This window comes from Cebus imitator, unplaced genomic scaffold, assembly GCF_001604975.1.
Source record: "Cebus imitator isolate Cc_AM_T3 unplaced genomic scaffold, Cebus_imitator-1.0 Scaffold138, whole genome shotgun sequence".
Classification (NCBI taxonomy): Eukaryota; Metazoa; Chordata; class Mammalia; order Primates; family Cebidae; genus Cebus; species Cebus imitator.
This window is the reverse complement of record NW_016107453.1, coordinates 1,487,363-1,559,451: the sequence shown is the minus strand read 5'-3', so window position 1 is coordinate 1,559,451 and position 72,089 is coordinate 1,487,363. Positions and strand designations below refer to the sequence as shown.

The 72,089-nt window shown below is 37.6% G+C and overlaps 1 protein-coding gene across 2 annotated transcripts; it reads left to right on the top strand.

The window, feature by feature from the left end:
• Nucleotides 1-15,667: 15,667 nt before the first annotated feature.
• ADAMTS5 (ADAM metallopeptidase with thrombospondin type 1 motif 5) lies at nucleotides 15,668-67,346 on the top strand. 2 transcript variants are annotated; one of them, XM_037743249.1, is made up of 9 exons: nucleotides 15,668-15,958; nucleotides 16,267-18,112; nucleotides 28,503-28,635; nucleotides 41,034-41,201; nucleotides 50,256-50,539; nucleotides 52,336-52,519; nucleotides 52,895-53,070; nucleotides 54,682-54,857; nucleotides 60,657-67,346. In XM_037743249.1, the coding sequence occupies exons 2-9, from the start codon at nucleotides 17,009-17,011 to the stop codon at nucleotides 61,222-61,224; spliced, it is 2,793 nt and encodes a 930-aa protein (XP_037599177.1). In that variant the 5' UTR covers nucleotides 15,668-15,958; nucleotides 16,267-17,008; the 3' UTR covers nucleotides 61,225-67,346. The 2 variants fall into 2 exon arrangements, with proteins under 2 accessions (XP_037599177.1, XP_017397402.1); XM_017541913.2 differs by lacking the exon at nucleotides 15,668-15,958 and having other exon boundaries at nucleotides 16,057-18,112.
• Nucleotides 67,347-72,089: the final 4,743 nt, after the last annotated feature.

Sequence of the window (72,089 nt, the reverse complement as noted above, 5' to 3'; positions counted from 1 at the left end):
CCACTCATATCTCCAAATGAAAACCCATCAAAATTAACAATTTTCCTTGTTAAGGACAGCTTCAAAGTACAAGGAAATAGCTAGATGTCTTAGTCTGTTTCAAGTTAATTTCATAATGCCTATACCCAACAACCAAAAATGAAGCTGATATTTCTCTTTCACAGACCTTACCCTCTATTCTTTTCCTAGAAATGAAATGACTTAAGTTCACTAGTTTTCTTACAGGTACAATGTTGTAATAAGGGATTATTTCCTAATCAACAGCCTGATGCTCAATTTTTTAAATAAAACAATTGCAGCCTCTGTCTTAAAATGATTTGTCATTAAACATAAACTTATACATTGTACAGTATAAAGATTTTTACCTATATAGAAGCTAATATGCTTGAATAAATGCAATAATAAGACACACAAATCTAATTGAAAGTATAACTGGCAGAGGACTTTGTAGCTAAAAATTAACAATAAAGATCCTCCCTGAGGAGGAGCAAAATGGTACAGCAAAAAAGGAACTGTATTTAGAATCAAGAAACTTAGATATTAGTTCCAGCTCTCCAACACACAAGCTCTTTGCCTTTACCCAAGTCAGACAACATTTTCAAACCTAAATGTCCCCATATTACTCCTTTCTCATGCTGCTATAAAGAACTGCCCAAGAATGGATAATTCACAAAGAAAAGAGGTTTATTTGACTCACAGTTCCTCATGGCTCTGGAGGGCTTAGGAAACTTACAATCATGGTGGAAGGGGAAGCAAACACTTTTTTCACATGGTGGTGGAAGAGAAAAGTGAAGGCAAAAGGGGAAAAGCCTCTTATAAAACCATAAAACCATCAGATTTCATAAGAACTCAGTCACTAACATGAAAATAGCATGTGGGGTAACTGACTCCATGATTCAATTACCTCCCACTGGGTCTCACCTATGTCACATGGGGATTAGGGGAACTACAGTTCAAGATGAGATTTGGGTGAGGATATAACCAAACCATATCAGTAGTTTTAAGCAAAATACAATTAATAATGTCCTCCTCATAGGTCTCTTAAGGAATTAAATATACTCATTTATTTAAAGTGGCTGTTATAATGACTGTCACATAGTAAGTGTTCAATATATATTTGTTTACTGATGTTAGTACAAAATGAAAGAATATGTGCACAAAGGTAAGTAGCAAAGCCTTATACAATATATTCTACATTGTTATTATTATTAACAAGGAATGTTTGAAAACAAGTACCAAAGAGAACCCACACAGAGGAAGCTGCAAGGCTCTCAAGAGGTCATCTGAAGTTAAGGATCCAAGCAAAAGGGTCTTAAATATTGGTGCCTGTCAGAAAGAAGACAGTGTCAATGATGTAACTGTGTGTGGCGTTTTGCCAGGTCTCTTGAGTAACTGGCAGAGCACTGAGCATATGACTCATTATAAGTCAAGTTGCTGTAAGTGGGAACCACCTGTAGTTAAGACAAGTGCCTCATTGAATTTATTAGAGCATGAAAAAATTCAGTAAGAGTGATCTCTTTGATGCAAAGTACATAGTCCTCAACTCTTACTTTCAGTACTTTCTAGGAATTCCCTCTTACCACACCTGTATCTGGTAAAAATCTTCTCTTCCAAGCCTCCTCTTTGGAGAAAACTGAGATAGGGAATCCAAGGTTCCTATGGCCACCCTATACTTATATTATGTAGACTTGCCTTCTATACAACATTGTAGATGATGGATTGCTCTTTAAAAAATAGAAATTAAAAAGGAAACCATTTCCCATCAACATCATATATAAATCATAAACAAGGGAGCCCTATGCTACCTAATTATCCTGAGTTCTGTCCTATGTATAGGCACTCAAACTTGGTTTAGAAAACCAAATTTTCCAAAACAGCATCACCATTCACAAAATATGTTTCCATTTCACTTCAACTTGTCCAGGGTAGCTTTCACTTTTTAACATTAAAGTTAAATCCTGTCTGAATATTGCCACACATTACTTGACAATTTTCTGTCTCTTCTCTTTTCATTATTAAAGTTTTACAGGTTCACTAGTTATCTCTGTCCCTCCAATTTGATCTGAATCAAGCCTTCATTTTCCCTCATTTTATTTTTGTATATTTACTTTTCAATTTCACTAAAAAGCCTTCTGAACCCCTCATAACTCTCCTTTCTTTGTATTCCCTCCTAAACTTCCAGCAACATTAGCCCAATTTTAGCAGTGTGTTTTTCTCATGGTTTGACTAAGGTTTTTCAAAGGAAGACAGTAATGATGAAGTGTCATTTTCATTTTCCTCATATCATATCAATAGTACATATTATTCACATTAGTTATCAGTGATGTAGTTAATCTTGATCCCCTGGCAATGTGGTGTTTTTTTTTCCATCATAAAGACACTTTTTCTATCATAAAGACACTTTTTTTCTATCATAAAGACACTTTTCTCCCCTTCTACATTCTATTCACTGGAAGCAAGTTATTAAGTATAACCCATACTCAAGGGACAGAGCACTAAGCTCCACCTCCTGAAGGAAGGGAGTGTTGACATGGTATGTAGTATTCTTCTGTATGGGAAATTTGTATCTTTTCTTCCTTTTATTTGTTTAATAGCATGTTCATAGCAATATGGACTTATAGATGTTTATTTTTTTGCTTTGAGTTACAATTCTATACTACCTCTTATTTTGCTCTTCAAGTTGTTTCATCTTTGGCCATTAGAAGCTTTTTCAGGATAGTTTCTATACTAAAGCTCATAATAATTTCTTCCATTTAATTACCTTGAATAAAATAAGAAAAAGCATACAAGTTGGGCTGTTTTAGCTTTATGTCAAAATTCAATATATTTATTAATGTATTTTATCAATTTTGCATTTATCATCTTCTCTGTGTGCTGACCTTCCTTCTTGCTAAGTTTTTATCCTTTAACAATTCCTTTATAAAGGTCTATTCATTGATAGTAAAATTTCTTAGTTTTAAAAACTTTTTAAAGCACAATTTTGTCTTCATTCTTGAAAAATAATATAGCTGGGTATAAAAATTTAAGTTTAAATTTTCAGTCCTTTAAAGATATTATCTACTGTTTTCAGTTATCTATTTTTGCTGACAAAAGATTGCCTAAAATGTGTTAATCTGGGCCTCCCTTCCATTTGGAAGCCATTAAGATAAATGAATTATCCCTCTTGTTCGTAAAATTCAACACAAAGAGTCTAAATTAAAATTATTTTTAATTAATTCATTTTGTGTTCATAGTAAAGTTTTGATCTAATGAATTCTGGAAAATTATCAAATATTTTCCATTCATATACTGCTTTTCTATCATTCCCTTATTCTATTGTTACCCTTCTTATTAACATATACATCTTTTACCTGGCCTTTTGTGTCTCTATTATGAAAAACTTTAGATGAAGTCACCTTCTTCCAAATCACTAATTCACTTCAACTGTATGCACAGTTTATGGAATCCATTAAAATAGTTTTTACATTTTTAAAACATATAGTTTTAACTTTCAAGATTTTGACTTTATTCCTTTTTATGCTTCCTCTTACTATTTATTTTACCTTAATTTTACCTAATATTCTATTCTTTTTAATCAAACTTATTTCTTCATTTATCTCATCAAACATCCTCAGAAACTTTTCTTAAAATTTTTGTCAACCTCCACTGAAATTATATTTATATTTTGACATATGATTTTGTTGCCTGTAATTTTAGCATTTTATTTCTGTATAATATCATTTGTGCACTTAGATAGGAAGGTTTGGATTTTTAAAAAAATTTTCCTCAGTACTTACCCATCTCTGCTTAGCAGTCATTAGCTCTAACACCCTAATACCGCATGATTTCAATGCTTCTGCTAGAGGGGATACTGGCGATATGACAGATGTATTCACTAGTCCTCTAGTTTTGTTGGTTCAAGGTTATGGTTTCTGAGCTTGGTTCTGTTACTGACCTGGACCATAGCTTGCAACAAAACATTGTTGCAGATAACATTTAGTTGCCACTTTCGTAAGCTTTCTACTGTAATCTAGGTATCAGTGGTAAGATTTAAGTTTGAACTTTAAGTAGTGAGGTAGATTTCAGCCCTTCGTTTATTGTGCTGGAGCACTTTTTTATGGTCTCTATTAGCACACAGGAGCCAAACGCTTAGACGCCATTGCCTGCTTATCACAGAGTCCAGAAAGCTCTGACTTCACAACTTTGAGTTTATGTTTCTGATCTAAAGAGATATGCTTTAGAAAATGCCTGTTTCTATTTTTCTCTTTTCATATTTTATCTTACCCATATTCATTGCATATTTGAATGGAGGGATATAAACATGCATAAATATAAATTTAAAATGTAAGTTTATATTTTTATATTTATGACTTAGATGTAAAAGTATAAACTTTATGTGTTTTGTTGATTCTAGGTGTTAATATCTACTCTTGTAAAAATATTTACAGTCTGTTTTTTCAAAGTAAAAGAATAATTATTCTGTGTACCATGGCTTATATCTGTAATCCCAGCACCGTGGAAGGCCAAGGCAGGAGGATAACTTGAGCCCAGGAATTCCAAACTAGCCTGAGCAACATAATGAGGCCCTATCTCTACAACTAAGTAAAAACAAAAATGCCAGATTTGGGGGCATGTGCTTATAGTCCCAGCTATTCTGGAGGCTAAAGTGGGAGGATCACTTGAGCCCAAAAGGTCGAAGCTACACTGAGCTATAATTGTACCACTACACTCCATCCTGAGTAAAAAGGTGAGACTGTCTTAGAAAAAAAGAAAGAGAATAATTGAACCAATATTAAGTTCTAGACTATTCTTCTACATCCAATAGCAGCAGCAACATTTAATGAGCACATACACCGACTGGACTAAGCATTGCACAGAAGACTTATATTTGCTAGTTTTAGAGAGATGTGGGAATAGCAAATTATCACAGCCTTCCTTTCTGAACCAACTTAGAAACAGGATACAGATCAAAATATAATTGGGAAAGCGTAACTGAAGGATGGCTTTAACATGATTCTTTATCCTTCTGTCCTGACTTCCCTGGTTAGCCTTGGGAGCTGCTATGGGAAGAGCAAGACATTTAGCCAGTTTGCCACATGAACCATTAAGCGCAGAAGATCCATCCCACCCTCTATCCACCCCGACACACAAAAAGGTCACATATGCCCAGTGATTTCTGCCGTATTAATTACATTCAACTTGAAAATGTGGGCCGACATTTGTCTACCTATTTATTTCACCAATCAATTGATCCACTCTTTTCCCTGGGGTGGGGGGAGTCAGGAAGAGATGGAAACAAAGTAATAGCATCCTTCTATTCACTAGTGTACAGGAGAATTACCTGGAGAGTTTGTGAAAATGCAAATCTAGTAGGTCTGGGGTCTAGCCTGAGATTTTGCATTTCTAACCAGCTCTAAGTCATGCAGATGCTGGTTTGGAGTAGCTGGTTTCTAGGGCAAGATTTGTGAAGCTTTTTCAAGAGAGCTCCAAGATTTAAAAAATGTTCTTATAATAATACAAAGATATTACAGTGGAGTTTTCTGGAGAGAACATATGATGTTAAAATGACTGAATACAGAAGAAGTTGGTAGAATTCAGCTATATTCTATACAGAAATTTGTCAATATATGAAACAACAACATTTGTTTCACTATTTTTCTGGTTTTGGGGAATATAATTATTTGTCATAAAAATATCTACATTAGCATATGATAATTGTGTTATTGTTATTAAAAATATTTACTTTTTCAGTTGTAATTTTCATCATGGTAAATACTAGCAGATATAACCCACATAAGCCAAAGTTTTTAGGGTCTTTGAGAATTTTTAAAGGGATAAAAGGGTCCCAAAATATTTGAGATTCACTGCTTTCTAGAGGATGGACGTTTACTTTTCCTTGGTCAATAGAAACACAAAGAAAGACAAAATATGCTCTCCTGCTCTTATAGATATGTCAAGAAAATATTGAGAACCCACATATTTTAAAATACTACCTTAGCCCAATGTACTTGTGGATATTTTTGAAGAAAAAAAAATTTTTGGCTGTGTCTTATGCTCTTTTTAATGGAATGTCAATAAACATTCAGCGAGTTCCTATTCAAGTTTCTTAATATTGGGATATGGCAGAACAGGAAAACAAGTGAGTCTTAATCCCAAAATATGCTGTATTGCCACAAAAGTAGATGAGTCAATTTATCCTTGGCTTCCTTAAATCCTCGTGTTTTCTTACCCATCGCATGAATGAATATTTGGGGAAGTACTCTCTTGTAACATAGGCCAGTATTTTCTTTATTAAACACACTATTTCTCTTCTATGAGTTTCTTCTCATCAAGAGAACACATGTGGGGCAGTAAGTCAAACAATGAATTTGTTGACGTCACATGTGGCAGAAACTATAAAATGTTTTTGGAAGTTTAAAAGCAACATTCACTACAGGTTTGCCTAGTTTAGCTGCCTACAACTTGCCTTCACCACCTGTAGCTTTGTTGCAATGTTTGCACTCTTGACTCTTTTTCTTCAGCCTCATTTTAATGGAAACTTACAGATGTGTTTTTTGTGTGTAATAACACATTTGGCCATTTGCAGCTTCTACCAAGCATTTATTGATGAGTGAATTCTGAAACAGATGAACTGCCTGGAGGGGCTGTCTCATCTACCAGTAGAGACAGGTAAAAGGCTTTTCTTCTACCTGTGGGCAGCATAATTGAAATTATTTCCATGGTAGATTTGAGCCATTACTAAATTCTGTTTTACTTTCTGTCTTAAAACACAATGTCTTGCACTTACTTATGTTCTCATCACTTCCACCACCAACAATAACAGCTAACCTTCTGAGGAGGAGCATCTCTTTTAAAGAAACAGAGTTGCGGCTTTAGCATTTGCTTTCATCTCCTTACCTTAGCTGCTTGCTATGTAATATTAAATATTCAAACCAAGACAAACAAACCAACAAAACCCAGAAGAAGAAATGCCATGCAACTACATAGGCCGACCACATTTCAAATTATGAATTGCTGTGTTCTATGTATCTAAGTTCTTCAGGGAACCACTCAGAGATTGAAAATGTAAATACCATATACACTAATCCTAAGGATCAAACACGACATTATGCTGTGGGAAAGACGAGAGTCATTGACTCTTCCCTCAAGTTAAAAGCAACCGATACCATTTGTTACTACCTGTATAAGCCCATTATCACACTGCTACAAAGATATTATCTGAGACTGGACATTTTATGAAGGAAAAAGGTTTAATTGACTCACAGTTCCACATGGCTGGGGAGGCCTCAGGAAGCTTGCAATCACAGCAGAAGCCCAAGTTGAAGCAAGGCCCATCTTACCTGGCAGCAGGAGAGAGAGACAGTGAAGGAAGTGACACACTTTTAAACCATCAGCTCTTCTGAGAACTCACTCACTATCAAGAGAACAGCATGAAGAAAACTGTCCCATGATCCAGTCACCTCCCACCAGGTCCCTCCCTGGACACGTGGAGATTATAATTTGGATTACAATTCAAGGTGAGATTTGGATGGGGACACAGCCAAACCATATCACCCTCTGAGTTTTCTTTGGGGTATGGAGTTCTAGAACATAAAAGCTTCTATTAAACTGAGTTACAGATGGTAATGATTATTTTCTTAAGCTATATTTCTTGTTCTTTTTCTTTAACTTAGACCAAGTCTTGCATCTTTATACACCTTTTTGGATTTTCTAGTTATTTGCATCAGGCTTTTCTCCAGCTTTAGTACCTGGAATGTCTTAAACTCTTTATTCCTCACAGCCTTAGTGATTCTCTTCCAAAAGATTCTAACAGGACAAAGTCAGAGGTAATCTCTGAGGCAAAATTATAAGAGAATTAAAATAAGATCCTTAACTGCCATAGTGGGTAATTAAAAATAATACATTTATTATTTATTTGCTATGTACTAGGTATTTAACACATATTCAAATTCTTAACCTCACTAATCTTCATTAAAAAACCAGTGAGGCATGTGTTATAATTGTCACTCTTTTGCAGATGAGGAAAAAATACACAAAGTGTCTAAATAATTTCCCCAGGATCCCAGATAGTGCCTATGTTAGGATATAAACTCAGGCATTTTGGCTGGTTATTTTTGGCAGGATGTGCTCAACCATACAGAAAGTTAGCACATAGTGAATATTCACCTTCCATGCCTTGTCATTTGGTAGAAGAATTTTGTTATGATGCTCAGCTAGGCAGTTAGCTGTAATGGTTTAAGAGCCACAATGATCAGCACTTTTCTATACTGCAAGGTCAGATGTGGGATGAGGAGGGCTAGCTAAACATTTCTTCATAATAAACATTGGAGGGAGGTTAATGTCCTTACATTCCAGGATTTTGCAGATAATTACAGTATTTAGTACGATTAAGCAAGCTTAGAATAATAGGAATACAATGGAAGTCTTGGTTATGATTAATTATAAATGTAAAAATGTTATATTTACTACACCAATGCAGATAAGAGGTGTTGACAATTTTGATATAGACCAGCAGATAAGTGGCATTCACAGGTAAGTGACAGAACAGAAAAACAGGAAGTACAATAATAGAATAAATGTCGCACACTTATTAGCTACTTGAGACTACAATTTTTAGGAATAATATAAAAGATAAACTCTTAGTTAACATCACACCAATAACTATATACAATTTTACCGCAATCTCTTAATATTGAGTATTCATTCTTATGCTCTTTGATACCAAAAATATTTAGATTGTCTACTACGTGCAAAGCACTGAGCTAGGGGCTCGACGTAGCAGGCCTGGACAAAGTAGCATGCTGACCGGGTTACTTCTGCTTTAGGTGACAGAATCCCTAATTAAAATTACTTAAACAAAAGTAAGGGATTTTATTGACATCACTGGATTCAAGAATCCTGATGACTTATCTTCTCCTTTTTCTCTCCCTTCATTCTTACTTTCTCCTTTTTCTCCTTTTTCTCTCCTCTCTTTCTTACTTTCTCCTTTCTTCTCCCTTTCTCGTCTCTGTTCATCTTCATTCTTAGACTTTTCCCATTTGGTGGGATCTCTGAGATAAAATGGCAATCAGTAGAGACTGGCTAGATGTTTCTCCCTCTTTCTTCTTGACTCACTACTGGTTTGTATTTTTCAGCTTCCCACTCCCATATTTACATCTGGGTGGAGCCATAGGGCTATTACTGCCATGTGGACTATATTTCTGACAATGGACCAGAAGTATGCTACTTCTAGGAAAAGGCAAGCGAGGGAGAGTGTGCCTTCACTGCTCTCTCTTTTCCCTTTCTGCATCAGCCTTGGAGGCAGCTGGTTAAGGATGCGGAAGGATTACAGCATGGAGCAAGCTTGAGCTCCTACTGCATGGATCACCACTGTGCTTGCCATCAGCCGACAAAAGACAGTGACAGTAGCAAAGAATACACTTGGTGTGAAACCACTGAGAATTTAAAGGTGTTTGTTACAGCAGTTCGACTTCCCTTCTTAATATGTGATCTTTGGATTGTCTGATCCCAGAGAAAAGGTGCTTTTGGCTAATGGTTTGAGTAAATGTCCAGTGGGCAGGGCTCTTACCAAAACCAGCAACTCTGGCCAGATGTACAGGACACTCTGACCTGTCAGGCTTAGTATCCAGTGTCCAGATCTAAGGGAAGGCAATCAATCTAATTCAAACACGTGGACTGACTTTCTTTGGAAAGGTGTGCTTTCATTATTAGAAAAAGAATGGTAAAGAAGGGCAACAGGGAAATATCAGTAACCACCTGCATAAATATTTTTTAAAAGTATTTAACATATGTGCTTTGCATAGTTTACATGTGTCTTTGCATGCCTCCAATTTGCTAGTTACTGAACTAGAAACTGGAAATACCATGGTGAGAATGGCAGGCATGGTCCCTAATTCCATAGAACATACATTCTATGGCAAAGACAGAAAGAAAAAGAGGAAGAAAAGAAAAAAATGTGGAAAGAAGAAAGAGATGTTAGCCAAAAATAATTCTGAGACATTATTATCCCCAGGATGCAAAAAGTTGATTCATGTAGGAGGGACCCAACCATTAAACTCCTGTCAACAATCCAAGGGAAAAAATGAGATTTATGATAGAGAGAGAAGAGAGAGGAAAGAAATCTCATAATCTCAAGACATTGTTTTGCATTTTTTGGAAGGTAAACTGGTTGCCTGGAAGCTAGCAGAGACTTTAATCAGGTTACTTTGCCCTTTAATGCTCTATCAGCACATTTTTTAAGTTATTTATGGATTCTCTGAAATTTCTGTGGAGTTTAGCTATGTAACATATGTAAGAGGCTTTCTCTGTGTCATACTGGCCATTTTTCCTATGTTAATACCTCTACCTTTCTGAGATTCAATCGATATCATTTTCCTCATTTGAATTCTCTAAAAGAAAGACACCTAGTAAGCTAATAGATGGATGAAATAATTGCCTATTTGATTAATGCTTATCAGAAATAAGTGTGAGTCTGAGATGCAAAAAAGAAAGAGATTATATAGTTATAAATATGAATTTATTAATTTACAAGCAAATATCAATAAATTCTATAATGTCACTTGTCAGATTAACTTTTTCAGGTGCCATTTAAAAGTTGCCTGAAACGTTGGGACCCAAAATAACATGGGCCATTGAGGGTCTGATAAACTTTCTGGGCAGATCTGGTGAGGATGTATCTGAGAAGATTATTATGAACAAGAGTTTGAGTCTCAGAAATGAGGGCACCACAACAGAATCCCTTCCTCTCCACCCCCATTCTGAAAATAATCTGATGTTCCATTTCCTTGAAGGATGGAGGAGTCTTGTTTCATCACTAGCATAAACTGGAAAGGGTATAGATGGATTGGAAGAGGATTGAAATGGTAGTCTGGCTCTTGGAAAGAACCACACCAGAAGCTGTGGGCAAGAGTTAGTTCCCTGAATTGTAAATCAGTCAAAGCCCAGTTCCTCTCTTCCTGCTTCCCCAAGCTCATGTGCTCATATTTTCAAAGGTCAGAGGCATTTCATCTAGTGATGAAAGAGAAGTTTCCAACAGGTCCAGGTTGGGCCAGCTGGGAAGAGGAAAGGGGGAGAGTTGATAATGAGTTCCTGGAATGCATTGTCACTTCCTGTTTCCAACTTTATTTAAAAGAGTAAGGAACAGAGATGTAGGAAGAGAAACACATCCGAAGAAAAATAAAGTGGGAAAAAACTGTAACGTATTCACCTGAACCCAGGTCTAGAAATGTAACCCAGATAACTGCTCTTCCACTTGTTAGTACCTGACCAAGAAACATGTGTATGAGAGGGTATGTAACAGTGTATGGACAGTCTGAGAAAAAACACTGTATGTCTTCTTCCACTGACCACATAAGCAACTTGCAATGACCCCAAGATCATGAGTAGGAGATAATCACATTGATCAAGAAGCTACAGTTTCCATTTCCCTACTTGTCAGGGGTAAGACTGCAACCAAACGATATTTATCAGCTTTGTCTGGACTTACTTCAAACTCTTACTTCATTTACCAGAAAAATATATGGAACATAGAGAGACCAAATAGTTTTGAGGAAGAATGTAATATTCTAGAGCTTGAGCAAGGTGATGTTAAGATATAACCTTAACTTTAAAATATATACATATATATAATTATAGGACTGAGAAACTCCACTACAATTACAGCTACTGCTCAGTAAGTAATTTGAAATCTTTGCTTGAAATTTGCCATTATGAAGTGGAGGAAAAAAAAACTCTCAAATGTTTCAAATTACTTTCTGCTGGAAATTCCTGATTTTCCATGTGTTTCTAGTAAGGTTTGATTTTTGATGATTTCTGGAAAATAAAGAAAAAATAGAACTCAAGTAACTCATAAAAGCAAGTAATATGTGCATAATTGTGTGAGAAAAGCTAAAACAACATTTCACAGCTGGTCAGCATAAAACATGACTTGTTGGTTTTACTTTACAGATAACACCTGTATGTCTTAAATAATACATATGTACATTATTCATTTGAAGACTTCTATATAGTATAAAATTACTGTGTATAAAAAATGAAAATCTGGTTTTTCAAAAAAATGTATTTTCTATAATATTAAGTAAAATGGATTCTAAAGTGTATGTTATTCATCACAACAGATAGCTTGTTTTGTAATATGTCTTAATCAGATAGCAGAGAAGATGGTTTCGAGTTTTATCAGGCATTCAAGTAACATTTCCTGAGAGAGGTAAAAAAAGGAATCTCTACAATACAGGTCTCTAGGAAGTGTTCTTCCTGAGGGCAGGGAATGGTTTGTTTAATTCCCTCTCCTATTATCTGATCTCTGATTAGGATTTCTATTAATCCATCAGTGCAGCCTAGAGGGAAACACGACTTCTAGTGAATATGTGTGTGCCACGTGGATGCTGCCCTGTGTTGTGTGTACTAATGCATATGAGATTGGGTATACATGCATTAGTGCATCAGGATGCATGTTCTGCCATTGTAAATGTCAAAGGGGATAGACAGGAAGGAAAAGAGCTGGAAAAGAAGGGGAGAAGGACTATTCAGATGTAGTTTCAACCTCTAAAAATGAAGAATTCATATCAAAGCTAGAGTCACTCTCAAAGTGTAACCTTTGGTTTTGAAACAAAGCCTTCTAAAAACTAGTATTTGCAACACGAGTGTCACAAAAGGAAAAAGCTCACCCAGAGTCTCAGGCATTCATTAATGGTCCCATGAAGTAGTGGTGCTTAGTAATGGAGATTCTACCCACAGAATCCATATACCCTGCTACCACCAAAGGTGCTGATATTAAAAGGGTTTCCAATGCAGCAGGCCTAGGGTAGGGATCTTGATGTGGGAAACGAAAACGCAGAGTTGAGAGATTGTAATTCTTCTACATGGGAGGCAAGGAGCAGGTGTTTGGCTGGAAGGGAATATTTTACTGTCAGGTATTTCCTCACTCTTACCATTAAAATCATAGTTTGGGGTGGGGAGTAGGAAATGACACTTTAGCAAATGGAAATTTGAGAAAATACTACTAACAAGGGTATACAAATCCTACGGCGTGGAGCTATATTGAAAATACAGGGCTCAGAGCACCTGCAGGAGTTATTCTCTTGCTTTATATTTCGATTTTCCAGTTTGTATTCTGTGAATCTGTTACACAAATGGCTCCATCTCTAAATTGTGAGTTTCCTCCAAACATTACTCATGACTTGTTGATCTTCTCATGCCTCCAGAGAGCCTCATAAAGCACTTTGCCATAGAACATTGATAGATATTTATTAAACTGTATACCTTGTAAGAAATGCTGTAGAATGAGCCCAATTAGGAGATGGGAGATTTAGGTTTCAGGACATTTGGCCAATAGTAGACTTTTTATCCATAGGCGAGCCATTTGGGGCTCTAGTTCTCAGCTTTTCACTCTTAGATGAAGGAAGTTGCCCTACCTGATCTCCAAGATAAATTCTAATGTTCTGGAGTAGTAAGTCCTTCTTCCATTTGGGAAATGTAAAGTCATTTATCAGTGGTATTTGTGATCATAATACTCTATAAATGCAGTGGAAATTTCTCTTTAAATATGCACAAATAAAATTGTTACTTAGAATAGCAATTAGTCTGCTTAAAGAAAAATATTTTTTCTTTCTACTGTAAAAATAAAAAGTTCAGCTACTTTTATCCAGTGCAAATTACTTTCTTAGACTGACAGATGGTAATTTTTTCCACAACATAGCAGCTCATCCTAATCCACTAGTGTAATATTTTTAAAATACTACCAAATGAGGTTTCTAAAGTCTCCAAGTTACTTTCTAAAAAAAATTTATATCCAACTAGACATTTTCTGAGATGTAAGAATTTACTCATTGTATTCATAAGATTTAGTATTTATTTCCTTGTGAATATGTGACTCTAGTAAATATTTTGTGCTTGATATTCATGTTTGGAATTTTATCTGTGTCTATGCTGTCCTCCCCATGTATTTCTAAACATTTGAATAAACAGATTATATATGTCACTATATAGTTAAAGGCATAAAATTCAGATTCGGCATTCAGCACAGTGTTGTGAAAGAGCAGAAAAGCTTCATTAAGAAAAAAATTCAAGCTGGCACTGTGTCTCGTGCCTGCAGTCACAGGTAATCAGGAGGCTGAGGTGGGATAATCCCCGGAGGCCATGAGTTCAAGGCCATCCTGAGTGACACAGAAAGACCCCCATCTAAAAAACAAAAGAAAGAAAGAAAAGAAAATCTGTTGGAACTTCCTGAAACCCTAAATAACAAATCTGTCTGTGAATGAAAAGAATTGTAATTAACAAATTTAAACCACAGTCACCTAAAATGCCTATCAAAATGATTCTTTAAAATGAACAATGACGAAATCGTTAAATTAATTGAACCAAGCTTGTATTAGAAATGGCGTTTAGTGCCAAATATCAGACTTTTTTCAGTGTAACTGGTTAAAAAGATAAAGTTTGCTATTCGTAGGTGCAAAGCAAGGACCACGGGAGAGAGAATGGTTAATGCAAGGCTCAAAGGCCTTGGTGGGACAGAGAATATTGCTGGAACTTCCTATCCTGACCCATCCAGGTGGCAGCATGGGCCTGGGGCAACTGGCCACTGAGAGGCTGAGGCATTGTGGAATTATCAAGCGATGGCCTTCAGCAATAATTAACTGCCTCCCTAGTCCTGATGTATGTCAGAACCCATCAGGGGCTGTTGGATGTCCCTAGGCCCCAATGATCTCTTAGTTTATAAGTTAAAACAAAATGTTATGTCGGCCTCTCACATGACTCCAGAGGGTGTTCCAGGCACAAGGCAATGGGCATCATTGCCGGGCAATTCTGTAATTCTTTCCAGAAATTATTGCTGTTCCAAGAACCTCCATCCAGCCCTGGACCCTCATGGTTCCCTCCCAGAGAAAGTGATCAGCGTGGGAACTATTGAGGCACCCGCTCTGCTATCCCCAGCATCACCAAAGTTAAACGCAGAAAAAGATGGAAATGTGTTAATTACACCACATTCATTTTTCACTGGTTCATTAGTTAATTAGCCTGAAGAATAATGGGGGGATGGACGGAGCTCTTAGCCCTACAGTGTAGGTAGACCTTCTAATCCTTACCAGGTATTGGTTAGAAAGTCATCGGGTTTTCCTTCTCCCTTTTTAGAATGATAATTAGAGGAAACAAAGAGGATAGAGAAAATGAGTAGCAGTGATAATGCCATCCGCGTACTAATAAGCACCAATCTTCCTTCCCCCAAAAGTATTCTTTTTCTTCTAAAAGGAATTTTTGAGAACGAAGGTAGGTCAAGGTCTATGGCCATAAGTGCTTGCTTTAGAAAAGACAAAAACAGATATAGGAATTTATTATTTAATTATCATTTAAGCAAAAACATAAAAAGTGTGAGCGCAAAATTTTTAAATCTTTCTGGAAGAAAAAAATGAGCAGAATTCCCTTTAAGAGTTAACTCTTTCCCGCCTTGAGGTTTTTATAGCAAAGGAAGTTCCAGTGGGCCAGGATTAAGGGACAGATTGTGGACCCTGATGAAAGGCACGCTGGAGAAAGCGGGGAACCAGCCGTTTGAACAAAAAGCTACGGAGTCCCCAGGCCGCGGGTGTTCTTGCCCCAGGGCACCGCAGAGCGCCAGGAAGCGCCCTGGGCTCTCCGACCGCCCAGCAGCTCTGCTGGTGGCCGGGAGAAGTTAGTCACCCGGAGCCGGAATCCCGCGAGCCTCAAAGCACGAAGACGCTGGAGAATGGAGAGGGAAGAAACCGGGTGCCGGGACAGAGGGGAGGAAGCGAAGGGAACGCGGTGGGTAGGGGACGCACGGGACACTGAAAAGCTCTGACGGGTGGATGGAGTTGCACGGTCTGCAAGCGCACCGGTGTGCGAAGGAGGAAAATTTGCAGCAGGAACTTCCCACCGAGGGCGAGAAAAGCAGGCAAGGAGCAGGCAGGGAGAGACTTGAAACGTCTCAATAACTTTAAAAACACACCAAAACACCCGTTCAGGAGATGAGGTAAGCCGAGGTTGGCCAACCCCAATCAGTTGTGAAATATCAGACAGACCCAGAGCCGTGTGGCTTTAAAAGTGGCCAAGGAAATCTGTTTTTCTTGCTCCATTACTTTTTTTTCCCTCCTCGTCCCTCCTTCCACCTCTCCGGGTCCCAGTCCCTTCCTCCTACTTGGTCTCCCTTTCCTAGATCACCCTCCTCTTTTGCCCTCCCCCGTCTGATTAGGCGCGGACCGGGAAGGGTGGGAGAGGTGGGGGAAGCTCTCCCTTTAAGAGGCAGTGTGCAGTGACGAATTGTTGAAATTGCCATTGCAGGATGGCATGCCGCTATAAATTCATTGTTCCACCTCCTCGCATCTTCACAGCGCTCGCGCTGCTCTCTGCGCTCGCAGCGGCCGACTGGGGATGACGGCGGGTAGGAAGACACCGCAGCCAGAGGGACACACACACGCCGCTTCGCCAGCTCGCCTCAGGCTGCCCGCTGCGTTTTTGTTTTAATTTTTATGGCTTTTCCCCCTCTCTTTCTTCTCTTCCTCCTGGTCCCAGCAGAGCCAAGGAAACCCACAAAATAAGAAAGGAAGTGGGCCCCGGAGCTTGGAACCTCCGTAGCCGGCGAGTCCAGCGCAGCGCGGGGGCGGGAGGCTGCGCGCACCAGTTGCCGGCCGGGTGCGCGGTACCTTCCTTGCTTTTCTTGGAGCAGCGATCCTGTCTGCATTTGGTGGTTTTTTCGTTTTGTCTTTTCATTCCTTTTCCCGTTTTTGCTGAATCTCCACTATCCGACTTTTTTTTAAATCTGTTCTTTCTTTTTTTTTTTTTCCCTCCTTTTTCTGGAGCACAAATCCAAACATTTCCCAAGCAACAAAGAAAAGTTCGCACGCTGGCACCGCAGCTTGGACAGGCTGGCGCTGCCGCCGGGCCCCCCTCCCTCCGGCACTTGACTCAACCTTGCAAGCAAGTGTGTGTGTGTGTCCCCATCCCCCGCCCTGGTAACTTCATAGCAAACAACAAATACCCATAAAGTCCCCGTTGCGCAGCCCCTCCCCGCGGGCAGCGCACTATGCTGCTCGGGTGGGCGTCCCTGCTGCTGTGCGCGTTCCGCCTGCCCCTGGCCACAGCCGGCCCCGCCGCGGCACCTGCCCAGGATAAAGCCGGGCAGCCTCCGACTGCTGCAGCAGCAGCCCAGCCCCGCTGGCGGCAGGGGGAGGAGGTGCAGGAGCGGACTGAGCCTCCGGGCCACCCGCACCCCCTGGCGCAGCGGCGCAGGAGCAGGGGGCTGGTGCAGAACATCGACCAAATCTACTCCGGTGGCGGCAAGGTGGGCTACCTCGTCTACGCGGGCGGCCGGAGGTTCCTCTTGGACCTGGAGCGGGATGGTTCGGTGGGCACTGCTGGCTTCGTGCCCGCAGGAGGCGGGACGAGTGTGCCCTGGAGCCACCGGAGCCACTGCTTCTACCGGGGCACAGTGGACGGCAGTCCCCGCTCACTGGCCGTCTTTGACCTCTGTGGGGGACTCGATGGCTTCTTCGCTGTCAAGCACGCGCGCTACATCCTGAAGCCGCTGCTGCACAGACCCTGGGCGGAGGAGGAAACGGGGCGCGTGTACGGGGATGGGTCCATGAGGATCCTGCACGTCTACACCCGCGAGGGCTTCAGCTTCGAGGCCCTGCCGCAGCGCGCCAGCTGTGAGACCCCCACGTCCACACCAGAGCCTCACGAGCGTCCCCCGGCACACAGCAGCCCGGGCCAACGCGCAGCGCTGGCCTCGCAGCTCTTGGACCAGTTCGCTCTCTCGCCAGCTGGGGGTCCAGGACCGCAGACGTGGTGGCGGCGGCGGCGCCGCTCCATCTCCCGGGCCCGCCAGGTGGAGCTGCTTCTGGTGGCTGATGCGTCCATGGCGCGGTTGTATGGCCGGGGCCTGCAGCACTACCTGCTGACCCTGGCCTCCATTGCCAATAGGCTGTACAGCCATGCCAGCATCGAGAACCACATCCGTCTGGCAGTGGTGAAGGTGGTGGTGCTGGGCGACAAGGACAAGAGCCTGGAGGTGAGCAAGAATGCGGCCACCACGCTCAAGAACTTTTGCAAGTGGCAGCACCAACACAACCAGCTGGGAGATGATCATGAGGAGCACTACGACGCAGCTATCCTGTTTACTCGTGAGGTAGGTCCAGCCGGGATGCGGGGGTCCCAGCCCTGGGATCAGGAGGTAGGTCGGAGGGAATCTTGCTGGTGGCTTTGCTTCTCCCACAAACCTCCTGCAGCTGTGGATGTGTTTAACTGCTTCTTGCGGGAAATCCAACAGCCTTCAACTCTGCTCCTGTATTCAGGTTAGCCCCACAGAATATTTTGCCTTAAATGCCAAGACCTGGTTAAGTAATCATGAAGAATCAGTAATGCTGCATGTCATGTAGTCTGAGGTATTGCGGCATGGGAACATAAACATAAGGCACTAGAATGCTTGGGGAAATGATACAGTTAAATGGGGAAAAGAAAGGAAAACAAGATTGCCTTTGGGATCATGGGTCTTCTTTACAGTAAAAATAAGTGTCCAACCTTGATGGTTCATTCACGGTAGTCACTGTTGTCCGATGGCCTTCTTTTGTAAATGTCCACACCTTTTTACTAGAACCCCTTCTTCTTCACATGAGAAGGGAAAAGGAATTCTTTTCCAGGTTGGATTCCTAATGGAGTTCTTACAGATCCACCGTGGAATCTCAGCTCCTGGGAAGAGAGAAATGTGGGCGGGCCAGCAGGGTAGAGAGACCCAATCAGCTGAGAGGACAAACTTGTGAGGTTCCTTAACAGCTCCTTTGCTCAGTCACCAGTGCATTGTAGGCACTGCCCAGGCCAACTCCACCGCCTAGGGAGGGTCACATCCCGTTTGCATGTTTGGGTTTTGGATGACTATGTTTCCGAAGCGCCAGTGCAGAAGAACTGGGCGAAGAGTCAAGACAGGAGGAAGAAATGTGTTCCCAGCATTTCTCCCTTTTAAGAAGGATGGCTATGGGGAAGAAAAGAAATGGATCTTTAAGGCTCAGAGGCTCTGGAGAGAATGTAGTATCTATTTACACCGTGTTTGACTACCACGTTTGTGTGACATTTACACAAAAAGTCTGGGTTGGTTTGGGGCCTGGCTTGGGTATAGTTCTAGTCTCAATTGTCACAACTCTACTCTGACTGGCAGCTTTAAGTTGTGCCTCTTCAATACCTGGTAATTGACTTTTAAAGCTCATTGTTTAAGTGTTTGAGATCCATCCAGAATAGATAAAAGACTACAAACTTTGAGGTATGATGTAAAATCATGGTATGAAATGAAGCAAACAGAACAAGGATAAGAAATTACACGATGGATTGCAGGAGACTTTAGAATCACACAGCTTCATTACCTAATTCTTCTATTTTTACTAAGACACCTCTGGTATGAAGGGAAAGTGTTGATAAATTTGGAGTAGAGAAACACTTGTGGTTCATAGGGTGGACATTAATGTAAACCACATGTAAACAAAGATGCTGGAGCGCGGCAGTTTAGGGAGAGCCAGGCAGTTCTCAGTGCTGTGCACAATGGAAAAAATTTTTTTCCTCATTAAGTGATTTTCTGGAAGCCATCTTTTAATTCCTCTACACGTTAGTCTTTCAAATGGTAGAACATTCATTTGTAGCCTTCTCTGTAAAGTGAAGTTCTGTAAAACTATCCCTTTCTTGTTTGGTTTCCAAGTTCCTTATTTTTTTTTTTTTTTTTTTTTTTTTTTGGTAAGCAACTTTCTATGTCTGGGTTTCCTTGCTTTACTGCATCACAAGAGGATGCCAAGCAGGAGTCTTTGGAGAGTTTGTGGAAGGAGGTTCTCTTAAGAAAGAGGAAGAAATACTTTTGTAAGCATACTGCTCCAAGGGAGTAGGTCATTTTAGTAGTTCACTTTCATTTTTAAACACAAATCCACATTTCACAATTTTAAAATAAATAAAAATTAATAGAAGGTCTGTTACTTCCTACATCCTGCCCAATAATGTTCCTAATTGTTTCCCAGAAAACAGGGAACTACTCAGTGATTCTCAATGATTTGTAGATTGCTTTTTCTGAATTTGTTTTTTGTTTGGGTAGTTCACTGGTCCTATTTTTCCGAAGTCTGAAACCTAACAGCATATTTTAAATAGATAAAAAGCAAAGGAGAAATAAATTAATGGTCCATCTTAATTTTTGTCAGTATTATAAGGACATTCATTTTTCAAACTAGTCTACACATGGAAAATATTTCACATGGGCCCTCCCTGGTTTCCTTGCCAACCAGAAGCATACTTTTAGGAAAGCAAATCTCATTTGTGGTTGGCTGCCCCTGTAGTATATACATCTAACTTTGCAAGAAGCAAATATTTGAAATGCATGTGTATTTGGAATAGATGTGCCTAATTTAAAAGACTGCTACTAATTAAGGGGCTGAAAACATATTTCAAGGCCTTTATGCAGCATTCATTGGAGAGTATTTCACAAAGCAAAGTTAATCTCTGCCTAATACTTCAGAATATGAAAAACAAGAAGGCTGAGGAGAGAAGATCTGAGGTCTTCCAGCTCATGAAAATCAGATATCTTAAGGCCTGATGAAAACTTTCAGGGCTATTTCCTTTTCAATGAGAAATGCCCAGAGTTGGCACCAAGATTCTAGTTTTACAATTCTGTTTTGAATGTAAGAAGTACGTTGCTTAGCAGTCAGACGCCTAGCCATCAAATCCATGTTTTGATGGGCTCTGAGTCCTGTTCAAATTTAGGTCCAGATGTCTTCTCCTAAATTGCTTGTTTTTCAGGCATGAAGCGAATGTGTGAGGATATGTTTTCTACCTCTGTTTACTAGCTGAGGCCACCTTGAATGTTGTATCTGGAAGTCAGTAGAATAGTGCTGGTAATTCATTTATCAAATGAACACACTTCACTGTCAGGACTGTACCCAGCACTCCAGTACTATTCTAATTAGAAGGAGTTAACACCAGTCAATTTTCTGGCATAGAAGCCGTTTTCATTCCGAAATGGCACTAATGCTGGAATTCACACCACTTCTGCCATCAAACAGCAGAAATCCAATCTCCCCAGGATTTAATTTTGCTTTCCAGAATCCTTTCCTTGTTCCGGACGTCCTCTTTTGTTTTAAAATAATTTCTTTAAAGACAAATTCTTACAGTCATTTTTTTAGACCATTCACTCTTTAGAAATAAAAGCCTACCTGCTGGATAACAAAATAGGAAATTGTTTAACATTCCTCCATCCCTGCATGACAGCAGGAAAAGCCTTACTCTTTCATAGATTGAAAACATTGAATTGAAATCAAACCAACTAAGAGATTGTGCAATATAAAAACCTAATTCCCTTTCACTAACTAGCAATATGCCAGTTGATAGATCACTGTTTCAGCTAAAGCTCTTTACATGCCGCTCTACAATGCTGGGGCCGGATCCCCACACATGGTACTTCTCCTTTACCAAGTGGCTCCTGGCTTGGTTCTGACGACAGGGGGCACTAGAGGAAGACCAGAAGTTTGAAAGAGGGAGAGGGACGTGCTTTTTTCTTACCGGCTTGCTGCCTAAACTGACCAGTTCAGTCACGCATTTGAGTTTAAATCTCATTTAAAGTCAAAAGTGAACCCTTGTCAAGGAATCAGCCTATAGGTCAATCCTAATCAATAAAAGGATGAATAACTCAGAAATGGGGAAACGGGTAGCAGAGTAAGCAGCTCTAGTTAACATTTTTACGATAAGCTGTGAGGGATGTTAGGTAAAATCTATTCAGTACCTGCCTATATGCACCTCCTATGTGTAGACTCATGTAGACAGTTTAAGGTAGCAAGATGGAAAATATCTGGTCCCAGCACACTAGGCGTTTTACCAGCAGAGAGGAAACAGATATATCTGTCAATCACTCTAATGTTAGGAAAACTCTGATAAATGCCATATTAAGATATAAACAAAAGTCTGTGAAAGGAAAAGGAAAGTAACAGTTAATTTTGCTTATGGACCTTTATATAGGTCTCATTGCAAATGTAGAATTGAATTGGTCCTCAAAGGATGGACAGATTGGATTTGGATTCAACCAGCTGTTACTGAGCATTTCTTATGTACTATCCATGGCCACAAACTATTTTATAATTAATCCTTTCAACAATCTGCAACCATTGTATAATTATTTTGACAGACAAGGAATTCATATGAAGAGAAACAGAGGTAATCTTCTTAGAGTAACAGCTAACAAATGGCAGACAGAGAAGACAGTCCTGTCTACTGCTCTCTAAACTAAAGTATTATCACTAATTTATTCAAATATGTAATATGCTCCTCATAGGCAGTGAGGGATTCAGAGGTTTAAAAAGTGGGCCCTTTCTTAAGAATCTGTTCCTGGAAACAGACAAAGAAATGGTAATTGCTGTACAGCATGATGACTCTTACAATAGATGTATTTGTAAGGTATCATGGAAGTGCATTAGAAGGTTGCTGACCCCATCTGAGTTCAATTTTTAGGAGAGTGGGAGTTAACCAGATACATAAGGAGGATATAGGCATTGCAGACATTACCAAACCATCATGTTCAATGGGGAATGGTAATAGATCGGTCTGGAGAATATAATAACAACCATTTATTTAATAAAAAAAAAAAAAAACAACTATACACTGTATCTATTGGTCTGCTCTGACCACCATAACAGAATACTGTAAAATGGGTGGCATTAACAACAGAAGTATATCTTCTCACACTTCTGAAGGCTGGAAAGTCTAAGATCAAGATTCTAGCCAGTCTGATTTCTAGTGAAGTCTCTCTTCCTGCATTGTAAATGGCCACCCTCTCATTGTGTACTCACATAGCCTTTCCACTGCCTGCACATACAAACAGAACACTGGTGGGTATCACTTCTTCTAAGAACACTAATCCTATCTGATCAGAGTCCTATCCCCATGACCTTATTTAACCTCATTTACCTCCCTATAGGCTGTATCTCCAAATATGTGAGTTTGGAGAGGACACAATTCAGTCTATTGCACCGTGCTGAGGAGCCTTCATTATAAATTAAGTGCAATGGCAATCAATGAAAAGAACATTAGTAGGAAGACATCAATGATCAGAGGTGTGTTTTGAAATAAGCCCTCTGGTCTAAGTAGTCAACTAGATCCTGGGTGAGCAGGCTGTTTCAAAAATCTTCAAGAGGAGGCTCAAGGTGGTCTAAACTAAAGCAGTAGCATTAGGAATTGAGAGGCATAGACTGGGTCAAGAAATTTTAGGAAGAGGTGGATGTGAGTAAAAATTATTTGTAGCAGAGGGAATGTCTTGGGCAGAAGTTCAGAGGCCAAAATGTTCCTGAGATATGCACAAAATAGTGGACAGAATGGAACAGGAAGGTACAGTGGAGGCAGACAGAAAGACTGAAACCGTATTGTGCAAGGTTTTGAATGCCAGGCTAAGGCTGATGTGAAGGACTGGAGGAATCTAATAAGATCTGTGCTCTAAGAAGGTAATTGACTACGGCATCTAGATAGGGAAGTTACAGGAGGAAAAGGGTCCAGTTAGAAGTCTCAGATGATAATTCGGGCAGGAAGCAATAATGGAAAAAATGAGAAATAGAGGAGCACTACAGTGACTTACAGTGGCTAATTATACGTGATGGGTGAGAGAAGGAGGCGAGTTAATGATGTCACAAGTTTTCTTATTCAGTACTTCCATTTTCTTGTTTTCTGGAATATCTTTCATGGTGTATTTTATATATTTAGTATACCTCTAAATTATCAAGTTTTTTCCAACATAGCATAGAGATAAATCCAGGCTATTCTTTATTTGCTGCAAAAAAGAAATTTGCTTGACCATAAGATTAATGTCAAGAATAACATAAGTGATGATTTAGCAAAACCATGGTGAAGTAAGTTCAGGATTCTGGGTGTTTAGATATAGGTTTGAATTTCAGCTTCAGTATGCAAAAGCTTGAGATTTTGGGCATTTAAGGCCCCAGAGCTTTTGTTTCATTATAAATTGGAATGCTTTTAGTTAATAACAAGATGTGTGTAGTTGGAACAAACCCTAAAGATCACCCGGACCAAACTCCTTATGTTAATGATGAAGGAACTTTGTCTCAAAGCATGTAAATGATTTACACAGTGCTTTTTACTAACAGCATCGAATTAAAAACAATCTACTTTCCATTCATTGTCTCTAACCAGCCTCCAATTCTGTTTACCAAAATGACTCAGTCAAGCATCTACTCCCCTACCCCCAGACTCCAATTTTCTCCATCTCTTCTTCCCTTTCTTACCTCATATTTGTCAGAGAAAACTTCCTGACTTAGAGCCCTGGGCCCAGACCCTTTCCAGCTTCCCTGTTAACCCTTGACTCAGCAGATCCTGTGTTCCAGCCACAACAAACCTTCTGTCATTCCTAAAAAAGACTCTGCCTTTTACCATTCCATTATTTTTCCACTAGTCTTTCCTTGCCAGAATATTCTTCCTCCCAGGCTATCAAATCCACTCACTTACGTGGAGACACCTTTATTGATTCCCTCAAGGAGAGTTCATCAATGCGTCTTCTGTTCTCCCTCAAAGATCTGTTCATAATGGCAGTCACAGTTTGCTTTGTTCTTGATATATCTGTTTAGCTTCTTAGATCATGATGTTCCTTAAAGCTCAGGTTCAGATCTTATTTCATCTATTTACCACAGTGTCAGCACTTCACACAATGTCTGGCAGACTGTAGGCACACGATAATTGTTTTAGGAATAAATATTCCTGGAGCCCTGGGCCCCTAACCTATTGGGCTCTGTGTGTTTGGTATCCCATAGTTATATCAAGAGAGAAGGATAGAGATTGTATAAAATGGGTCATTGTAATGGTTGGCCTAACAATTCCAATTAATGTAGTCTCTGCTGACGTCTAAAATTAAAACTGCTATTATTGGGGATTGCTGGATAGGTAGCCAGAAAGGCAAATGACTCCTTAAGAACGAGATTCACAGAACAAATGTGCCTCTGTGTGTGTGTGTGTGCACGTGTGTGTGTAGGTAGTACTTATGACTAAAATATGTACCACACCAGATTAATTCTTCTATCACTAATCTCTCTTCACTAAGAATTGTGTAGGCAGATGGGTAGATATCTGAAACCTAGTTAAACTCTCTTTTATGCTCTTCCCTTGTGCTCTATGCTTGCCCATACCAAGAGGTAAAATCTATAGAAAGAGAAGTTGCTGTTATTTTACTCCTATATAAGGTATTCTTTCTTGATTTCAGCTGTTGTTGCTGCAGCTGTGATGGTATCTACCTGTGTCAGCATTCATGTTCTGAGCATCTGCTTCTCAAAGCAGTATGCTTTGCTGGCTCTCTAACCCCCATCCCATCCCCAGAAAGTACCCAGTAGATCTTGGGTGTTATTACAGCTTCAAAATTCTATGATAAATCACAAGCTTGGCCATATTTATAGCCTTCTAAAAGTCATACCTGGTGAATGGTCACAGTATCAATGACCTTTCTATCAAATCTCTGTCGGTGGTGCCGACCATCATGAATACACATCTGAGTTAGACACAATGTCTCAGTCTTGTATCCTGGCCAAAACCATACCACAAAACCACTGGATAAATCTCTGCATACTCTTGCAACCTTGATATTTTACTAAATCTTCTATTGCCTTACTCTCCACAAAATGGTGATATCGATTCTTCATAAAACAATCCTTCTTTGATATGACAAAGATATGATTTACTTTCAGATCTACACTGAACAAACAAATAAGCTTTCATCAGTACTTTTAATGCATTTACCTCTTACATGTTATTGTATGTGATTCATATCTCTCCAGTATCTTCTGCCTCCCAACCTAGATTTATATATGTATATGTATATGTATATATATATATACACACACACATATATATATAGTATGTACATATATATACACACACATATATATACACATATATATACATATATATGTGTGTATAGCATATATATGTATTTCATATATGTATATGTGTATATATATATATAATAGCATGTGCATATTTATGTATACATATATGTATACATATGCTATTGCCTCAATATATTTATCCTTGCTCAGAATTTAATAATTTAAGAAAGTATTCTATAAACTTCAAATAAAGTTTATACCTATAAATGTTAGAAATCATCACCAGAAAGTAGACATGAATGTGATACACTGTATTCTTAACAATTTGATGCACATTAGTTTTAATTCATTGAAATTAACGTTGTTCACAAGGAAATTCAGATGTTCATTATAAATCTTGAGGCTGAAAGTGTAACTGTACTGCCAAGATTTGAAATTGTGTGAGTGAAATAGAAAGGTTACCAGTTTACATAATTATAGCTACAGAAATATATAGTGTGGCTGAGTAGTCAAGGAGTTTAATCAGTGTGGTTAAAAAAATAACAAGTGCTTCTGTTCATAATTTTGTCACATTTCTGTGGCAATAGGCCAAATGCATTTAATCCAATTCAAGGATGACAAGGAGGGTTGATGGCCTCTAATGAGCAATTGATTAGCAGTAAACAGAGAGATATTAAGGATCTAGTTTAATCTTTATCCAGAACAGGAGAGCCATTTCCCTTTGCTGTGGCTCTTCATCCAAGCTTATTCATAAAGAGTAAAAAGGGAATATGTAATCGTTGGATTTTATTACTTAAAGATAATAACCCCAAATTGTGATATTATAAACGTAAATCTTGTTTTTAAAAATTGTGTACAGATATAACCTACAGTGTCTAGCAGCTCCCTTAAGTCATGATGACCTAGGTTTTTGGTCCTGGAGATACTGAAATGATTGTGGGGGAGGGGGTTAAAAATGTATTGTACTATATTATTATCTCAAAGACTGATTATTATGCAAAAGTGTGTTCCAATTTCAATTTGAAAACCTACTAATTTGTTCGCAACAGCTGTAATTTGGTATCCCACAGGATGACATGTGAGGATACACAGGAAACTTTGGAAGGCTGTTGGTTTTGTGACATGATTAACCAAGCCTACTCGTCTGAGATTTCCACTGTCTAAAGCTACGGTAACATGGTGGCCACACTGTAACTTATCTTAGCTAAGAACTCATAATAAACAGAACACAGTAAGGACCTGAGAACATAGTAAGAGGAGAAAATACCACTGAGCTTTTAAATGCTTTTCACCTTGGTTGGATTTTTATGTAGCAAAATAAGAAAGGGTTAGAAGAATATGTTGCCATTGAGTATGTAGCATTGGTTATGTAGTCACATTGCCTTATTCTGGTTGTCTGGAGCCTGTTGACATTCTGCTAGCATACAGCATATTAAAGATGTGAGAGCACTATAATGCATATGGCTGTAGGTCACAATTCAACTCAATTAAGCAAACGTTTGTTGAATTCCTACTGTATAAGCTGGAGAGTATGGAAATTAGGCATACAAAGATGATTGCTGTATAATAAGAAACATTTATTATTTTAACTAATAAACTTTGTTTATTTTATAAAATATAATAAACATTCATTATTTTAATTAATAAATGTCTTTTGAAATAATATATTTTTAAAACTATTCCTTTTGAAGTTATTATCTATGGCTTACTAGAAACAAGATCTTGCTCTTTGGGGATATAAATGTGCACATTGTTAGTAAATTTTCATAGAAAATTGTGGTCAACCACAAGAAACGTTAATGTCTATTAATACTCAAATGGCATTTAAAGGGAAAGTTTATCATTATGAATATGTCATGTCAAAAAGTTATGGCTTATGTTTTCTCTTTATGTTTCATATCTTACGAGGCTTGTTGAGGTTCCTTTCATCTAAATTGATCATTTTTAACCATTAGCGGGTGGGGTAATGTTCCTATCTGAGAATCTCTTAAAAGATTATATGACATCTATGAAAAGCTATGACTTTTTACCAGAAAAAATGTATATACTCATGTACACACAACTTATATATGGCATATATTTTCTGCAGATTTGTCAGGTGGAGAAATGCTATATTAAATGTTTGAGTAAAAATGCAGATTTCAGTAGACACAATTTATACAATTACAGCTCATTTTGGGAGTAAAAGATGACCCTTCAAAGAATTAAGGAATAAAATTTACTTTTCTACCCAAATTCCTAATAAATTTATACTCTGTGGCAGATGTCTGGTTGCAGTTTGCCCCTGTAATAGAAAACAAATTACGATGCCAGATTTTGATAAATTTAGCATGAATTTCCATCAGAATTTTAGGACTTTCCTAAGCATGACCATATGGGAAAGTGATCTGAGACGTACATGCATTACAGCTTTGTTAAGGCTGTGGGTGCTATTGTAATAGACAAGCTACAATCCTAAGACATCTTTTTAACTGTAATTGAGTTCCTTTATCCTTCTGTGTTTCTGGGTTCCAGCGTACTTTAGAGGAGTCTCTGCCTTGAGTTTGCTTTTGGAATCTTTCCAGAGAGGAACAGGTGATACCGTAAACATATCCCCGTCTTGCCATTTGGGGTAAGCAAGGGGCTGTATGTGGTGGCTCCTTCTGGATGTAAATTGATTTTAATGATTTCTTTTTTTCTCCCGGGCAGGATTTATGTGGGCATCATTCATGTGACACCCTGGGAATGGCAGACGTTGGGACCATATGTTCTCCAGAGCGCAGCTGTGCTGTGATTGAAGATGATGGCCTCCACGCGGCTTTCACTGTGGCTCACGAAATCGGTATGCAGCGCCTTTTCTTTTCCCTCACCAAATCAAACACTTGTAACAGCTGCAACAGGAACCAAAATACTGCGCAATTAATTCCAGATTTATCCTGGTTCACATGTACCATTGAGGATTTAATTTGTTTATATTTGCACTTTTAGGGTTAACTAACATGAGAGAGAGAAGGCAAAGTCAGCAACACAGTGGTTGTTTTCTTCTTACGGTGTCATTTAAAAGTTCACAAGAAATATGCTACCATTACTGTCTTTTTACTGTCTTTTTAAGCATCCCTAAATGACCCCTGGATGAAATTGTCACAGGCAACTTTGGTATGCAGAGATGTCCCTCTTAGAAGTTACTGGAAACAGTATTGACTCATCCAGGGCTAATCAGTTTGCACAGAAATTTAACATGTTTTATTTCATTGTCAGTGATAATTGTAGGCTCCCGTCAAAGGTCATCAATGGCTTATGGCAAATATTTCTGTCTGGTTCTTAATAGCAAGGCAAATGAAACCAAGCCTGACACTCAACAGGGTTTGCCTTAAAATTTTACTTACCTAATTTGTTTGTTCTAAGGAACACATCTAAATTCTACATCTATAAATATAGGACTGAGTTGATTGCTAAAAAATATTTACAAATTAAAGAATATGTGCTTCCTAATTATTGACTTAGTTTACTACGTGTATGAGAAATTGGCTTAGTACACTTAGGACTAGATGTTGGAATTAGACACAATGTTTGTGTCTAATTTTTTCTGTCTAATTCCAACATGTAGTCCTAAATGAGCTCAATTTTTGCTAAAATACTTTCTACCTATGTCACACTGGTCTAATTATTTAAACTCTGAGCTCCAGTTTTCATATCTGAAACATAGGGATACTAGTGCCTATTTCAGGGAGGTGTTTTGGGGAACAAATTGGATAGAGTTAAGATAATAGGTGTTATTTATATCCACATGTACTTATATTTTGCTTTTTAGTTAAATAATTTATTTACTTTTTAAATGTATGTATCAACTCAGCATCACCCTTTTGGGAGGAAAGCATGGTTTGATCATTATTGTACTTTTTGCCATATATAGCAAAAAAGATTTTGATTTAAACAGATTTTGATTTTTTTAAGGTTACAATTATAACTTTTAAATGGGAATTAAAACTACTTTTTTATATTCCTAATAGGCAGAGAATATTCTCACAAAGCATCCATTTCTAACTGCTATGTTTTCTTTGGGGAGTTAAATAACTTCTAATCCAAGGTACAGTATAATTGCATAATTCACAATATTGCCCCAGTAAAACAGAATTCAGTAAATGTCAATTTTTAAGCATGACATTAATGTTTGTGACATCTTTCTTACCTCCTAAGCAGAAAACCACAAACATAAAACCTAAATGTAAATAACTATCCAACAGCATCGATGAGAATAATTCAGTGTTTTATTAATCGGGCATCTCTGGCTTCAGTAGTCAAAGGTGTGAGTGGAGTCCCAGCTCTGTCTCTGGGTTCTCTGTTTTATCTCAGACAAGTGATTTAGTTACTTTGAGTCTTCATTTCTTCCCTATAAGGTGGGCTAATGAGGAGGCATGACTCTGCTGCACTAGAAGAGCTGGTCTGCCTGAAAGTGTTTTTATAACACATGCCATTTAAGCTCCAGAGTAGGGATTATGTCTCTCGTTTATGCCTATTAATCCTTACTGATAAAAACACAGCCTAATACAGAACCTTAATCAATATTTATTACATATCTATTATGTGTTTGAGTGAGTAAGCAGGAGAAACATGAGACTTGCTCAAGGCAACATTCCGATCCGCAGCGGAAACTAAGAGGAATTAGTCCAAATACTCAAGAGGACGTAATTAAATAGAGGAGACTTTTAAAGTTCACTAGTAATTAATCACCATCATTCAGAGTGAGAGGAGTCCCATAAGAAAGGTTCTAAATCCCTGAAGCTGATTCGTCACAGGTTAAGGGGAGAAATCATGGGGAATAAGCAGCAGAGTTGAATGTTGGCATCATCCATCCACAGGATTATGGGCTTTAAATCCTGCTCTTCAAAAGAAAAGATTCCACATTCCTTAAAGGAAGGGCAATTTCTTTCCTTTCTCCTGCTTTCTTGTAGTGATTGGTTTTCACACATTGACTGCATCTGGGAGATTTCCCTGTAAGACAAACACTGTGGCAATAAATGTAGCTTCTTCAGGACTGCTTTGACCTCAAGTTAAGTAGGCTGAAATGAAGAGCCCTGCAGGGTCACCTTTACAAGCTTTCCTGAATTCCTAAGCCAAGGATCTTGGGTTACCGGGCTGATGCAGAGTCTGAGAGGCAGAAGGCGAGATGCTGATAGGAACAAACATTATATTAAAACTAAATATATACGTGTGTGTGTATACACACAGTAAAAACGTTTCTCAATAGTACAGGAATATTAGACATAGTTATACAAGAAAGCAGTGTTGAGAAATGTGGCCTTCTATATGGAAAATTCAAACCTAAGTCTTTGATATATGATTGTGCCCTGGTGTCCACTTAAATTTTTTGGTTGAGTCATCTTTATTTCATTGGAATTCCCTGTGATTCATTGTCCAATCAGACACTTTCTACTTAACGTCCTTTTTGTATTACATATGGGCTAATCTGAGGTATTTAAGATCTGGAAGTAGGGAAATATGGATTCAATTCTCCTTTCATAAAGGAATCTGGCTTTCATTCAGTTTATTTTCTAATCTCTTTATTATTCTTTAATTTCACTTTTTGCCTAAATATTATGAACATGTGTTATAAAAAATAAGCCTTCAACATTTAGGAAAGATAGCCTGACAAAAGATTTCCTGATCATCTGTGTATTATTACAGAGTCTTGCCCCTCCAGCCAGTGAGATCTTGGGTAGCACAGTTTGCTGGTCTGTTTCCCGTGCTGTGCTTTTTGGATTGCCTTGAGAAGCTCTCAGTCTGAGCTGACCATGCTCTCAATTCTAATTCTCCTCAATTCCTGCATTCTTCCCTCTTCCTTTTCTTTTAAATTATAGTTTACATTCTAGGTACATGTACAGAATGTGCAGGTTTGTTACATAGATATACATGTGCCATGGTGGTTTGCTGCACCTATCAACCCGTCATCTACATTAGGTGTTTCTCCTAATGCTATCCCTCCCCTAGCCCCCCACTTCCTGACAGACCCCGGTGTGTGATGTTCCCCTCCCTGTGTCCATGTGTTCTCATTGTTCAACTCTCACTTATGAGAACATGCGGTATTTGGTTTTCTGTTCTTTTGTTAGTTTGCCGAGAATGATGGTTTCCAGCTTCATCCATGTCCCTGCAAAGAACATGAACTCATCCATTTTTATGGCTGCATAGTATTCCATGGTGTATTTGTGCCACATTTTATTTATCCAGTCTCTCATTTATGGGCATTTGGGTTGGTTCCAAGTCTTTGTTATTGTGAACAGTGCCTCAATAAACATATGGGTGCATGTGTCTTCATAGAATAATTCATATTTCTTTGGGTATATGCCCAGTAATGGGATTGCTGGGTCAAATGCTATTTCTAGTTCTAGATCCTTTAGGAATCACCACACTGTCTTCCACAATGGCTGAACTAATTTACACTCCCACCAACAGTGTAAAAGAGTTCCTATTTCTCTACATCCTCTCCAGCATCTGTTGTTTCCTGACTTTTTAATGATTGCCATTCTAACTGGCGTGAGATGGTATCTCAATGTGGTATTGATTTGTGTTTCTCTAATGACCAGTAATAATGAGCTTTTCTTCATATGCTTGTTGGCTGCATAAATGTCTTCTTTTGAGAAGCGTTCATTCATACGCTTCACCCACTTTTTGATGGGGTTGTTTTTTTCTTGTAAATTGGTTTAAGTTCTTTGTAGATTCTGGATATTAGCTCTTTGTCAGACGGGTAGATTGCAAAAATTTTCTCCCATTCTGTAGGTTGCCTGTTTACTCTGATGATGGTCTCTTTTGCTGTGCAGAAGCTCTTTAATTTAATTAGATCCCATTTGTCTATTCTGGCTATGTTGCCATTGCTTTTGGTGTTTTAGTCATGAAGTCTTTGCCCATATCTATGTCTTGAATGGTCCTTTTTTTTTCTTGAGGCAGACTTTCGCTCTTGTTGCCCAGGCTGGAGTGCAATGGTGCTGTCTTGGGTTACTGCAACCTCTATCTCCAGGGTTTAAGAGATTCTCTTACCTCAACCTCCCAAGTAGCTGGGATTACAGGCACCCACCAACATGCCTGGCTAATTTTTGTATTTTTAGTAGAGATGGGGTATCACCATCCCCTTTTCTTTTTGCTAGACATTTGCAACTTTCTAGATTTGGAAGTTGTGTATGTGGCCAAAGTATGGTGATGAAAATGATGTTTTGAATGCTGTTTTCCAGTGTTTTTAATTTGCTTGCGCCTCATTCCAAAATGTGTAATTTCCTTTATGCAAACAGTGTGAATGTGTTGCTATGCTCAAAACACAAGCTGGGAGAGGATTCCCAAGCTGTTCTCATAATTTTTCTACTTTATTTTTTCTATAAGCTGTAAAAGGATATATTTGAGCAAGGAGAACACTTTCATTAACCTACCTACAGGTTCTCATGGAAGTGCCCAACTGTTTCCTATTTCTCTTCACAGTGATTTAAAATAGAAAGTCATGTATATTTTGTACACAAATAAACAGAATTGAAATTTTCTTTGAAAATGAACAGCTTGGGCAACATAGGGAAACCCTGCCTCTACAAATTTTTTTTAAAAAAGTAACTGGGCATAGTGGTGCATGCCTGTAGTCCCAGCTACTCAGGAGGCTGAGGTGGGAGGATTGATTGAGGCCAGGAGACAGAGAGTAAAATGAGTGATGATCACACCACTGCACTCCAGCTTGAGTGACAGAGTGAGCTTCCCACCTAAAAAAAAAAAAATCCTACCTTGAGAATTAACACATAAGGTAAATAGAGGCAGAGTTAAAGTCTCTATCTGGCACCATTTCTATCCATGGCATTAGATTACTTACAGTCAAAATGACGTAAGTTAAAAATGAACTATGAAAAGTTACTTTTATCACGTACCATTTGATAACTAGAACACTTCGTTTTTCCTGCTAATTTTTTCAAAAAAGCAGCTAGATTATGAAGGTAACTAATCAACTGATCCCAATATGGACTTCTGGAAGATGGATATTGATTGACATTGACTCTGGATAGGCAGTCGCAAATTGCTTTTCTTCTTGTGTTATATGCAAGTGAATGTTATAAATTGTTAAGGCATTTCAGGAAGTCACTTCAAACTATCAAAAACACAGTCCCCGTCCATGTTCCTTGAGTGGAGGCAGGAATGTGTTTACAGCCACTTTACAGTCCAAATGTGAACTGCAGAAAGTTTTCAAGTTAATGTAAGTTTACATTTTGAGTTTATATTTTAACTTGTCAAACTTTTATTATTGACTTGTAATAATAAAGATTTCACCTGCTGCACACATGGTTCTTAAAAACAATAATTTTATTGATGTTGGGCCAGCTTCTAATATGCTAGGAGGAACAATCTGATTTTATTTAGACTAATGAAATCCATAATTTGCAAACATGCTGAAGCTCTGCTTTATAGTAGTTAATTATAAAATGCACTAAGTGAATCTCTCCACTGTGAAAGACCCCAGTGTGCTTCCTAAGCTAAACTCAGGCAACTTAAAAAGCCAAGACCAAATATTCAGCTGAGACTTAGGAAGTGGTTGAGACACAACAGCAAAGCTGCCTGTGTTTTGGTGTGGTTAAAAGGTGTTCTCTGGTTGTGCTGATCTGTGTGTGACTCTGTTCCTGTAGATGATTAGATTAAACACGGCCGTATTTTGAGAAGCTGCAGAGGTTCTTGAAACACCACAGGCCAAAGCCAAATACACAGAATCAGATGTCCAGACTGCGTGTAAGATATGAAGTGAGAAGGAAACTAGAATTAAACTTGATATTTACCTGCAAACCCATTGCTTTAATCAACAAGCAGTTTGGAGCAAAGCCACACTATATCTTTCTTGGCCCCCAGGTGACATGTGAGAATATGTTTTTGCTATATGTTTGAGCGATATTGAGAGATTTTGTGTCTATCATCAGTTTTTTAAAAACTTAATTCCAATTCATGTTTCTCTAGGGGGAAACCTATAGTTTATCTGCCACATGTGTGGAAACCAGCAAATTCAAGGCGGCATAAAAAGTAAATCTATCACACGCTTGCTGAGTGATGTTTTTTTCTTTCATGTTTAGGAAATTTCCTCTTCCCTCCCAAATAAATAGTGTCTAGTAATATCAAAGTTTGTTGGCCGGTGTGGTGGCTCATGCTTGTAATCCCAATAGTTTGAGACTATCCCTGGCATCATAGTGAGATTCTGTCTCTACAAAAAATAAAAAATAAATAAATAAAATTAGCCAAAGGTGGTGGTGTGCTGTAGTCCCAGCTAGTCAGAAGACTGAGGTATGAGTATCACTTGAACCCAGGAGATGGAGGTTACAGTGGACTTTGATAGCACCACTGCACCCCAGCACTCCAGCCTGGGTGTTAGAGTAAGACTCTCTCTCTCTCTCTCTCTCTCTCTCTCTCTCCATATGTATATGCTCTATATATATATCTCTCTCTCTATATATATATATATACTCTCTCTCTCTCTCTCTCTCTCTCTATATATATATATATATATATGTTATATACTTTTACTTATGAGTATTCTTGTTCTCAGTGGTTATATATACATACCACTGAGAACAAGAATACTCATAAGTAAAAGTATATAACATATATATATATGTACAGAGAGAGAGAATATTTATATTCTGGGATTGTTATATATATATGTGTGTGTGTTTTATATATATATGTGTGATAAATATACACACACACACACACCACTGAGAACAAGAATACTCATAAGTAAAAGTATAGAACAATCCCAGAATATAAATGAGGACAATAAAGTTAGCTAACAATCAGTGGTTCTTTGATATATGTCAAGCACATATTCTAACCATTTTTTTGCATGTTTTATATAATTTAATTCTTACAAAATGCCATGAGGTAAGTACTATTAGTGGGTCACCAGAGAGAGATTGAAACCAACACACAGGGCAGTTTCTAAACCTAAGATCAAAATCTAATATACTGCTAACGTGAGATTCAAACCCAATCCATCTGGCTCCAGAGCTCAATATGTTTCTACCCTTCCAGAAAGTTTTCTTGGACAGTTTTTACTTTAAAGGATATAATTCTGAAATGGATTCAAAAGGATATTGACACAGCTAGTTATAAGGTGAAAAAGTCAGAGTTTCTTCCTTCCAAATTACATAATTGATACCACATTTACCATTCATGTTTAACGTTTTGAAATGGAAGTTCAAGAGTTTTATCACATTTATGTAAAGATTCGTGTTTGAATAAACACGTATGATCCAATTATTGGATCTTGTGGTTCCCTTCTTCAAGAATTCTAGGTTCTGATCCCATGTGAGCTGTTGACTAACTTTTAAACCCCTGGCAAGACCTTGCACCTCCATAATCCCAGCTGGAAAATTAGGTAAAATAAAAACATGACCTCATTAAGAAACAGATGCTTCATCTGAGCAGTGCTTTCCCAAGTAAACACATTACAGAGCTTCTTGTGACATTTTTTTAGGATGTGGTACTGTGTCCCCTTGACCATTGGTCAGTTTGGGATCAGGAGACAAGAGCTTGAAATTCTGTTTAATTTGCAGACCAAAGTTTAAAAAAACAACCAATTTCCTTCCTGAGGTTAATGTTGTAAGTCAGCCCTAGTTGTACAGTAATACCTGAGTTGAATAAGAAGCTGAACCAACAGTTTCCTTTTAAGCAATGTGTCTTCATCTAGCTGCACATTATCACAGATTTTCTAACACCATATTCTCTTGTGAATTTAAGAAAGCAAGGTGTTCTTTAAATTTGTACTGGGAATATCAAAAATAAAATTTATTTTGTAAAATGTTATCCCTTTGCCAATTCAAAAAGAGGATTTTCATGCCAGAAAAGTTGCTTTGCTATTTCTGAGCTAACAATGTAACTCAAACTCTCAGCCCTATAGACTTTGCTCTGACATAATTTATAATTATACTTATTTTCTTAGATTAATTCAAATAAACTCCTTTCTGATGTTACTTGCTGACAGACACTCAGCATGATTGTTGTATTTAAGATACGATTTAACATCTATTAAGAATAGATCAACAATATCTGACACAATTTACACCTTAGTTTTTACTAATTATTTCAAACAGTAAAATACAATTCTGGCCGGGCACAGTGGTTCATGCTTGTAATCCCAGAACTCTGGGAGGCCAAGGCGGGTAGATCAACTGAGGTCAGGAGTTCAAGACCAGCCCAGCCAACATGATGAAATCCTGTCTCTACTAAAAATACAAAAAATTAGCCGGGTGTGGTGGTGGGTGCCTGTAATGCCAGTTTCTCAGGAGGCTGAGGCAGGAGAATTGCTTGAACCTGGGAGGCGGAGATTGCAGTGAGCCGAGATCTTGCCATTGCACTTCAGCTTGGGCAACAAGAAACTCGGTCTCAAAAAAAGAAAAGAAATACAATTCTGAGATATCTATCACTTGGAAAATATTCATGGATTAGACAGGTGCATTATTCTCTGAACTTCATTCTGGCTTCTGTCTCCCCTTTCCAGTTAAAATCTTATTAAACATATAAATACAGAGGCAATTAACAAGTACTTCTATTACTCAAGTGTGCTTGGTCCTTAATTGCCTCAGGATTTTAGGTGACAAGCTTCCAATTACATCATCAAGTATTAAAGATAGCTGAGAAAGATAGTATTGTAAACAAAATTGCTCAAGCAAACTGCTTTTAGATCTTTTGGATGTCTGCTGATTATAAGTGGTCCTAAACACAAATCTTAATTCTTCCCTGAAGCAAGACCTTACTATCTCTGCTTTAAATCCTCTGCCTTTTCTCTAGCTAGGAGTTTTACGTCCTATTTTACTGAGGGAGCTTTCTCAAATCTCTGTCAAAATGGCTTTGAGTCTTCCCCACCCTTCTCTTGCAACACTGACTCTCCAAAAAAATCTTTCTCCTTCCAAGGGTAAGGATTGCTATATGGATTTCTGGATTCCATCCCCCTGCCTCCTCTAAAACCTCACCCTCAGCTAACTCTGTTGCTCTGTATTGCTCTAAAAACTCATCATAAAATACAATTTGATGTAAGCAACAAATTAATTTTGGCATTGTACACATTGTCTCCACACTCTTTTATATTCTTCATGTGTTGTTTTAGTCCCTGGGACAGGGATATCTAATCCTATCTGCTGCTAATGCTCCTGAGGTCTGCTTGTCCAAGAAATGCTTCATCTATAAGCCACACCATTCATTTTAAACATCTCTGTGAATGATTTATGAACAAACTCTTTCTGAAAAGGCAGATGTTTTCAAAGCTATTAGCTTTTCCAATTCGCCTTCACAATTCTTACTTGAAATACGCAGTTGTCTGCTGTGACATTGTATTTTAAATTCCCAGGATTCTGGATTTTCTCTGGTGGCTAGCTTTCAGTATCATAGTATGCTGTCTTTACTGTGAGCACTCCTTTAAAAGTGCTTATACTTTTGTAGACTTTTGCTATTTCAAGGCTGATTTCAACTAAGAGTCAATGTCTTAGCATAATTGCTTGGGGGCTCAAATTAGAAAATACCACTCCTTTTGCTGTTTACAGCCTTTAGAATGTGTGTCACGTCTTTCCTGAAGAGCATCCAAACATCCCTCACATTGATCTTCCCTTTCATATCCTGTCCAGCTCCTGAAGGGAAGTCACGTGGGTCTCTCGCCATGCCCTGATTCCAGCTACTCTGGAACTGGCTGCCTGTTACTTTGGGTGCTTAAGTGTTCTTCACATTGCCCGGGACTCTCACTGCCTATGAGACAGCATGCTTCTCCCAGACAGCTGTCAGGCTTTCTTCATGGAGGACGGAATGTTCATTCACCCTCCAAAGAGTTGATCTCTTTCAGTTGGCTCTAAGCAGCCTGTTTCTGTCTGACTTTTGGAGATCTTACAAAATTCGTATCCCCTTGCTGAGGTGAAACTAAGATTTGTTCATGCTTGAATGACAGTCTTTTCCAGTGGAATTTCTTCTATTCATCTTCAGTGGCAATTAAGCTATGGTGGAAAATGAATAAATTTTGGGAGCATAAAAGTCATAATAGTATATTAAATAGCATTCCAAAAGATTCATAAATGATGCCAAAATATTTAAAAATTAAATTGACTTGCTTGCATAATTGAAACCTTTAAAAGTTCATGCTTCACCTCTCTGTTTGAAAGAAAAAATTGAGGTATTTCCTCAGGCTCCTCAAAGTGAATTTGGTGTCTAGTGTGTGGCCTATATTTTAAATCAGAATTCTAAAATCTACCCTCCAAATGAAGTGAAAACCTCTTGATATAATAATAAAAAAAATTTGGAAAGTGCTCTGTATTTATATAGATTTGGAGGAAAAAACTATTACTCCATTAAATAAGTATAAATATCCTATGAAGTATATTGCAAAGGTCACATTTGTTAAGTATAAAACCTGTATTCAAATACATATTATGTTGCAGAGGTCACTTGGGGACACTTTTCTTCTCTCTCTTCTATGTCAGAGGAAAAAACTCAAGTGTGAAATTTCCACACATGTCCCTCAGAGTTAGTTGATAAATCTTCTATCTTGGAAAAGTTCAGGGAGTGCAGAGTGCATTATCAACATGTATTTCATGTACTAAGTAATTTTAAGTCATTTTTAATAGTACATGAATAAAAGATTCTATTTTTATTTCTGTGAGCAATGAGTTCCTTGAAAAACTCAACTAACCACTGAAAACTCAGATGAGTCCTTGCTAACTTCCTTTGCATGTTAATTAGGACATCTTTATACATAGACTATCATGCACATTTATGCTACTGACCAAACAAAATGTTAAGTGGTGGTGTTAAGTTTTCTCTAACAGAGAAAACTTGTTAGCCTAGTAAATATTGTTGAAGTAAATATCTGAATAAATGACATAAAAATGTGGAGACTTGGAAGGTCACTGAGCCCTAGCCACTTAATTTCAGGCATTACAGCAGTCAGTTGCTCAGTGGACAATTTTTTATGAGGTGTTGGTGATTTAACAAGTTGGCCCAAAGTAGTCAGAATCTAAAGTGAAAGATTTCATCTCTGTTGGGTTTTATGGGTGCACAGTGGACTCTTTTGCGAGGATGGCCAAAGTTTTCTGCATTTGGCATTCAAGAACCCAAGGAGAATGTAGTCATCTGTTTGCTATAGTGTTTTCTACATTTGTTTCAGTGGTTTGTGTATGATTCTAGAAAGCTTTGTTAAAAACACTACTAGGATGATTTGCTGTCTATTTTTTAGAGTTTGTAACTGCTCAAACTACTGTCCCATATGTTTTAAATAGCATTTTAAGTTTGTTGGGAGAATATCACTTTATCCTTAGACTGTGTGAAAATTGATCTTATATAATAAAAAGCAATTTACTTGGATTATAAGAATGAGATTATGGGCTCTGTGAAACAATATCTAGCTTGACTGGGATTGCAGAGAACATGGTTGATAGGCTTAAGCACAAATATCACCTGGCTGAGTGGTTTTGAACAGTCACAACAATCACTTGGGAAACCAAGGTGTTCTCTCTTCAGGCTCTCGAACTCCATGTTATTGGTATTTTAGACATTTTAAAATGTAAATGGGTATTTTGTCAAAATGAGCTATATGTTTGTGAGAATAGGAAACATTCATAACTCAGTAAATCACTAAAAGAAATAAACAGATGAAGCAAGCTTAGTTTTGCATGAAACTGGAAAGTTCCTCATTTCACCTCTCTTCTTTGTCTCCCCTAGTCCTCCTTTATATTAGCCACCTATTTCTTTGACTAATAAAATAAGTCACTGACATTCAAAAACCATCTATTAATTGTTTGCAACTTGCACAGCACTAAGCTCAATACAGAGGCTTCAACAGTACATGGGAGCAAGTAAACTTCGATCTCATGGGGCTTGATCAGAGGAGGCAGAAAATCAGACAATCAGAATGATACATGGTGAGGGCTATGACATAATCCCACAATTGTCTCGCAAATGCTAGATTCTAAATAAGGCTTTGTTTCCACATGTCATTAAGCATATGTGATCCAGATGAATTATGGGAACATCTACTCTTTAGTTTTTCAGTTTCCATCGAAATGTTCACCCAAAGTAATTGCTATACTAACTACATGAAACTTTATTTCCCTGGAGGTTCAGTCTTCAGGTGAGAAGTCAGTTAAAGTGAACTCATCTACAACTGGGGGTGAAAAATCAAGCCCTAGCATAATGATCATGGAAAAATAGAAATACACAGTCATGGGTTATTTATATTTCCTTTCTTCTCTCCCTTAGGACATCTACTTGGCCTCTCCCATGACGATTCCAAATTCTGTGAAGAGACCTTTGGTTCCACAGAAGATAAGCGCTTAATGTCTTCCATCCTTACCAGCATTGATGCATCTAAGCCCTGGTCCAAATGCACTTCAGCCACCATCACAGAATTCCTGGATGATGGCCATGGTATGTATCATTAAGGACAACATTGGCTGAGAAACAAAATTTGGGATTCTTAGGAGTTTGACTTCATTATATCCTCAAAATATTCATCTTGCCCTCTAAGACAATAGTTGTTTGCATAGTGTCAGAAGAAAGACCAAGGAAATTGATCATATGTGGGTATGTGCTGCCAACATCCTTGGTGGCATTTTAGCTATGGTATTTTGGCTTTTGAATTGAAAAAGTTCAAAGCAGAGGCAGTGTGGAAGACCACACAGAATGCCTCACTAGTGCCCTGAAAGCCTGGCTTTTATTCCTTCTTTCACCACTAGCTTCCTGTGAGAAGTTTGGCAGACATCTTGGTTTCCTTGCTATTAATATGACTTGCAGAAGTATTTGTTACAGGCCTATTATAGGGGTGCGGTTAAGGTGTAGGTGACAATTCTACTGGATACTTTTTATGGCAACCTAAAGCCAGAAGAGGAAGCTTTCTAGATTTGCACTGACTAGAAGAATTTGGTTTCATCCTGATAGCAGATTCTCCTGAAAGTGGAGTAAAAACTGCAGAACAGAAATAGAAAAGAATCTGAATGATGGGAAAACACTTTAAGAACTTCAAAAGAAAATTTTGGCTTCATCCTTCAAATACAGTTCGAGAGAACAGTGTACTTTATTAAATTCTGTAAGACTAGGATTAGTGCTGTAAATTATATGAACATACTGAGGAAGTTACAATTTTTAGAAATAATAAATCCCAACCCCTAAGTAATCTTGGAAACAAGCTGTTGCAAATTTCCTAGCATTCTTTAGTACTTTAAAGTAATAAAAACACAGGAGGGTAAATGCCTTGGCCTTGGAAAGAATCTTCAGAGATCAGGTAGCCAAAATTTCCTCTTTTATAGAAATGGACATATTCTCATTTCTTTTATGTTCTCTTAAGATTCATCTTTCTAAAACTAGCAGTTAAATGAAATATGACAGAAATTATTAATCATAACAATTTTCTATAAAATTATCTAATGATGTATGGTCCAAAGTTGAATAAAGAGTATCTATGAAAACTGTCTTTTTCCCAGTTCCACAAAGCTTATGATTTAATATTCCCCTAATTTTTAGTATGTTGTCTTTTTTGAACTGTGGCTACATAATACCAGAAAAAATAGCAAATTCAAATTATTTCAGACACAAATAAATTCAGCTGCACAGTTCTCTGATACCACGGAGCCAAAAATCTGTTCATTAACTCATTTTTACTCCATTAGTGGTGAACAGGTAAGGCTTTAGCTGCCTGTTACTACATATTTATATGTCTCATTTCCAGCTTGGTTTAAAATATATCTCACTACAAAAAAAATGTTCTTTTTTAGTTGAAAGAATATCTCAATAATTTAAAGACTTGGAAACAACACTAAGAATTAATGTATGAAGCTTTCCTTTAGACCAATAATACAATGGTAATTTTATGTTTAGCTCAGTTTACATTGTGGATTAAATGTGGATAAAGTCCTAAAATAAATATTCCTTATAGTCATCCTATCTACATTGATCAGATCAGTATCTCATAAAGTCCTTCTTGGGTGGAATCTTAAGTCTCCACTCATAATATTGCTTTTCTGTTTTACTTCTTTTCAGGTTTTCTGAAAATAAAATAACATTAATATTTTATTTCAAAATCACATGTTACACATTCCAAGAAGTTGAGCTAAACCTTGAATCACTAAATGAATGGATTTAGTTGCTAAGGCAGCAAATACTTATGGCTAAAATGGGACCAAATTTTTTTCCCTGTGCAAGTATTAGGTCAGCTAATTACAATGCTGTGGAGAATTTTGTTCCTAATTTTGAAATGATTCATTTATTTCATGTTTATGGAATTTGTGATCTTAATTTCTATGCAGTAAATAATGCTTTTGGCATTGTCTTCATTTTTTTAATATTAATTCTATATTTTAAAAAGTCCATGCTCTGAATTTTTAAAGATTTCATAACAAATTTACATATTTTTATCTCTCTGTTTCTGTTCCAAAGAACTCATGATAGAAAACAACTAAGAAAACAATTTTAATAGAAATAGATCTTATTCATTTGCACTAATAAAAAAGTATCTGAATTCTCATATGTATATTAAATAAATAAATTCAATTATTACCAAAATTCCTTTAACAGAAGATGCTTATAGTTTACTTATTTACTTTATTTCATCCAATCTAGATTTTTTCACTTTTGAATATGTTGGTTTGGTTAGACAGTCTTTTATTTCAATAAAAATCCTATTTTATCAGTAGCTTATAATATGAATAAAGTAAGTTCAGAATAACAAAAAACAAAGAAAAGCAGGTGGCACAATGACAAAGCTCAGTTATGTCTTACTTCCTTTCAAAAGAGCATACTCAGATACAGAATTGAAACAGTGGTACTCCCTGTAGTGCTATTACTTAAAGATGAATTGAAATAACTTAATAACTTTTAAATTGTAACCAGAAAGCTGAATTAAGTCAATGTAAGTGAAAGTGTGGCCAAAGAAACTACTAAACCCACTGTAGAGATTATTGAGATTCTAACATTTCAGCCACAGAGCATGGGAGAGAATAAGAAGACAGTCAAAGCCCAGGATGATAGAATAACAAACAGATGTGTCTTTGTTAGAAGACTAAATGATATCAGAAAACCATATTATAAAACCTTTTAACTTTACTCATAGGAAGCTACATAGGCTTCTACTCAGAAGTAGAATTCATATTTTACAGTTCTACCATTTTTCTGTTCTAATTTTCTAGGCCACTCAACATTTTAAGCAATAAAATAGTCATAAGGGGTGAGGATGCAGAGACTTTAGACAGGTAATCTGAGAGCAAGAAATGATATTATTTGACAATAAGAGAAGAGCTGTAAATATCAGCTGTAAAACATGAAAGGCACAGTGGTCTGGTACCATTTTCTAAAGGTCAAAATCCCTATCTCAAGCACGGTCCCTCAAGTCAGTGCTATATTTCAGCACGATACAATAATTGACACACAGGAAAAAAATGATTTTCAGTTATTTAGGAAAGTTAAACTGTGACTACTATAAAGGCAGAAAAGCAATTGCTAGTTTTAATCAGGTAATCTCGTAACACATATACCATTTTCCAATGGTACCTAAAGAGCACATTATAAACGGGAAATCCATTTACATCTAATATCTCATCCCTCCTCCTCCCACCTCCATCAATACTGGAGAAATGAGATCGGAGAGTAAAATTAAATTCAAAGCATTTGATTTATTTTCAAAATTATTAGCCATAAGTAGCTGGACATTTGTAGCACTTGTCTACTGCCAAATTTAAATTCATTAGTACTGAGTGTTTCCTGATTTAGTTCCAACAAGAAATATGCAGCAATTAGGTTATGGTTGAAAAACCAGTGTGCTCAATCTAAAGTCACTGTGTCTGCAGATCTGTGATTCAGAAAAGGAGAAGTCATGTCTCAAGAGACCCCCTCCTCCCAATCTTGGCCAAGATACTTGTAGACACTCTTCAGTGTTTTTACAAGCTGGCTCTAGGCAAGCTGGCTAGGAGTATGAGCCCCAAAAATAAAGGTAAGCACTGGCAAAGAAATTGTGCAGTGAAAGCAGGTTATTGAATTTCCTTTCTCAAATGCTTCCTAACCTTGAGTCCAAAAAAAGATAGCTGTGTCTGCTGTGTCCCTGAGTTCACAGTGCCAGACGATGAGAAAGGCCACCACTTATGTAGATAAAGCCCAAGAACACTCACAACACAGGTTGCTAAGGAAAATCTATAGACGGTTTTGAAAATTTGACATGTAATATAAAGAGCTAAGTTTATAGCTACTTACTGAACACAGAACTTTGTACATAAAATGATATTGGAAAACCAGTTCTCTGTATCTTTTGTTAAGTATAGACTGTAAAGCTGGCCAGGGGAGCTTAACATCAGCTTTTAAGGTGGTGGTAATAAAATTCAAAGCCAACACTATGGTTGCATCTTGATTTTCATAATAAATATGCTCTTTAATAGAGTGTGCAAATAAGACATATAGTTTAAGGCTACGATGACTTCCTTACTTACTTAATTTATTTATATATTTATTTATTTTTGAGACAGAGTTTCACTATTCTTGCCCAGGCTGGAGTGCAGTGGCACTATCTTGGCTCACCACAACCTCGACCTCCCGGGTTCAAGTGATTCTCCTGCCTCAGTTTCTGAGTAGCCAGGATTATAGGCATGCACCATCATGCCTGGCTCATTTTGTATTTTTAGTAGATATGGGGTATCTCCATGTTGGTCAGGCTGGACTTGAACTCCGAATCTCAGGTGATCCACCTGCCTCGGCCTCCCAAAGTGCTTGGATTACAGGGGTGACTTATATTTTTAAAACATTCCTTTCTCCTTTGTCACAGAGAATCTTTAACTTAATTTCCCTGCCATTACATCTGCTAAACAGTGTACTTATTGCATCTAACAGCTTCACACCCAGACCCATTGAGTTGCTTTTGAACAAAAAATGTCTGTCTTTTTGAAGTGCCCTTGTTCATTCATCTATCACTGGGTCCAAAATGAGTGATCAAAGAGCAGACAAATGCACCCATTTTTCTTTTAACATTAGACATTCAAGTAAAGACCTAAAAGCAGAGGGGCAAGGGTAGGCAGATGAAGAGAGGAAGCAAACGGTGATTGTAAGCAGTGGACTTAGGCTTCTTTGGATGAGTTTCATTAGGAACATTAAGTGATTTCTCCTAGATCATGAATATTTGGGTCAATGCTTAATTTCATACCTGAGCATTGAAAAGGAAGGAAAGACAGAAATAACTTTAGTGTTAGAAATAGGAAAGAAAATATTGAAAATAATAAAGAACAATAACTTTGAGCCTGGGCATGGTGGCTCACGCCCTGTAATCCCAGCACTTTGGGAGGCCAAGGTGGGCAGATCACCTGAGGTCAGGGGTTTGAGATCAGCCTGGTCAACATGGCGAAACCCTGTCTCTAGTAAAAAGACAAAAATTATCTGGGCATGGTGTTGTGCACCTGTAGTCTCAGCTACTCAGGAGGCTAAGGCAGGAGAATCACGTGAACTCGGGAGGTGGAGGTTGCAGTGAGCGGAGATCACGCCACTGTACTCCAGCCTGCTGGGCAACAGAGCTAGACTCCATCTCAGAAAAGCAAAAAGAAAAACAAAAAGAACAACAACTTTGATAATTTTGATTAATCATTAATACAAGAGACAAATAGTACTATAAGTCAGATATATAAAACTACAGATTTTTCTGTTCCATTTCCTGGAGGCATAACATTCCTTCCATCACATATTAGTGGACTTCTGCCACCATGGAAAGACTAACACATTTTCTTACAGTTTCGTCTCAAATCACAGCATTTTACTTTTTAATTTTTTGTCTTATTTTAGCCATTTGGTTCAACATGAATGGTAAAAACATGTATGCAGTATGCACACATTAATATTGACTTTCTTTTCTTTTCCTTTTTTTTTTTTTTTTTTTTTTTTTTTTTTTTTTTTTTTTTTTTTTTTGAGATAGAGTTTTGCTCTTTGTCCCCCAGGCTGGTGTGTAATGGCTTGATCTCAACTCACTGCAACCTCTGCCTCACAGGTTTAAGCAATTCTCCTGCCTCAGCCTCCCGAGTAGCTGAGATTACAGGTGCCCACCACAATACCAAGCTAATTTTTGTATTTTTAGTAGACGAGGTTTCACCATGATAGTTGTTAGGCTGGTTGTGAGCTCCTGACCTCTGGTGATCCACCCACCTTGGCCTCCTATACTGCTGGAATTTCAGGCGTGAGCCACCACGCCTGGTCTTTCTTTTATAATCTATCCATTTATATATACACAATGTTAAAACAAAATTTAAAAAGGAAGAAGGAAGGAAAGGAGAGAGAGAGTGAGGGAGGAAGAAACTTGCCAATTTGTGGAACAGAACAAACACAAAATCTTGGCAGCAAGGCCCAGATCAAATTTCAGACTGCGATGAATTGAAAAATATGTGAAGTAGATGTGAAGAACTGATTGAAAATAAAAGTAAAACAGATTAAGAAAAAAATCAGCAGTAGGTTGGATGCCTCCAGAGGTCATTAGAAATGATACCAAAAGGTTGACCCATTTCCCCTTATGCCCCTCCCCCAAACTGTATACATTTTTTAAAAATAGAAAAGGTATATCTAATCTCTTATTACTTAGATTTTAAATATTTTATACTATGAGATTCAGACTTAGGCTCATATTGATGTGTTATTGTTTCTTGTACTGATTTTTGTTATTGATTCATGGCATCATTCTAACATTTGATAGAGATGCTTGTACCTATTTTGTTGCAAAAGTACATAATTCAATGTAAAAATGAAATAATATATACTTTGGCATAAACAAAAATTGATGCAGCTACAAATCCTAGTACTGAGAATGCTGGAGTAACACAGTAATTGCAATTCTGAAATAAATTATTTTAAGCAAGAAAAGGTCATTGCCATATGTACTACCTCTAAGGGAAAATTATAGAGCTGATGTATCTTATTTTTAATAGAAAGTAAATGTGTCATTTATTTTTAAAAGTTGTACTTCTAAATTAAGGGTTGTAAAGAGATGCCACATCTTGAAGTCTGCTGGAAGCCAATTTCAAATTGTTTGCATTATGCTTTTTTCACTTGTCATCTACGAGTGAGATAGAACAGGTGTCAGTGACTGTGTATGCGTAGTCAGGTGGTGAGTTATTTTGGCTCCAGCAAAATGAGGGTAAACCCATGCCACGTGCATGCATACATGGTAAAGACTTCCTAGCTAATATTTAGTTACCCAGGCTTACGGTCTGTGCTTTTTAGTAAAATAAAAAAGAAGTTTCTTAAAACAGCACTTTTGAAGAATTGGAAAACATTCTTGCAGACTCAGAGATTTGTTGACAGTCTTCTAACATCAGCAATCTGCCAAGCAACCCCTGGTTCACACAGTGCTCCTTTTTTTATTCTGGAAAGAAGATAACGCTTTTCATGGAATTCTGAAGCCCGAATCACATTCTATCTTATAAACAAAGCCTAGTGAGCTTTTACTATCATTCTTTCATATTGACTTGATGTTGATGTTTTTCTTTTAACTTGATGTTTTTCTCCCAGAGTTCTCTTTGGCTGGATACTTATTTTTAATGCTTTTTCTGGCTTGCCTTAAGAAGCTTTACCTCTTCAAACATTCTGGCTCAGAGGCTAAATAGGAACTTTGCTCTTTATTCATTTTCATATAATGTCCCCAACACAGATTGACAAATTCTAAGATATTCACTTGGAAGAAATTTGAATGTACCCTTAAAAATTTATAATATACTTAAAATGTGCTGAATATTCTGTTTCTCAGTGGAACATAAGATTTTGAATATGACTGTTTTTGTTGAATAAAAAGAGTAACTAAGACATCTAAAAGGTTGTTAAATATTTCATTGTTTTGTATTTTTCTGGTCACCCTTAATTCTCTGTTAGCTAATTTCACATTTACAGTAACACAGTGAGAAGAGAAACATTATGCGGATCTTGAAAATAAATTATGGAGAGGCTAGCTAACTTAGCCAGGAGCACTCAACCATTTAGTATTTCACCGGAGTAAGACTGCAGATTGGGTGTTTCTTCCATTAAGCTCAATATCCACCGTTTAAAGGATCCTTACACATGGTTGCCCTTCAGCAATACAATCAGGCAGCTACTCACATGCTAACAGAAGCCATATGGCATCTGAAGAGGGGGGCAGGCTCTGAGCATAAAACCGCAACAGCTGTGTGACCTTGGGTAACTGGTCTGCTGGTCTACCTCTTTTGTGCCTCAGTTTTCTTATCTGTAGGATAAATAAAATGTGTACTATAATCTGCCTGATGGGGTTGTGGTGGTGAGCGTTAAATAAGCTAATACATGTAAAGAACGGAGAATAGTGTGTGTAACTAATATTTGTTATTTTTATTGCTATTGTAATCATTGTGTAAATCCTAAAATCAAGTAAACAGAAAAATACAGAAACAGATGGGCAATGCTTATGCACGTGTGTGACAAAAGAAAATTAATGATGTTAACTCACTGGACAGGGACTCTTAGGGAAGCTTTTATGGGGACGGAAAAGAGAGAGCAAAGCACATTTAATGTTCTGGATTCTCATTGTCCATGTTTCAGCTTCTATAGAACTCCCATCTCACCCCGATGCCTATATACCTTCATATATGATGCAGTGAGACACGTACATGGTTTTAGCAGGTACACTCCAAATACCCAACAAACACCAATTCTATTAAATAGACACGAAGAGGAAAAGAATATAAAGACTAGACTAATCCTAAATTATCAAAGATTTTTTTTTCTTTTTTCACTGCTCCTTTGTTCTGCAAATCTTGACAGCTTTTTATTAAAATTTTTATCAGTCTGGGAGAAACACTTTATCTCTTTGACTTAATTGGAAGGCCTTGAGGGGTAGATCTGAGTCATTTTTCGGTATTTCCAATGCCTAGTGTGTTTTCTAGAACATTGTAGGTGCTGAGCAAATGCCTGTCGAATGTGCAAGAATGAATGAGGAGCCAGCTTGGCTATTATTTATGGAATCCGTGGAAAGGAGACATGTGATAGGCACATGGGGAAGGGGTGAGTTAGAAATGGAGAATGGGTTATACAAATAGAGTGCCAAGGACAAACTCTGTTTCTCAAAGTGGTAGAGTAAATGTGTCATTACCATTATCACTATTACAGTTATACTAAAATTCCTCATCCAATTTCCTCTAGGCCTATCCCAATTTTGTTTAGTGCCTTAGCACAAAGGCTAAGTTCACAACTAATCACTAAAAAACCATTTTATTTCATCACACCCCTGCCAACCCCATTGTTATAGACACTCCGGAGCGTATCACTCCTGAGAACCCTGGAGGGTATCATGGGCCCAGTGAGGTGCCTGGCCTTGTCCCCACGGAGTCCCTCTCCAGAGCATTACACTGTGGATTCGTGGGTGCCTCATGCTCCAACACCAGCCGGGACATTTTGTTTTCGGATCCATGATTTTAGCTGTTTGAAACCTAAACACAGAGCAGTGGTCAATCTCAGTTATTCTTGTAGGTAACTGTTTGCTGGATCTACCGCGAAAGCAGATCCTGGGCCCCGAAGAACTCCCGGGACAGACCTACGACGCCGCCCAGCAGTGCAACCTGACCTTCGGGCCCGAGTACTCGGTGTGTCCCGGCATGGACGTCTGTGCTCGCCTGTGGTGTGCCGTGGTGCGCCAGGGCCAGATGGTCTGTCTGACCAAGAAGCTGCCTGCCGTGGAAGGGACGCCTTGTGGAAAGGGGAGAATCTGCTTGCAGGGCAAGTGTGTGGACAAAACCAAGAAAAAATATTATTCAGTAAGTGATTTTTCTCATCAGCCAAGGCCTGGAAGTGAAGTACATTCTTGTGATGGGTATGGGCACTGTCCTCAGAAGCATTTATTTTCTAATTGAAAAGCTTTTTCTGGATGGGGGCAGTGGCTCATGCCTGTAATCCCAGCACTTTCGGAGGCCGAGGTAGGCGGATCACAAGGTCAGGTGTTCGAGACCAGCCTGGACAACATGGTGAAACCTTGTCTCTACTAAAAAACCTCAAAAATTAGCCGGGCGTGGTGGTGCATGCCTGTAATCCCAGCTATTCAGGAGGCTGAGGCATGAGAATTGCTTGAACCCGGGGGCGGAGGTTGCAGTAAGTCGAGATGGCACCATTGCACTCCAGCCTGGGCAACAAGAGCAAAACTCGGTCTCCAAAAAAAAAAAAAAAAAAAAAAAAAAAAAAAAAAAAAAAAAAAAAAAAAAAAGAAAGAAAGAAAGAAAAGAAAAGAAATAAGAAATGAAAAACTTTTCCTTTCAAGACCTATTTACACCTGCTTCTTTCACCTGCAGTGGTCATTCTCAGTGATCAAATAAGGGGAAAATGCAGATACTAGGGATTTCTTTGCAGATTACATCTTTTAACAAACACTTGTGTAACTCAGATTCTGTCCAATTGAGACCCCATGTAGGACCCTATTAATTGCTTTTGAGAAGTTTACTTTCAAACTTGCCTTGCTAACGTTATCAGAATATAGGTATTTAAATTCAGTAAGAAGGTCATAACAGAGCTGACACATGTGGTCCTTGTACATATTTGGTGAGCTCCAGATGTCACTTTCTTCCTCTGGACAATAAGTTAATCTAAATTTAGGAGCTAAAGTAACTTATGGCTGCTCCAGGGAAACACCTCTGCCACCACATACACAGTCCAACTTCAGGTCAGTGACTGCCCTATTAATTTTCAAGGCCTAAGTAAAATATGTGCTCCCTCTCAACCCACAAGATTTGCGAAGTTCCTGAAAGAGAATTTTCATGTGCTCATTGCCTGTGTCTTTCAGGGTATCACCCAACCATGCATGGTCAGATAGCCTGACTGAGTCAGTCAGAGCTGGTACATATACCCTCTCAGCAAAGCAGTTGATCATATTCTTCCTTTCAGAATCTCTAAGCTCCCTCCAAGAATGTGTCCAGAGAAATAGACTTAGGTTGCCATAAAAGGGCTTTTTTTTTTAAGGGGTGTGTCTGCATGCATGGCCTGAGTGTAGTTCAGAATCTGTCACATCTAATTAGGAATTAAGCCAAGTTGGGTCCGTCCGATACATTTATGTACGTCATAGAGTCAGTCACAGACAGAATGTGGGATATCAACAGAGGGACTACAGAGTTTTACTGCTAAAGAGAGAAAGACATGCAAACACAATTAAATAATGCCCAGTGTCACATAGATCCTTCAGCATTACACATTTCAATAAAGATCCAAGATCAGAGTGGACAAAAAGTTATGATGGTTCAGTGATTTTAACAGAGTTGGACCATATCAGAAGACATAATTTAAAATGACCCATAGAAACCAGGAGGTAATCTTTGTGGTGTGCTCAGTACTTAGAATGACGCTTTCAGATCCTCTAGCACTGGAGTGGGGAGGGTGGAAAAGATGAACTGCTTAGAATTGGAAATGTGTTGCATTTCCAAAGCATGATCATGCTAAATTCAGTGAAAATATAACTGTATCTGTGACAAAGTTTCCACTCTGTCATTAAATGCAAGTGATTTCCAAATGCACATTTTGAATGTTTTTCTCTCATCTGAGTTAAAATATCTTCTATTTTCTATTTCAGACATCAAGCCATGGCAACTGGGGATCTTGGGGATCCTGGGGCCAGTGTTCTCGCTCATGTGGGGGAGGAGTGCAGTTTGCCTATCGCCACTGCAATAACCCTGCTCCCAGAAACAACGGACGTTACTGCACAGGGAAGAGGGCCATCTACCGCTCCTGCAGTCTCACACCCTGCCCACCCAATGGTACGCTGCCCCCCAGTGCCAGCAACCATCACAGGCTACATGTCATTTGTATTCTAGCAATAATAAACAGGGGAAGCTGGGAAACTAACATTAATCTTATACTACACAATTCCACCCATATGCAGATCAATTACAAACACGTATGTGATTTTTAAGCTATTATTATAAGCAATAGAGTATTCAGAGATGGAATGAATAATCACCATTTTGAACTCTATGTCTAGATAAAATCCATCAACATTGGTGAGTAAAGACTATGGGGAAAAAAAAAAAACTCAATGTTTGCATCTTTCCCTTATAATTAATTTAATCACACAAGAATATACCTAGGTTGCAGAACTGATAAGGTAATACTGTAACATGTTTGTTTTCTAGGTAAATCATTTCGTCATGAGCAGTGTGAGGCCAAAAATGGCTATCAGTCGGATGCAAAGGGAGTCAAAACTTTTGTGGAGTGGGTTCCCAAATATGCCGGCGTCCTGCCAGGGGACGTGTGTAAGCTGACCTGCAGAGCCAAGGGCACTGGCTATTATGTGGTGTTTTCTCCAAAGGTAACTACACACCAACTGTTCAGAAGCAGTAGGCCTATTGGTGGAAATTATTTGGTTGAAGGAAGCCTGCAGATGCCAAATGTAAACAGTTATTAGTTTGGGGTCAGTTAGACTTTTGAAGGTTTTTATTTTCATCTCTATAACTTCTATATTTTCAAGCTTTATACAATGAATAAAAATTATTTCCTAAACAGAACAAGTAAATGTTTTAAAAGCTATATTTAAAAGGTGTAACTCCCTGTCAAGGAAGGCAAAGTGTGACCTTAACTTTAAAGTAACCATGAAAATAACTAGTATTTCCTAAGCGCCATTGTAAAGGAGATTGTAAGGCAAGAAAACTTTCTCTGTTTTTCTATTATTTACTTAAGAATTCCTCTTTTGAGCCATGAGGATGGGTTTCAAGATCATATACCTCCAACTCAGGGTTTTGAATAAGTCTTAAACCCTTAATATGAATCAATGTCCCTCTAGGTATCTATATTACAATATTTGTGTATGGAATATGCCTTATTTTTGCAGTTGAGCGTTTTCTAAATCTATAGCAGAGTTTTATTCTTATGATCAGTATTATACAGCAATTTATAAATTTGTAAATAGTTGCTACATTTAAAGTCACCTCTGAAATTTGGTCTTCAGAGATTTATAGCATGTTATTGAGAAACAAGCTAGTGTCCAACTTATATAATTTTTTAAATATCATGGTTTTATTAGAAAATAATACATTTTTATTTAAAAGTACTACACAGAAATAAAAACATGAAAATACCACCATCTACAGAGCTATTAACCTGATGAAGTATATTCTACTTCAATTCACACACACACACGCACATGCATAAAAAGAGTTTTCTATGTACATAAATATAAAATGTATAGGCTTATTTATATATATATATATATATGTGTGTGTGTGTGTGTGTGTATATATTATATATACTCACATGCACAAGCCAGAATCTATATACACTGTTTTATAACTAGCTTTTTACCTATACACTAATCCCTTTACTAAAAATATATACAGTCTCTTCCAGAATTATGTTCCTGTAACTTCCCCAGACTCGTTCGTCTACACTAATTTGGTTGTCTCTATTTCAGTGTCTGACAGTTCAACACACAGTAGGGAATGCTCTCCAACCATGACATAGCTTTGAATGTCAAGTTCAGATTTTCAAATTTATCATTATAATAACAATTATGCAACAAAGAAGGATCTTTGCGTTCTCAAGGCTGCTCATATTCACTTTTATACAGATAGTCCAAAACGCTAAGTGAAAAGACTACTTCTATCACTGTAAAAAGCCACAATTGTACCCTGAGAATGTAGTATACATACAAAAACGTAGATGCATACTTTGTGTCTCCTAACACATTCAGAGGTATGCTCAAGAGAATATGTGTAACCTAGGCTTATCCGAGAATGCTTTCTGCCAATATGTCAAGGATTTTTCAGCTAGATACTTCTGGAAACTATGTTTTTTGGCTTTTATTCTTAATGTATTGTCTATGCCAATCAAACCCAAAAAATCGCAAATAAGAACTTACTAGTTGACCAAAAGAGCAAATATCGACACACACATTTCCTTCTGCCGATGTGTTTGCATGCTTCAGGTGACCGATGGAACTGAATGTAGGCCGTACAGTAATTCCGTCTGTGTCCGAGGGAAGTGTGTCAGAACTGGTTGTGACGGCATCATCGGCTCAAAGCTGCAGTATGACAAGTGCGGAGCATGTGGAGGAGACAACTCCAGCTGTACAAAGATTGTTGGGACCTTTACTAAGAAAAGGTAATGTGATAGAACCTTTGCCTTCATGTGAATTGAACAAAGCTGTAGGCTCTTACAAAATTGAGAAGAGGGACTCATATTACATCTTAAGTTATCTGTAGGAGGAGGACTAAGGTGGCTCTGGTAACACATTTTGAATATGAGAAGGAAGAGAGAGGAGATGAGTAAAATTCTGGTTGCTCAGGGAAAACTCATGGTGCTTCTGGAAGCAGATAAACTGCAGTAGCCATGGGCATCAACAGCTTGCAGAGTCAGAAAACTGAAAAGAAAAAGCGGGTGACATTCTACTTTAGGGCTATCTTGCAGATCTATTGTTGTTCCTAAAACAATTTAGAGAAAATTGGCTGGTTTCTATCTTAACTATATTTTTCAAAACAAATTCTCCGTACACTGTGTTTTTTTTTTTTTTTTTTAAGAAAACATTTCTTCTTGCAAAATGTAAGTTCACTGCAGTGGTGTGGGCAACAATCCTATTTTATAGTGAAGTATCCTGGTTTATATCCACTCTCTAAAGAAATGTATACAGCAATGTCTGTCTCCTGCTTCCTCTTGTGGTACTAGATTACACTTTAAATATTCAAGTTTATAAAGTACCAATTTCTAGCATAAAATATGCTATTAGCTAGGATGGCTGAGTTGGCTACAGTCTGATAAAATACAGGCTTACTCCTCCTCCTCTCCAAATCACTCTTAGGCTGAGCGTTATTCATTGAATGTATCTGTGTTGTCTGTAAGTTGAAAGTAATATACAAACCAAATTAACAATAGGATTTGTTAAAATAATTAAACATGTTAATGTAAAAAAACTATAAGTTATTTCTGATGTGATTTGAAAATATATGGCTGAAAAAAATTTTTTGAGTTAAAATATGCATTACTAATTCTATTTGCTAATGAAATGACAATTATTCACCTAATTGTGTTAGAACTTCTATGTCAAAAACCCTGCATATCCAATTATATCCTACATTTTTATATGTTTAAAAGGTATAAAACACCTTAGAGATGATCACTTCAACCTTTTGTTTTAAAAATGAGATGGACTGAAAATTTAGGAGTTAGCCAATCCTCCATGGCTGATGAAAACCAGAGAAGAGCAGACACCATAACCGAAACCCTAGACTGCACAGGTCATTTTGAGAAAAAGAAAAAGAAGAAAGGAAAGAGAAAAAGAAAGAAGGGAAGAAAGAAAGGTAGAAAGAAATAACAAAAGAGAGAAAAAGAAAGAAAGAAAAAAGAAAAGAAAAGAAAAAAAAGAGAGAGCGAGGGAGGGAGGAAGGGAAAATAAAGAAAGAGAAGGAGACAGAGAAAATTCAGGAATTATATTAGAAACAAAAATATTTTTAAAAAGTAATACCTTATATACTATGTGGTATATTTTCTCTCCTATATAGTTATAAATCCCTTTTCAAAATGCTAAATTTAGCATTTTATGTTTTTGCGTTGACAACTAATATCTGCACATTTTTTCACAAGAAAAGATGAAGAAACTCATTATAGCAACAAGTGGTATGCAATGTAATCACTTGCAAATTGGTTTGACCAAAATAATATTATGGTGCAAACGATCTGTTTGAGTCATTAAAATTAATTACCTATGGAGGCCATAGTAACTTATATGATTTATAAAAAAAGAACATTGATCTCAGGCTGGAAGATTTGTAATCAAGCTTTGGCTGATTCCCTGGCCATGTCCTTGGATTGCTACCTAATTTCTTTACCATGAGAGTTACTCAAAAGTAAGGTGGAAAAAAAAAGTAAAGTGGGAATACTAGTAATTATTATCATACAGTTAATAAAACTGTTGTGAAGATGAAATGGGTTAATACATATTAAAATATTTCATCAAGTTTAAGCCTATTCACAAGATGACATTAATCTTAACTCACCCCTCCCTCAGTTTTCCTCATCTTAGTAAATGGCAACTCAGTCTTTTCACTATTGGAGCCAAAACTTTGCAGTCATAGTTCGCATCTCATTTTCTCTCACACTCCACATCCATCCATCGGCAGATCCTGTCAGTTCTATTTCCACATCTCCAGAATCCGGGTGCCCCTCACCACCATGACCACTCCCACTGCAATCCAAGTGTTTATCAGATCTTGCCTAGACTAACACTGTAGGCTTCTCGTTGGCCTCTGGACCCTCTGCCTCTCAATCTCATCTTACCAAGCAAGGGAAGCCATGGCCATTACCTAAATCAGATCATTGCATTCCTTTGATCAATACCCTCCAATGGCTTCCATCTTACTTAGAGTCAATGCCCAAGACTGTATTGTGGTTTCCCAGGTCCTGAAAAATCCGACCCCTTCCCTCCTCTGTGTCTTTTCTACATTGTCCCTTTCTCTGGCTCCGCTCTGACCACAATGGACTTTCTGGCACCTCAAAAACATGACACCAGGTATGTGAACGCTATTTCCTCTGCCTGGAACACTTTTCACTATTAATAAGCAATACACCTTCCAGATTCTCTTTAGGTCTCTGTCACATGTCACCTTCCCAGATAGCAGCTACCATAAATGAACACGATACCTCCTCCATTCCCACCACTACTGTCTAACTTCTTCCTTACTCTGTTTCTTCACAGCTCTTATCAGTTGATATCACCACATACTTTGTTCGCTGGGAGTTGATTAAAACATCCCTTCCCTGACAACATGCTTGAGTATAAACGAATATATTTCTTCATGACAGACATTGTTCTTAGCACTGTGCAGATAGCCCTGAACAAAACAAGATTCCCTTGCCCTGCCAGCCATACTTTATCAGAGTTATATGAAAATCACATGCATTTATGGTAGTCAGGGAAGCTAGTCAGTGTCTGGAGTGTAAATGATACCAAGCAGGGTGTAAAGAAAAGGAATCAGTAATGCCAAGAGAATCATCTTTACTAAGTCGCTAAAAAATCAGGGCACTAATACTCAGGCTTACTAGTGCTTGGGAAACTCAGTTTGAAGACCTGCAGCAATACTGCCCATCACACTGATTCTCATCAAGATGAGACAAGCTTTAAGGAACAAGGATAACCACCAAAAATAGGTTTCCTTATCCTTTATCCTTTATTTTCCTTACTCCTTACTGGGCATCATTTAAACTCTGGACATACCCAGAATTTAATTTCATTTAACTGCTGTAACATGATTGGCAGGGGTCAGGGTTTTATGCCTTGGGACATAGTGAAAAAGAGCACTAATTGGGAGTCAGGAAGCTGGCTTTTCTTTCTTTCTTTCTTTCTTTCTTTCTTTCTTTCTTTCTTTCTTTCTTTCTTTCTTTCTTTTCTCTCTTTCTTTCCTTTCTCTCTCTCTTTCTTTCCTTCCTTCCTTCCTTCCTTCCTTCCTTCCTTCCTTCTTTCTCTCTCTCTCTCTCTCTTTCTTCTTTCTTTCTTTCTTTCTTTTTTCTTTCTTTCTTTCTTCTTTCTTTTTTGACCGAGTCTCACTCTGTTGTCCAGGCTGGAGTGCAGTGGCATGATCTTGACTGACTGCAACCTCCACTTCCCAGGTTCAAGTGATTTTCCTGCCTCAGCCTCTGGAATAGCTGGGATTTAAGGCATGGGCCACCACACCCAGCTCCTTTTTGTATTTTTAGTAGAGAAGGGGTGTCACCATGTTTGCCAGGCTGGTCTCAAACTCCTGTCCTCAGCTGATGCCCCTGCCTCGGCCTCCCAAAGTGCTGGGATTACAGGCCTGAGCCACTGCGCCCAGTTGAGCCTGGCGTTTAAGCCTAATACTGCCACTAATTAGCTCTGGAATGAACTTGTTCAAATACTTTCATATATCCCCATTTCATACCCTTTTTGTGTAAGATAATATATTTATCTCCAGCATCACCTCCTTTAAGACAGGGTCTCATTCTGTTACTCAGGCTAGAGTGCAGTGGTGCAATCATAGCTCACTGCAACCTCAAAGACCTGGGTTAAAGTGATTCTCCCACCTCAGCCCTCCAAGTAACTAGGAGCATAAGCATGCACCACCATCCCTGGCTAACTTTTTCATTTTTTGTAGAGACAAGGTCTGCCCTATGTTTCTGAGGCTGCTCTTGAACTCTTGGTCTCAAGGAATTCTCCAACATCCTTTTGACTTTGTTTGAAGCCACCATAGTTTCACGGATTCTTTATTAATATTAGGTACTACAAAAAACATCTGTAACAAAGTCTAATCTGTAATATACTACAAAAATGAAAATAATGAATAGAATTATACAGAATAAGCAATGCTCTGCCCATTGCATCATCTCTCTTCAACAGAGTAGAAAGCTTTAACAGCTGTCTGGCTGTCACTGTAGAATAGATTGGCCTGTAGACAAGGGGCTTCCTTGGCGATAAGCTTCCTCTCCAATTCAGAGGAAATTCTGGAGTAAGGGAAACACACTTGGAATTTTAGCATGTGAATCAGAACTGGAAATGAGACAGTGCAGGTCTGCAAGTCAGTCAAACTGAGCAAACAATAGTATTCCTGTTTAAATAACTAGGAAAGTGGAATATATACGGACTTTATTATGAAATTACTTAAAAAGGCAAAAATTGGGGCAAAAGTTGACCCCTCACTTCATCCTCATTGCTTAATTAGCATCTCCATCCAAGCATTCATCACAGGTTTATGGGTGGGTATTAAAGATATTTGTGCCTTTGTCCATTTTCCTGAGCAGATGATTGCTCTTTGAAGACTTATGTGTCATTCATCATAAAGTCTTTCTCAATCTATCATGTCTTATGGGCACTAAGAATTCAGAAAAATTTGCTAAGTTATTTTTAAAAATCCCCTTTTATGATGGTATTAGTAATATCATTACCCAATTTCAGAATTGTATGCTTCATTTAGTGGCCTGTCCTACAAAACCCAGAGTTCTAGTAGAAAGGGATACAGAGACTCTACTCATCTCCAGTCCAAAATCTAATTAAATCTGTGATCCCAAGTTAGTGTGCACATTGGAACAATGTGAGGAGTTTCAAAAAGTACTCTTGCCTGTGCCCCATCCTGGAAGATGGGGATTTAATTGGTCTGGGGTGTGGGTAGGCTCTGGAAGATTTAAAATATTCCCACCTAATTCTAATGTGCAAGCAAATTTGAGAAGCATTACAGAATTATATGAGATTAAGTGAAGGCATATCTTTGTCAGTTTATGTTTAAATATATCCCATTTTGTGCCAGAAAAAAATGTAAAGTAGATTTGTAAAGATGATAGGATTTGATAAGGATGAAAATGGTTGTATAAATCTTGAAAATTAGTATAATATATATATATATATTTTTTTGGAGATGGAGTCTAGCTCTGTTGCCCAGGCTGGAGTGTAGTGGTGCAATCTTGGTTCACTGCAACCTCCGCCTCCTGAGTTCAAGCGATTCTCCAGTGCCAGCCTCCCCAGTAGCTGGGATTACAGATGTGCATCACCACACCCAGCTAATTTTGTATTTGTAGTAGAGACGGGGTTTCACCGTATTGGCCAGGCTGGTCTTGAACTCCCGACCTCAGGTGATCCACCTGCCTCGGCCTCCCAAAGTGCTAGGATTACAGGCATGAGCCACCGCGCCCAGTCATAAATTTTTTTAAATAAAGGCAGGTCACTAGCATCATCCTAATTCTGAACAGCTCAATTAAAGTGTATACAATATTGTAGTCTAAATGCAATTTTGTCATAAAAAATAATTTTTAAACCCAATTTTAATCTCTTAAATACATTAAAACTGTGTGTTAAGAAAAGACTTTCAGAGAATTTGTTTATTCATTTGTTAAGTGTTTACTTATTTTTTCTGCTTTTTTTTACCTACCACCCCCACTTCCTGTGAACATTTCTACTTCCAGTAAGGGTTACACTGACGTGGTGAGGATCCCTGAAGGAGCAACCCACATAAAAGTTCGACAGTTCAAAGCCAAAGATCAGACTAGATTCACTGCCTATTTAGCCCTGAAAAAGAAAAACGGTGAGTACCTAATCAATGGAAAGTACATGATCTCCACTTCGGAGACTATCATTGACATCAATGGAACAGTCATGAACTATAGCGGTTGGAGCCACAGGGATGACTTCTTGCATGGCATGGGCTACTCTGCCACGAAGGAAATTCTAATAGTGCAGATTCTTGCAACAGACCCCACTAAACCATTAGATGTCCGTTACAGCTTTTTTGTTCCCAATAAGTCTGCTCCAAAAGTAAACTCTGTCAGTGGTCATGGCAGCAATAAAGTGGGATCACACACTTCGCAGCTGCAGTGGGTCACAGGCCCATGGCTTGCCTGCTCTAGGACCTGTGACACAGGCTGGCACACCAGGACAGTGCAGTGCCAGGATGGAAACCGGAAGTTAGCGAAAGGATGTCCTCTCTCCCAAAGGCCTTCTGCATTTAAGCAATGCTTGCTGAAGAAATGTTAGCCTGTGGTTATGATCTTATGCACAAAGGTAACTGGAGGATTCAGCACTGATGCAGCGGTGGTGAACAAGAGGTCTACAGAACGCACAGAAAGTCATGCTTCAGTGACACTGTCAACAGGAGTCCAATTATGGGCAGAATCTGCTCTCTGTGACCAAAAGAGGATGTGCACTGCTTCACGTGACAGTGGTGACTTTGCAATATAGAAAAACTTGGGAGTTATCAAACGCCCCCTGAGCTTACAAGAAAGAAAGAAACACTGATGAATGTAGAATCAGGGGACATTTGAAGATGGCAGAACAGTCTCCCCTTTGTCACCTACCTCTTTAGAATGTCTTTAATGGCATCATAATCATTTTTCACCCATAATACAGTAGTTTCTTTTACTGTTTGTAAGTACATTCTCCCTTGGTATGTCACTTTATATCCCTTGGTTCTATTAAAATATACATATATATATTTCTATAAAAAAAAAGTGTTTGACCAAAGTAGGTCTGCAGCTATTTCAACTTCCTTCAGTTTCCAGAAAGAGCTGTGGATATTTTACTGGAAATTAAGAACTTGCTGCTGTTTTAATAAGATTTAGTGTATTTTGTGACTACAGGAGACAAAATTTCAGTCAAACAACCATTTTGACAGCAAGTATCTTCTGAGAAATTTTGAAAAGTAAATAGATCTCAGTGTATCTAGTCATTTGAATACATACACGGGTTCATTTACTTAAACCTTTGACTGCCTGTATTTTTTTCAGGTAGCTAGCCAAATTAATGCATAATTTCAGATGTAGAAGTAGGGTGTGTGTGTGTGTGTGTGTGTGTGTGTGTGTGTGTGTGATCAGTACTCAAGAGTCTAAAAACTAGTTTCCTTGTGTTGGAAATTTAAAAGGAAAAGAAATCATATTTCACTGTGTTTTCAATTTGTATTTTCACAACTATTTTCTCTTTCCAGCATCTGATATCTCACAATGTATAATATACATACAAAACACACAGCAAGTTTTCTATCATGTCCAATACCTTCAACATTGGTATACCTCTTACCAGCAAGCCTTTAAAATGCATTTGTGTTTGCTTACTTGTTTTGTTCAAGGGTTTGGTAAGACCTACAATATTTTGTACTTCTTGACTTAGTTTATTACAAACATTAACGATCACTTGGTAGTTAGCCACGTTGAGAAATGGTTATCATTATTAATGTGGTTAATGTAGAAAAGTGGTTAATATTAATAAGACTGTTTCCACACCACAGGCAATAATTACTTAATTTTTTAAATCTAAGTATATTCTGACTGTACTAAAGGTTTTTCCCAACTGGAAAGCGCTTGGTTGTACCAGTAAGTGTTTGAGTGATGAAATGTGATGATTTTCAGGAAGTTGTTGTTTTTGTTTCCATAGCCTGTTTAGGTAGGTTGTAAGTAGGTTGTAAATTTGAATAGTTAGACATGGAAATTATTTTATAAGCACACACCTAAAAATATATTTTTAGATGTTAAAATGTACACCTCCTCATCACCAACCTCACAGCTTAGAAAAATCTAAGGTGTTTCATTTCATTGAGATTGCTTTTTTTGTGAAATACTGCAAGGCCGATTTTTTTACAAAAATTCATAGTAATCATACCAAATGTGCCTGTTAAAGATTTTCATATAAAGATGCTAGGGAACGATTGTTAGAGGTCCGCAAGCTCATGAGAATTTATTTTTATTATAAGATACTTTTAATACAAAAGAATTATGTAACTGATCACTATATCACATCATTTCAGTAGGCCAGGAAAATAGATGTCTCACTGTTTTAAGTATTTTCTTAAGAAATTGCTTTTTAAACAAATAATTGTTTTACAAAACCAATAATCATCCTTTGGATTTTCATAGACTGACTTTGCTTTAGATGTGGTCGTTTTTTTTCTTAACAAATTATCAGTTTGAGAAATGAAGCCTGTACAAGGCTGATAACCTATACCTGTTGGAGATCACCCAATGCCAAGGGCAGAAAGCCAACCTAGTCAAACAAGTCAGAAAATAATAATAATAATAATCCCACTGCCATTTGTCTGTGCAAAGAGAATTAGGAGAGAGGTTAATGTTACTTTTTTCCATTTTGGAAATAATTTTAATCAAGTAACTCAAATGTGACCAAATTTATTTTTATTTTTGTGGTTATATTCCCAACATTAAAAAATAATTGAGTGATAAATGTAGTTGTCTCCTACTCTGCTTCTCTTACTATACTCATAAATTTTTAATATGATATCAATGATTCATGTTTCCCCCAAATAGTGATGGTTTACACCTCTCATGGAAACAATCCTAGAGAGCTTAGAGCAAATAAACCACTATTCCATGCTTTTAAGCAGTTTTCTCTACCTTTTCCTTATGAATCTCTCTAGATTGACTGAGGAATGTATGTTTAAATTCCTGGAGAAGATGATATGGATTGGAAACTGAAATTCAAAGAAATGGAGTGTTCAACTGATACCAAGAATTATGAACAAAGGGAAAATTCTATACAACTCAATCTAATTCAGACAGACTTTGTACTGTCTTTCAACTTTCCATTGATGCATCTTGAATTTTTAAAAAAATGTCTAGAATTCAGGATGCTAGGGGCTACTTCTTAAAAAAAAAATTGCCTGAAAATGCTCAGGTTTGTAAGAATCTAATCTCACTTACATAACTAAGCACTTCGTAATAAGTTTTATTAAGTGCAAAGGGAGCCAGAAAAAAAATGACATTCATTTCCTCTAGAACAAAAAAAATTAAATTAAGCCCTGCCTTGCAAGTTAGAAATATAACTTGCATTGTTATAATATATTCAATAAAGTTAGCTTCCTTTGCCTTCCTGTGGAAACAGTTTTATCCCACTAAACTAGGAATTAGGGATGAATCACAAAGAAAAAGTTGCAGCACTGAAAAAAGGTAATTTATTGTTTTTGCAACTGGTATGTGAATTTGTGTGATAAAATTATTTATTCTTATTTAACAAAAAATGTGCAAATTTTTCTATATTTAAAATGTTTTGCTGTTCTACTTTTTAATTTATGCTTCATGTTTGTGTATAAAGTACACATTTACACTTTGTGAGTTTACATAATATACAGCACTGGTTGCTTTTGTATTTTTTTACAGAAAGCTTTCTGTGTGAAACAGGTGTATATGTATATATTCCTCGTGTATTCTTATTCTGATACTATCGTTTTTCTTTCCAAGGAAATTTTAATCTTTCATGACTAATAGTGTTCATTACTTGTAGCTATGATAATAAGTCTTTTACATCACAATAACACTAATTTTTCCCAGTCACAAATAAGAGAAATACTCAATGAAACAAGGTGCAAGTTTTAAATTTGGGTTCACAGATAGCCTAAAAGCTTCCTGTAGATGCTAAGACACAGTCAAAAATCAGATCCTTTCACTTCATCAAGGAACTTGGACAAGTTGATGTTGATATATTAGATGAAAGTTGTATACACTCAACTTCTGAAGGATACAAATGATAATAAAACCATGTGTTGTCCTTTTCTGCTTCAGAAATGCCCCCTAAAATTAACATCATTTAGTCTCTAGTGTCTGTAGGATTCTACAGACAAGCACAAATAAATTGGATTTGTATAACAGATGCTAGTAGTTATAACTGTTTCTACAAATATGGGGTGTCGATTAAGAGAATGTGATGTTTTTCTACTACTGTTGAACCCTATGGAGTGATTATAGGACTTGAAATAGGCAAAGTCACCTCTGATGACATCAGCTTGCCTCTGTGATTTCAAAGCCTGATCCTGGCAATAAGACAAAGCACCCTGGGACACACAGCCAATCTCTGTTTGTGATATTTCCTCATTGATTCCATCCTTGTTAACAAGGTCATTGTAATGATTCAGGTGAGGACAGCAGCCAGATTCAAAGTCCAGAACTTATGCTGTTACTTAGAGTTAATACTTTGTAAAATGAGATTGAATTTAATAATGATCAAATTTTTCTAATAGTCTCTGGCAGACCGTATAATCTTGTTGGCATGATGGGTGAATATTACGAATGTCTTTATAATGAAATGATGCTATACAAATATATTTGCTAACATTTCAAAACTACTAAATAAATGAAATAGCCATGTGTACAGAAATGCTCATCTAAAGCTTTAATAGAACCAAATTCAAGACAATGTATCATTTAGACACACAGAAAAGGAACTTGTATGCTTTCTCTATTGTTTTCTCATTTGCCGACAATCGGTAGTTTTAGATTATCAAACAGGTAGATTAACTTAACTGGCTAGTACATGGAAAAAAATCTTCCTAATAACCATCTATTAGCATAATCTATGGGGATGATTTCTCAAATTATAGCATCGTGATGCCTATCAACTCTATAATGCGTAATTGTGTTCCATTTATTTAATCTATGAGAACATATTGAAATATAAAACCATGTATTAGTCAAAAAAAATGGAATACAGGTGGTGTTCAGATCAGCAAAACATTCATTTTGGCAAATGCCTGCCAGGGGCCATGATATCATTCTTAATGCAGATTTTATGGGAAACTAAAGGAATATGTTATTAGATGACGTCAGTTTTGAAAAAAGTAAGACATTAACATATACATTAGTTAGCCCAGTTAATTGCATCCTACTAACATACTTGCACTTTAGCAATAATGTTGCTGTCTCTGGTCCTTATTTTGTGGCTCCAACTAACTAGACCATGTGGACTGTAAAGGCCAGATGAAAAAATAAGTAATGGCCCATCATCCTATAATGTACTGCCACATCAGTGTGACCCAAAAGTCTAACACTGTGAGGAAAACTGTGATTTGTAGGAAGAAAAAACAAAAAAACAGGGCATGCTTTTTAACTTTTTTTCACTTTCCTTTGGCACATCCAATGAAAAATTGTAATTTTTACTGAGGTGCTAACATCTTTTGTGACCAGATGTCAAATGTGGTATTTCTGAGTTACTATTTTTCTACATGACTTTCCAGTTTGCAAGGAAGACCCCTAAGCTTTTTGTCAGGGTAGGGCACAACTTGATACTCAAAGTTTGGAAAATAAGCCCATCCAATGATTGTTTTGACCAACAGCGGTCAGTGACAGAAACTGTATGTGCATCTGAGGACATTTAAGGGGTCATTAAAACTTGAAGAGCATCAGGCCAGAGTAGCAGACTTTTAGATGAGTCATATTTCAGCATTCACTAAGTCCTCAGCCTTTGACGTAAACTTTCATGTATATTTGGCCTGATTTTTTTACAAGCTTTGCAATAGTTTAGGTTAATAGTAAACACTTGGTGACTATCTCAGCCTTTTCTTTAACAACTCACAATATATTAGAAACATGTCTACCTATACTAAGAATATATTTACAGTAGAAGACCACACTGTGTGACTTTGTAAAGCTAGACTTTTGATTAAGAAATATATAGTCTCTGGATTGTATTTTTGCATTACACACTCAGGCATGACATAAACATTGATGGTTCATCTTGCTGCAATTAGGAGTTGACAAACACTACTTACACATTTGTATGACCTATTAGTCAGAGGAAATCAAACACATGCTTTGTAAATAGACTTTGCAGATAACTAAATAGATTAAAATATGTTGCATTTGATAGAAGCAATGGCACAAATATTTGGTTTCCATATTAGGATCTGTGAGTAAGTTCAAGTAATAAACCTAAGTAGGTATAACTGAGATTTTTAAACCTTGAAACTTGTTTTGATGGTAGAGAAAATCATTGAAGATTTACATACTGTATATAAGATGTAAATTAGAAGCTGCTTATTACCCTCAATTTTCCAGAAGCAATGGCATACACTGCAGTTGAAAAACCAAAAATCTTGGAAAACTAAGACGGGTCTTGTGTAAAGTGTCTCTCAGCTATGGCAACCTTCAAATCTTAATCAACTATTTAAAGCATTACTGTGTCTTGTAGCCTGCATTCCACAACAGCTCTGTTATTCAGGTAAACCACTTGAACTGAGCCGTTTGGGACCTATACTGTAATATTTTTCATTGAGGAGCAATATCCTATTTTGTAAAGCATTTCCCTATGTGTGACTTTAAACTGTAAAATTAAACATTGCTTTTGTGGTTTCAGTGGGCTTAATAAATATAAATTGTAAACTAGGTTAAAGTATGTACTGCATATAATATGTGTTAGAGTTGGAAACGATTGTCCATTTATTTTTAATTTTCTCCTAATGGTGGTAGCACCCAGCCGGGTCTCAGGGAAGCCCTGGGCTCTTTGTAATTTCTGTCATTGCTCACCCTCTTTGTCATAGATAATTAATACTTTACCTTAGTTAAAGTTCTATGAAACTATTGCTTCAAGTTCTTTTTACCAGATTATCAACCCCTGAAGACTGTGTACTATTAAAATTCTGGTGTTAAATTAGAAACAGCAACAACATAACCTACCACTTCATTTTTATTTTTTATATCTAAACTTAGTCCAGATATAAACAGTTTAGATAATAATGCATGCATAGAAATGCTTTTTACAAAACCTGAAATTGACTAGCAAAAGTCTATCTTATAACATTTATAACATTAAGCTTCCAAAGAGCTTTAATTTCCTTTAAAGCTGAAATCATTACTTTTTAGCATACATTTCAAACACTGACTTTCCTTCTCATATCAAATAGTATTTTAGAATTGTGGTACTTGAAATTTTCTCCTTAGGAGGATGTATACTTTTGACAAAATGATTTAAAACATCTATATTTTTTAAAAGATGGTAATGCAAACCCACACACACACACACACACACACACACTCACTAGCTATCAAAATATAGCTAAGATTTATTCAACATCTCATTGAGTTAGGGCCTGTGGTAATCACCCCACAAACTTTCTACTACAAATTTCTCCCCATGCTCTTTGGCCCTGGTGAGACTGGTATTAAGATTCCACATTACAGATAACAGTCTCAATATAGTAGCCATTAATTATTATCTAGTCTGTTGGCGCAAAAGTAATTCCTGTTTTGCCATTCCTTTTATGGCAAAAACTGCAATTCCTTTTACACCAACTGAATAGGTTTCACCAAGTGCCAATCACTGTTGTAAGCTCCTTAGATGGTTGTTATCAGTTGTTGGTTTCTGCAAGCACTGAGTCTTAAATCCTTTTGGACTGTCAATCTGAGGGAGGGATTGCAGGGTGGCTGGAGGACTGACTGTGCAAGATTAGAGAAATGGAGGGAAGCGTTTAGGTGCCCTTATGTGTCAGCCCCCTGAGTAAAAGCAAGAGCAATCCAAAAATTCCGAAGAAAATGGTAAGGAAACTATGGAGAATTAGGCAAGCAGTAAGGACAGAATCAGGAGCTGAGGTAGCATGGAGGATTGTGGTTTAAGGAGACAGGACAGATAATTTGATTTAGAAAACTAAGAAATTGCTGGTAAGAGGGTTTTTTTTATTTGTGTGGGGTTTTTTGGTTTGTTTTGTTGTTGTTTTTAAGTTCGCCATTTTACCTTACAGATTGGTAATGAGTTTGGTCAGACAAGGTCAAAAGCATAAAAGTGGTCATGGGGAAAGCTTTTAGATTAGGGGTAGAATGAACAAAGGGGATGCTTAGAAATGAAATTCTAGATGTTTGTGAAGTCGAAATCATCTCCAAGTCTCACATTCTGTTGGGTCTTTTTTGATATATTATTATTTTATCTGTACAATTAAATTCATATTTTTCCACAAAATAAATGATTATATATTATTCTGTAGACACAGGTGAGGGAGCATAGTGGAATAGCCTGCTTTTTCTAATTCCCTTCCATGTCTGTCACATAAGGAGACTCAAATCTCAGAATGATTAACCATCTGGGGCAGTGTCTAGCCCAAGACCACACTCCAATGTACATTCACAAGATTTTCTGCAATGTAGGTTTCTCCTTCTACTTCCAGCTGCCTACAATGCTTTGTCTCCCTATTTAAGCCTCCATTGGGATTTGCCTTGAACTGGAATTACAGACATTTTATTGTTGTTCTTTATTATGAGAAGCATCTAAATTTTGGAAAGCATGGAAGAATATTTCTTCATCACTTATAAGTAGAGTGCTTTCAAAAATAGTGGCTGAGCCACGTTTTAGATTTAAAAAGAGTATTTTATCTCCAAATATGTTGAGAAGCATTAACTTCTTCATCTTCCAGATATATCTGGTACCTACTAGACATGTCTGGTACCTAGATCGTTTCCTTACTGTCAAGCTCCTTTACCATCCCTCTGCCTGTTCAAAGATGTTGCTTTGAACACTCAAAGATATTCAAAGCAAGATCTTGCTCCTAGGACCTTAGTTGTATTTTTAGGTAGTTTCAAGATGGGAGCTCAGAGACTGGAGATGAATAGATTGAGGCAGAAGATACAGAAGACACAAGAGCCTATATAGGTAGGATACTAGGGAAGTGCCTGACTATGACCAGCTGTAGGAATGCCAGACAGAATATTAGTATATGAGAACAAGAAATAGATGTCTCTTTTTAAAAGATTATCATAAGACCAGCTAGTTCATAGATCCTCCACTGCTACCACATGAGTAGAATCCTTCAATCATTTCTGTCCTAAACAACAGCAAATGCTTCTGTATGGGACTTCCTGCTGCCTTCACAGCCAAACTAATCATGAAAAACATTAAGTGAGATCATTGAACTCCTCTGCCAAATATTCTCCAACACCTTCCTATCTTACTGAAAGTAGGAAACAATCTTCTTTCCACGAACTTCAAGGTCCCACGGAATCTGATACCACCGACTTGTCTGATTTCCTTTCCTTTACTCACGACTTGGTTCACTCTCCAGCTATTTTGCCTCTCTGCTATTCTTTATAGCAACAAGTTTAAACCCTGTCCAGAATCATTTGCCTAAAACACTCTTCTCCAGGTATACACTGGTTTCCTGGCTTCCTTCAAGTCTCCACTTAAATGTTATCCCTCGGGGAAGTCATCGCTGACCACCCTAAATTAAATAGATACATCCTTCCTTCGTTTCTGTTCATGTCACTTTTAAGTTCCTGAAACTTCGTAATATCCTCATTTGCATAAGTCTGTTATCCCTATCATACACCCAGGTGTAGAAAGGTATGTACTTTGAGAGCATGCTGTTTATTTTTTATCATTGCCGTGTTACCAGCTCCTAAGAAGATACCTGGCATATATTCAGTGTTCAAGAAGTACTTGTTGAATAAATGACTGAATCAATGAATTGATGGCAATCGAGGCAAATAATAATTATTAATGGGTTCAAGAAATGGTTGATGATGTCTCCACAAAATGGGAAAGATGTGGGTATGTAAATATTTTAATAAGTAATGCTATTAAAAAAAATTCTTCAGAAAAAAATCAAGCCAAGGTTAGTCCCAAGAAGTAGAGGAGCCATGGTAGATGGGTAGTAGCAAGAACCTGGCTACTTGATTGTAAGACAGATCCTCAGTTCCTGGTATGACACCAATGTGGGAGACAAAATTCTAAAGATGTGCCCTCATAGTTCCTGTCCCTTGGTCATTCAATCAAAAACAAATTGAGGTACTGCTGTGCAAGTATCGTGCATATGAAATTAATGTTAATAACCAACAAACTTTACAATAGGAAGATTAGTCTAATTTGAGGGCCCAGTTTAATCACATGAATTCTTAAAAACAGAAGAGAAAGGTAGAAGGGGAAATTAGAAGAATTCCAAGCCTAAGAATGAGTCTGTGCACCACTGCTGGCTAGGAAGATAAAGAAAAGGATCAACAGGCTAAAGGATTCAGGCAGCGTCTAGAAATCTGAGAATGACACATGGCCAACAGGACGGCCAGCAGGGAAATGGGAACCTCAGTTCTACAACTTCCAAAGAAAAATGAATTCTAGCTAAAACATGAAGGAGTTTATTGGAATCAGATTCATCCTCAGAGCTTCTAGAAATAAATGCATCCCTGCTGATACCTTGGTTCCAGCCTTGTAAACCCAGAGCAGAGAGCCAGCTGAGCTCTGCTGAGCTTGGATGTCTATGAACTGTGAGATTATAAATGGATTGGTAAAGCTGTTGAATGTTTGATATTTGTTATGGTATTAATAGAAAATGAATATACACATGAAAACAAGGAAGAATCTCAAGCTAGAGTGGATTATTAGAAAAGCTATCATGTTAGACCCATAAGAAGAATGAACAAGGTTACAATCCAGTTATTGGGGTCGATGCAGGATTTTTTGTCTGCTCCTTAGCTCAGCTAGGTCCGGATTCTTGCCTCATGATCAGGAAGAATTAGGCAGGCAGACACCAGAGAGTGAACAGAGTAGAATGTATTAAATAAAAGGAAAGCTCTCAGCAAAGAGAAAACGTAGAGGGTGCTTCCCTTTCCCAAAAGCATGAAAGTCCCCTAATATGACTGAACCTGGGTCTTTGCAGGTTTTTCAGGCTTCCTCTCCCTCTTCAGGTATTTTAAGGGCCTTTCTATGTGGCCTCTTCAGCAGAGTATTCTTACAAAGTGGCTCAGGATTCTAAGAACAAGCATTTCCAGAAAACCGGGTGGAATCTACAAGGATTTTATGATTAAGCCTTGGAAGTCCCAGAGCATTCCTTTGTAACACAACTAATTAAAAATTAAAATTAAAAATTTCATAATGCCATGAATCAATAAGATTCAATGGTACTTCCCTGATTCTTCTAGAAGTTGAAAAATTATAAAATATGCCACTTTCCACTTTGGTTACCAACCTTTTAAAGTAAATTTTTCTTTGTTAACATGTCTTTTCTAAACACTCAAAAAGGAGGCTTTTATTTCAGAAATGACAATGTTTAGAATAACAAAGTCATAATCAGTGAGTAATAAGTTATCAATGAGGAGGAAATTACTACCCTTTATATTCATTCAAGTATAAAATACTACACTTGCTCTTAG

Coding starts and splice junctions, on each gene's coding strand:
- ADAMTS5 (XM_037743249.1), top strand. CDS start 17,009: ATGCTGCTCGGGTGGGCGTCCCTGCTGCTGTGCGCGTTCCGCCTGCCC. Junction 53,071..54,681: donor ATGTGGTGTTTTCTCCAAAG/GTAACTACACAC, acceptor TGCATGCTTCAG/GTGACCGATGGAACTGAATG. Junction 54,858..60,656: donor GGGACCTTTACTAAGAAAAG/GTAATGTGATAG, acceptor TTCTACTTCCAG/TAAGGGTTACACTGACGTGG.